Below are 72,089 nucleotides of genomic sequence, written 5' to 3' on the forward strand. Positions count from 1 at the left end.
CCTGGAGAATAGAATTGGCTTTAAATACAGCTCTTTCCAGGATACCAATGAATGTTCACTTCCTCAGAGCAGGAAATTAGCAGATATCAAAATACATTAGTATTGATTAGAAATAAAAAAGTAGAGGTAACTTTCATATTAAACAGAAAACATGCACTTTGCCATGTAGATCCAAAAAGATATTACTGTTATTACACTTACAAAATTAATGGATCTTTAGCTTTAAGTAAGTTGTGTATTTTAGGTGCCATTGTATGAAAAGAATGCCATATGTAATCAATCATATCTCCAAAAATCAGTTCCTTACAGGATTCAGTCATTAATCATTTCCTTGAAAAGTAAAAGGATCACAAATAAATGAACATCCAGACATCTTAAAGCTCACATACTATGTTAAGAAAGGTACAGAAGGAATTTATCAAATTAGCTTTAGGGTATGCCAAAGCATGAAAAAGTTGCTAAGATTAATTAAATTGCATTTAAAAAAAATGATAGACACGCAATAAAATGGAAAATGAAGAAAGAATAAAAGTATATAAAAATGCATTATCTTTTATAATCTTTATTGAAGGTTAAATAATCCTTCTTTTACAGAAATAAGTTGAGGTATTTACCTGTTTCTTGCAAATAGACCAAGATAAAAAATACCTCTTGTTTACTTCTAGATTGTGTGTGATAAGTACTGTGGGGCAATAAATCCCTTACACCCATTGCAAAAGAAACCTGGACTTCTGTATAGCATTATACAACACATGGAGAGTATTGCACTTGACGTTTTGCTCTTGTATCCCGGCTTATTACCCACTAGTTATATTACAAACCAAAGCTGAATGCAGTCTGAACATATACAATACAGGTTAACATGTAACTTTTATAAATCAAAGGAAGAATTAACCACTTACTATACATCACTGAAAATGCCATTCTACAAAAGATACACCAATACAACAAAATTGCTAATGATTTTTGTTTTTATTTAGTTTAACTCTTCAGTGAGTAGATTTTCTATTAAAAATGTTTTGGCCACTCTCAAGGTCCAGCCCCAGGTCAAAACAATATTCATGAAAACAGCAGAAAGACTTTTTCATCCCACTCACCACACAAAAACCCACTCAGAATTTGGTGGAGGAAAAAAGAAAAGGTGAACTTTGATACAAATACTACAAGATAAAATGATATAATTAATAAAAAGATATGAACAACACTCTTTTTCTAGGGCGAATGTCAAGTAAGATCCTGAAATCTAATTGCTTTCTTATATTGTCAAAATATATGATCTAATTAATGCTGTTAAAAGAATGGCTTATCCCTCAATAACAGAAATATTTCTCACTAAGCCCTTCTATTTTCTCATCTGATGAATTCTTAATTATCTGAGTGATTTTCATCCTGAAAATTTTGAAGGTGCACAGCACATTTGTAGTACACTCAGTTACAGCAGGGAAATTGAAGAACATACTGCCTAAATTTCTGTACATTTTGATAATTTGCAGAGAGATTGCTAGGAGGATTAATTGGAATGTAAACATTGCCTCCATACAAAATCAGATCTTTGCTGATGATCAGAAGATGTAAGTGATAGTAACAGACGGCATAGCTTTGTGAAATGAAAGCTCCTGTAGGAACGGGGAACATAGACCACCAAATGTTTTACATAAAACATGAACACCACTTTGAGAATCTCTAAATACTGAAAAGTAGTTCAATGTTGAAATGAGTGACCTACAGAAGAAGGGCTTTCAACCCTCATACTGAGCTGCAGAACTTAAAAGATACCTAATAAACAGTAAAGATTTTTTTTTTTACTTTAAATTAGTGTGTTGTTGTTGTTTTTTTTTTTTTTTTTTTTTTTTTTTTTTTTTTTTTTTTCTAGAAAAAGATGACTTCTATTTGAAAAATAGAAGAGTAACAGATAATTCACATGGGCTAAATCCAGATTTCCTGGTCCTTTGGGCATTCTTGGCCCAAATGGAATTTGAGATCAACTTCAGGTGCCAGATTTACCTGCAATGTGTTTTTATCCGTGTGCCAGGGAAGTAGAATTTGGTACCATATGTAGCTTGCACTGACATCTGTAGGACTTCAGTGGTTGGAAGGGGTGCAGATGCCAGTCGTTGTGCACATTTTCACCTTGAGATATGCAAGAGTACTGAAGAGTATAGATGTGAACCTGTAATTTACTTGTTCCAGTTTAATGACAGTCATCATTCCCTTCACACTGCAATCATTTCTTACGAGTTTATAGTATCAGTTCCTTTCCAAAGGCATCAGATATTGTTTATTTCTCTTTGCACAGAAATATATACTATAGGTTCTAATCCACTAATAGACGGTATTAATTGGTTTGTTTAAACAAAACAATCTTTGTAAACCAAAACTAATAGTTTCACTGAAACTAGATCCTCATCTGTAGCCATTGACTCCAGTAGGCTTTGGATCAGGCCCTAAAACAGGCATGGGTCAGACCTAGCTGATAGATCAGTCTCGTATCCAGTAGTGGCAGAGGGTACAGAGACTGAGGTTGCACAGACTTCGTAAATATTCATTACAAAATGGACAAGTTTTTAGATCAAATACAGAGTTTACCGTAGGGAATGTACATAACTGTTTGTCTGTGACTATATCAATGTACCTTTGTTTTCAAAGTCTTTTCTTGTAAGTACATTTGTATGTACATTTTGACCAAGTATTCCAGATAATTAAAAATGCAGAGGAAAAGTGATATTAAAAAGTAAACTACACTATTGTAAGCTTAAAATAGCCCAATACTGTAACATTTTATGTCATCATGTTAGCTGATTTTGTTGAGGATTTTTTTTTTCTTCATTCACAATATCAGCATTACAATTTAAGAAGTTATGGTAAGTCATTAGTAACTAGTTAAAACTGAGATTTAAAAATCCTCATTAGTGCCATGGAAATGAATATCAAGTGGAATTCATAGATCTATTTGTTGCTTAGTATGAAAAAAGAAGTCTAAAAGAGATTAATTAATTATTTCACACACAAATAAAATGTTCGGCTGCTGGGCATTAAAAGAACCTCCCAGTTTAGGATATATCAACAAAAAAATACTGCCTTTTTGTGTGACACTAAGTCTTGATGTATGAAATTTTCCTGCACATAAAGAGCTCATGCAACAGTTCATGCGATGGTCCAGCATGAGAGGTTTATTTTCAGTGCCTAAAAAGGAGATAAATATTAGACTTGACAGGGGGTGAGGGGGATTCTGGTAATCCTCTGATTTAAAGTTTCTCTAGTAGGGCCACTAATTTAAAAATATTTCTCTTTTGCTCTTGATCCTCTCTACTGGAATTTAAAGGAAAGGGGGAGGGGGGGGAAAGAACTTTATACTTGAACAGAAAACAACTATGCAAGTGAATATGAGGTTGATTTAGTTTTCCCTGAGATAACCTCAAGGAGTGGAGGATTCTTAAAGAACATCAAACAGCAACCAATTCAAGGACAAGGAAAGCGGGACAAGAAAGAATTAAAGAGGAGGTATCTCTATACCTTAGATACATGGAAGGTAGGCCATAGCAGTAGCTGTTTCTGATGAAAAATGATTCAGTCAAACAGGTGATATGAGGAACCCCTAACCACAGTAGTTTAAGCAGCACTGATGAAAAATGTATGGTATTGAATTTAAACCAGCCCACCAAACAGACTGGTGTAAATACACTCCTAAATACAAATGTGTTTGGGTTCTGTGGATGAACAAAGTAGTATACAGCTCATTTTATATACTTAACTTTACAAAAATAAGCTTACTTTGATAATTTTTAATCCTTGGTAGTAAAGAGAAAATTAAAAATATTTGTGATGTTATTTTTCTAAGATGGGGGTGGTTTAATATTAAAGCTGTTTGTTTGTTTTTAATTTGTTAACCTTTACTACTGGTGCTATCTATAGTTTTCCCAACATAAGATATATTTTCTCTATCAGAATGATTATACTACTGCAATATGCAAACAAATATCACATAATCAGCATAATCAGCTGAGAAGAAACAAATAGAGTTTTTAGATTTCCTGCCAGTAAAATTAAGTTTGTAGTGTCCAAAGTGCTAATAGAAATCTGCAGCCGTGGCTCCTTTTTGCTTTTCTTGGTTCTTGTAAGTGACATTTTTAAAAGTGCTTGTTGAGCCTCTGTACAGTGGATTTGTTTCCTAAAAAAAAAAAAAATAAATAAAGAAAAGAAAAAAAATGCAAATCATGCAGTGTTTAAGTCATCTTGCCATTGCTTCAGCTACAAGCATATATTGCTGTAAACCACTGCTTTTAACATATGTCTTTAGCCAAGGGTTAATTTTGATCCATGATTTCAACAATTGCTAGCCCAGTGTTGTGATACACATCTTACACACACCAGCTGGTACCACTCTGCTTCCCAAGGTGCAGAAGATGATGAGTACTCTACTTTGTGGGAAACCCAGGCTAGACACCTGGCAATGGACACACACCTGGCAAACTGGCAATGCAGGCTGATGGAAGAGAGCTACCACGTGTTTTGCAAACCTCGCAGATCAGAGAGGATGTCATCCTTCTACAGATCTCTGTAAAGATATTTTATATCTACACAAACATTATCATCTAAAATATCTGTGGAAATAAATCATTTGCCTCAAACAGTTATTGTGTAAAGATGTCTTTTGCTTCTTTGGAGCCTGCTATCTCACTGTTCTTGTACAGGAAAAAGTCAGTGAGAAAATGGCCCGTATTAAATTTCTACAGTGGTAATTTTATAGACCAATATCACATTCTCCTCCCACTATTTCTTCTCCCTAGTGAGGACTTCTGGTCTATTCTTTGTACAGAAGTAATTTCATACCTTTGATCGTTTCAGTGCAGACTTTAGCAACTTTCTGATATTCCAAGACACTAAAAATTAATCCAGTCTGTCTCAGACAACACAAGCCAGTCTAGGGTCAGAAACATACCTCCTTCTGCATCTGCCTCCCAGATTAAGATAAGGCACATACTCAAACAATACTTTATCAAATACATAAGTTGTTGTGTCGTAAATGTTGTGATCGAACCATTCTATAAACACAGAGAAAATGCACAGAAATACAAGAAAACTCAACTGTGAGATGTAACTTGTCAGGGTCTTCTTGTGGGAGCCCCACCATCTGACACATACTAGACGGGTAAGTCCTACCTAGGCTTTTAATACTGGCCTCACATCATTCCCTTTGTATCATTTCCTCTTGTGACAGAAAAGAAAATTAAAATATTTCTATCAATAGTATCCTTCTCTTCCCTCTTACCACACATAGCCCTCCTGAAGAATTAGGAAAACATTTTCAAGTGGCCTTGCCTGTAAGTAACTAATTTTTCTTGTCTCAAAAACTGAAAGGCAGGCAGTGTCCATTCTTGCAGAAATGTTGCAATCATCAAGTTTTGTAGAGGAATGTAGCTAAGTAAACTGTACCATATTGCATATCCTCCTGACACCCATCAGAAATGCTTACTCAACATGATTTTTTTCAAAAAGTCTCAGAAGTCATAGAACTATTGCAGAAGAGAAAAAAAGCCAAGGGCAGAAGGGAAATAGGAAAACGGAACATGGTATCAGCTTGCATTAGACATATGCATGCTATAGATAGAAACTAAGGGCTAGATTGCTCTGTCCTTTTACCTACATTTTGGACAGCTTACATTGCTGCTAAGTATAAGTGGGCTCTCATTGTTATAGAGGCCATTGATAACCTCACTTTCCTGCAGCAGGCTCTATATCTAAGGAGTATACCTCTGAAAATTACATAGGCAGTAAGCAACTTGGCTAAGATTAATCAGAGTGGAGGTACTAATTTAAAAAAAAAAAAAAAAAAAAAAAAAACTTATAAAAGTATTATCTACACCATTTTACATGTGGAAGAAATTAAACCAGGCGATTGAACACTAGCTATTCTTCATCCCTAAAAAAAATTAGAGATTTAATAGAACTTTTCAACTTCATAGAATACTAAAAGTAATGAAAATCTATGAGTAAAACCTATCAATTTAAAAGAACGCAACCAAGACAGAGTTTAAAGGTCTTTGTGCATCATGCAACAAAATTAAAGAACCTCATATAAAATTAATACATTTAACATACCGTATGCCATTTAACTTTTGATTTTTCTGCTTCAAACTTGGCCACCTCTTTTCGGTCTTGAACTGACACCAGCAATTTCCATATACAAAGCAAAACAATGCCAATCAAGAGGATAGCAAGGGTGACACCCACCATTATCATTGGGATATTTGGAAGCTGTGGGCAATCTGTGAAAACAGAAATAATTATGACTGCAGATATCCAATCAGTAAGTTTTAGGCAATTAAAAACAACCAAGAGGCATTCTGTGGTTCTCATTTGCTGGGAAGTGTGCATATATGTTCCTCCAATCCCATATTATTTTACTCCTACTAGCTTGCTAAAGGGTTAGCAAGCCTGAAAAATAATTGCCTTGAAATGTAAAAAAAATAAAAATTAAAAAGTAAAAGCTTTTTTATCACATTGATTAGCAGCTGCTGAATACAGACCCATATTCTGAGGAGGAAAGTTAGAAAATTATTTTCCTATTTGTGTCTTTATAATTACAAAAATAGGGCTGGGTTGTATTTATGTGTATTTAATAAAGAGAAATCTCTCAGTGGCTTACCTTTCAAATCTTGAGTATTACGGGTATAGTTTACAAGCAAATGTGTTTCTTTAGTTTTAATTTTTAGTACAGCGATCTTTTCTGCAATCATAATTTATACAAAGCCACACTACTGTTATTATAATAAAAGCTCTTTTTTTGTGTGTGTGAGCTTTTAATGGAAGTGAAATCACTTTCATTATCACATGAATGCTAGAGAAAACCTACACAAAGTGTTAACAAAATAAATGCCATTTGTACTAACAGAGCTAAGTTACAAATTTGCATGGCTTTCACTAAAACATAACCAACATTTAGTACTGAGACACTGGGTGTGACCAAAAAAATTTAATTTTACTGCCTGGAAGTCAAACTGCTTGGCAGCTGAAAAGTGGTATCTGTGTTCTCTCCTATCCCACTAGATCAGAAGTTTTACTGAAAAAATCAGTAGTGAAATAGCATTAAATAAAAAATTGTTAAAAGAAAGGACATAAAAAGATCTGTTGAATATTTGTTATTTATGCAAGTACAGCAAGGCACTCAAAATTTAATACTACTTCAACATTAAACATAATTATGAAGATGTATTTTGTCAGGTATAGTCAGTGTTTTGAATAAATAGTGCAATTTGCAAAATGTGTGTCATTTCACAGTGGATTACAGTTTTCAGATATAACACACAGGACATTTGTTATTATCATCTTAGAATTGCACAGTACTTTAGAAAAGTTAACAAACTCTTGCAGCCCTTGGGGTGATAAGAGGTTTATGTGTATGAAACTCAGGGAGAGGTGAAGTGGCTTGTTTAAACCCACAGAGAGAGGCAGGGCTGAGGAACAGAGTTCAACAATGTCTGATTAATCCACTGGATTATTCTGCCCATCTTCCATGGGAGACCAAGCACTTATTTTAATACAGCATTAAATAAATGCTTCAGTAGGTGCTGTTTTGGCTGGGCAGAGGACAGTTACAAACACAAGGAGGTGCAGTGCTGTTCAAAAGAGCTCAGCTCCTGGCATTGCTCAAACTGATTGTCTGTCCCATCCGTGCTTTTAAACCAGATTTCATGTAGAAAAGGTAATGTAACTGCTTACCTTTCTGCTTTATGCTATGAATGATTGTCCTTCCCTGTTCATCCACAGCCAGTAGAAATGTGGTTATACATTCATTTTCCCCCTGCAAAGAGCAAGGAATGGATTTATCCTCTGAAAAATCTGCAAGGGGGGAAAAAAGTCATCCATCAAATCAAATGAAATTTAACATGCAATAACAAGAGACACTGCTGGTGTAACATTTGTCACAACCTTGTCTGTATACGGTAAAGAGTAAAAGATGAAAGCAGAAATACCCATATAATTTCTACTAATTTTAAATACTTCTCTCGCACTCCAGGTTTTGTTTTGTCTTTTTTTTTTTTTTCTTCAGATTTTTCACTTGCATTTCAGAAGAACTGATCCAGGTGTTGTCAATCTGCACTGACCATCCAGTGCACTTTGCTAATCTGCTGTAGTGTGAATTTCAATGAATTGGAAGTAATTCTAATGTGCTTAACCACCAGCTGTCTGGGAAATGTAATAGTCCCCAATTATAGGACAAAGTAAACAGTATGTTCTCTTTGGTTTAGAGCTACTCACATGCCTAGATTGTGTTTCAAAAGTAGATACATACATATCAAACAGAAATGGAAACTGTTTAAAGACATTTATGTCTTCAGCAATAGTTACTTCAAAGATCAGTATGCCAAATGTTGTCACAACAGTAAATATAAATTAATAACAGAAAGCTGTGATTCTGGGATCTTTGTAATGTGATTCAAAGGGAAGCAGATAAAAAGTAACCTGAGATGACAGTCTGCCCGGGTTTATTTGTCTCTTCATTTAATGCAGATCTGCAGGAAAATTTAATCCTTTTTTTTTTTTTTTTTTTTTTTTTTTTTTAATGATTCCTAACTAGGAAACCTTTTCTGCTGAGAAAAGTTCATTCAAAAGGCAAGAGAGAGACAGGAGAAAGCTACCAGTGACAGACCATATAAAGCAAATAGGACAATTGAAAATTGAGACTACTGGTCCAATGCCAGAAATGCTGTAATTCTGAGCCTAACCATTATATAATTTTTTCACAGGGCAAAAATATCCTACCTTACAGCTTTGTGCACAAATACCTCTGTGGCTGAATGCTTATTATGTTTCCATATAACCCATGATTAAAAGACCATTGGAAATCTAGGTATGCTTTTCAATACATTTTTTAGAAAAACCTGTTCAATTTCTATTTGCAGAGGTTTAAATAATAATAATAAATAAATAATAATTAAAAACAAAAACACAACAGTAAGCTTCTGAAACATTTTTGTGAAAATGATCAATTGTATCCATAACCCTTCCATTATTTCTTATCCAGTTAAAACTTTTACTGAAATTGCACAAGCAACTGTGCTAAAAATCTTTAGTCCTCAAACTTTGGCATCAAGAAGAGTAATGAAATATACAGTAGGAATCTGAGAAGAATAATGGATTTTAAAGTATCTATCATACATAAAGAAAGAAATTCTCACTTTTTTGTTTTTTTTGATCATAAGGTTTGGTCTTATAGCAAATGCTATTAGACAGTACAGAGGGTACAAAAGTATAAACAGTTGACTGCCCTTTTCTCTGCTTGTTATAAAGTGAGAATCACATCTGGTTGGATTTTAATAGAAACATATTCTTGACTTGTGCTAATCTTGTATTTAACCTGTTCCCTGTCCTTGATGTCAGAACAACATGTTATCTATCAAGGTGACAGGCAGACAAGACGTGCCAATTTATCAAGATTTGTTTTTCTTAAAAGGACTAAAACCTCCAGACTGAATGTACTGAATTAATGACACTCATTGCTAGGTCACGGTTCCAGTGCTATCACAAGTTTTGCAATATTTGTTGTTTCCCAACTCCTTTAAGCAAGCAGATCCAAAGAATTTTAGCTTTTTCTTTAAAAAGGGTAGTTTTTATCCCTCCTGAAAGCACAGAAAACCTTGCAAGCGTGTTCCAAATATAAAACACAAACAAACAAAAAGTAAAAACTACAAATATATTATTTTTTTAAATTACGTTTAAATTAACCTCATAATTTCAGACCAAGGCATGCAGAAATGTGATTATGTGCAAGGACACACAAATGAAGGTGGAGATGCCAGTTCAGACTATTCAGAAAACAACTTCTACGTAGTATTTTTATTTCTCTGATATTATTTCTAGGAGGATGGATCACTAAGGGAGACTACTAACTAGAATATTTTATTTTCATAGGTGCAAAAATTCACCAAGGTAGGTAAACTTCTGAAATTTACACCTATGTCATTTTCTGTGTTTTGTAGTGAAACATAATACTTTTCCATCTTGTGCTTGCAGCCTAATTTCATTAATTTCAATGTGATTTGATGTCACTGGAGTCACACTGGAAGAAGAATTGGGTAACAGTGGCAAGATGGATTCTCAAAGTATGAAAGACTACCCGTGTCTTAACAGACAATTAGATAAAAGAGTCAACAAAAATCGGTCTGGAAATTTAAATGTCATTATGCCCTTTCTTGTTTGTCTTTTGCTCAACAGAATAGTTTTTGGGGGGCAGTTTCACCTTGCTTAGAGACAGAACCACAGAGCAGTGCTGATTGAGATTTATTTTATCTTTCAGGCTTCAGCATCCTCTTTGCTGTTGCACAGGGAATTTCTGTGGTGTCAGTACTATGAGGTGGGAGAAAACTCAGTTTCTCCTAGGAAAGCGTAACTGTCCCTGCTGACCTTGTGGCATGAGCAGCCTGGTGCTCTGTGGCCAGGGTGATGGCAGGAATCACTTTTTAGGAATTGTGGTTTCCCCTGGGTAGCAGGTACAGCAACAACAGCTCCTCTTAGACAAATCACACAAAGGAGTGGCTAGCCTCTTTTTTGCATAAATATTCAAAACAGATTAAAGTAAATAGTTAAAAGAGATGCCTGCCATGTAGATGAGCCCCAGCTCAGAACATGTGAGCACATCAGCACCTCCAGAACCGCTGTGTCATCACGTGCCCTGCTTGATCTCCAGGCCCAGAGGCTTCCTGCAGCACAGCGGTGTGAGTGACCTCGCTGCGGGAAAGCAGGAAGAGAAACCCACAGAACAGATGAACTGCCACACAGCAGGCAAAAGGCACTGCCTAGAGTCTAAAACAGGCACTCCCAGGAAACAGAAAAATGTAAAGCGTATGCTATTTTATGGCTCCCCAGTTCTAGTCACCGTGTTGCAACATATGCATGCAAAACAGAAAGTAAACTTTTAAAGTGCTAATATTCATTCTAGCCCAGAGATATTTCTAGTTTTCAAAATGCCATGACAAATTAAAGAAGCTGAAGTTTAAAACAGAATGAAGCATTATACTACCATGTGAAATCACATTAAAAATCTGTCAAATACCGTGTGGTGCTCTAGTTATACTACTTTCAAAATCCTTTTGTTTGGGGCATATGGTTTTTATTTCAGAGTTTTATTTTATTTTATTTTTTTCAAGTCCCCTGTCCTGGACATGTTAATGAGACTACCTTGATGCCAAAACTAATCATTTGTACTATTACACAAGTAAATTGAGATGAAACAATTTGCACAAGCTTCTTTTTTATTATTATTATTTATTATTTTAAGGGGTTAGGACAGGAACAACTATCCAGCCTTCAATACAGCAGTTGCTATAGCTGCTGTAAGTACATTTTATACCTAAAGAAGTAGCTGACATCCTTGATCAGGGAAACACAAGGCTTGAAAAAGAAGATATGCAGGAACAGAACATGCTACTGTCATTCTCATATTCCTTTTTCATGTGTGTGCGTGAACAGAACCACGAGTGACTGTTCCTGTTATTGATTATTATTCCTTATATCCAAAAGCAGAATGCCTTGTATATCCCTACCTGCAAACATCTGCTATATGGTGATACCAGCCTGAAAGCTTTGCTAACTACATAGGTACAATAAAAGCTCTTGCACATTTTGAAATTTGTCAAGACATTTTTGTATTTATAAATAAATACTAATATCTAGAAAGGCATAGTAAAATAATAATGTAATAAAAATACATTTGAATTAGCTTTCCATGAAAGGGAAATATTTGCAACTTTCAAGCTTTATATTTCAGAGCAATGTTATCAAAAACAAAAGCTGGAGCTTTGTAGAAAAGATATGTATTCATGAAATTTTTGCATGTATGCAGATGGACTTCCAACAGTTTAGCAGATTCAATCCTTATTTATGCATACAGCATTTTGTGTTTCTATCCATCAGATTAATCCACCTAATCCATCAGATTTAATGCTTACATTACATTTATGATGTGGGTATAACACATCAGTGTCCTACCTCACCTAGGAATTGCTTTTTGCCATAGGATTGGGTTAGCTGCATTTAGAATAAAGAGCCTACCTACTGTACAGGCAAGGACCTTCCTCTACAGGAGTGAAAAATGCTTCAATACACAATTCCATTTAGTTATGTTTCTTACTGAGGGTAATATTTCATTCAAGGTCAATTCCTATTTCAGGAACTCTCACTGATGGAGCGCAACTTTGAATTACTGTGGTCAACTGAAAGATGTGCTTAGCCTTTAGGATACCAGAAATGTCTCAATAAAACCTGACAAGCAGCAGAACGTCTTTGCCATAGGTTAAAGGACTGTGTCTAGTTGCCAAATATAATCAACCATCTGCATAAGGATTGGAGTCGGGTTTTGAATTTGATTGGCAAAAGAAGCCCCACTGGAACTGACAGTACAGGCGTGACAACCTCAGGGGCTTTCATCAGCAACTGATTTTCAGGGACTGGTATTTATTAAATTCTGTCCCTTCTTACATAAACTGCTTATAAAGTAGGCATGATCCAATGAGTTAATTGGAGGGGTGATATCAGCCCTGATCTACATTTCCTACTTACTGTAGAATGACCATAGATAGAGAGTGATTGCCTTATGGGCCCTAATATAATTCCACAGCAGAAAAACAAGGCTACTTTCAAAGATAAAATTACCGAAAGTGGAAGCTGTCAATAATCATGTACGCACAAAAAAGAGAGATTGAGTATACAAACCCTCTGCAGTGCTGACAGTTGCATCAACTGATTTGCATTTTTCACTGCATTCTCCCTGCGACTTGTCATCAGAAGCTAAATGACATTCCACACAGCTCCTGCAGAAAACAATTCAGCAGCTCATCAATCTCTGTCTGTCACAAAGCACCAATATAAAAGCGAGTATGTATGCATCTGCATTTTAAAAAGAAGCTAAACAAAAGGTCTTGTGCTATGGATACAGTAGTTCTCAGAAATATGATAGGGATTGCCACAAAAAAAAAAAAAAAAAAAAAAAAGAACCCTACCTGAATAAAGGTATTGTGGATAAGCTCCCTCTTGTCCTCTTTCTCTCCCAGCTTATTAGCTATCAGACAGAACCCTAGGCAACATTATTCATGTGGGGCTATCAAAGACATGGGGTTACTCAGACATAACATTCATTTTCAAGAAAAAATATTCTGAAGTAAGCTTATACTAAATACCAGCCAAAGGAATGCCTATCAGATGAAGAATATTTGAAATCAACTTCAGAGAGATCAAGCTGGGGCACCTGTTATAAGTCTTCCTTTGTTGAAAGTCGATTGAATAATGTATTAAAACACAGTTCAGGAATCTCAACAGATGTCTCTCGAATGTGATTACTTGTCTCAGGAATTATTTAGATGCTAATTATACCAGCACAATTTATTGTAAAAGAATTTCAAATTATTTACTTTATTTAATGGTGCAATGACTAAAATATTATTTAAAGCCACAGAGTTTAAACCAATTCCTTTAAAAGTCTCTAAAAATCTTCCCAGAATTTCAATGAGGATTTTAATAAACAGAGAATTAATTAATGAAAAAAAAAAATGGGAAAAACAAAACGAAACAGAAGTCATATATGAAATTCTTGATGAAAAAGGAATCTTGCTGATTCTTCATAATTAGCTTCAACCAGATACAGGAGCTGAGACTTTAAAAACCACCCTGAAGAACTGACAAAAAGAAAAAGAAAAAGAAAAAGAAAAAGAAAAAGAAAAAGAAAAAGAAAAAGAAAAAGAAAAAGAAAAAGAAAAAGAAAAAGAAAAAAAGAAAAAGAAAAAGAAAAAAAGAAAAAAAGAAAAAGAAAAAGAAAAAAAGAAAAAGAAAAAGAAAAAAGAGAGTAACAGCAACAAAATGACCCAAGAACACCTGGTCATCTCCTGTTGCACTGAGTTACATATATCCATGAGAATATGCTGAGGCTACTGAGATTATCTTCACTGGATAGAGATGACCTTAACACTCACTCACTCTGGAGATGATGAATAGTAAAAGTGAGTGGGTAATGGGATAGCCCCTATCTCACAGAGACAAATTCGGTGTTGTTGGTGTTTTTGTCATATTTGCCATGTTTCTCATACTACTACTCTCTTTTTCTCAGCTGCTGAGCCATTCATCTCAGTCCCCTCTGACCTGGCCTTCTAGTGCTCTCGGTTACGCTACCCAGGTATGTCAAGTGTCACTCTTCTGGCTCTCCCTGCCTTGCATCTCAGCAAGGGAAGTGACTGCAACAGAGACAAAAGATCTAACACTGCATAACATATACATGTTTAAATAGGCCAATGTAATGCCTGTCATGTAACTTTATACTTCTTATTCTCTGCCAAATTGGGCAGAGCAAAGCAGCAGCATTGTACTTCGTGTTTAGAGCAGCTGCATGCAGAAGGTTCTATAAACTGAGGCCTGTGCACGTGAGCTTTGAACAAACTGTTTGGCTTGCTTTTATAGGTCAGATTCAGCGCTAACATAAATGCTAATTACAATGCATGCCGTAGAAAAGGTTCTCATCTCAGATATAGCGTAGACTGGAAATACAGGCATGAAAATACAGTGGTGGAGAGCTGGTGTGGAGGAGGAATGGGTCTCAACTCCCAGTAAGTAGACGTGACATAGTCATGAAACAATAACGCAGCTTACTCTGACCTGGTACTCAGCAGGCAAAATGTGTCATTAATAACACATATTCTTCATAGCCTACTTTAACCTCTAGCTTAAATTTCTACTGAAATTCACTCATTTTAGACTGACCTTAGCCCTGGAATAGCTCACCAAATGCAAGCACAAGCATATGTGTATTTAGAGCGGTCAGCTTTAAGTCACACGTTTTTTCATTCCTTTTCTTATCATGCACCACAGCATACACCATGCATCACAGAAGGAAAGCTACATAAATTTTGTATGCTCAGTGAACAGAAGACACTTCACCATGTACAATCAATTTATCATCAACTTATATATGACATACAGCTACCCACTGATTTTATCCCCAGACTATGACCTAGTTTTATCATGGTTGGGCCTCTGTAATTCAACCAAGATTAACTGAATTTGGACTTTAAATTTGCACATGTGTAAAGCTTGAGCAGACAGCATGACCTTATTAGTTCATACATATGAGAACTGTAATGCAAATTCCAAACTTTTCTGAGTTTCTTCCCTGTGAGTCCTCATTTTTGTTGTAGTAGCTATGCTGGAATGGTTTCATTCTGTATTTTGGACTGAAAGGAGATTCATCTGTATTTGTCTGATGTTATCAGATAAAGCCACCATTCTGATTATTAGTACAGCCAGGGATTGCAGTGAAAGTGTGATTTACTTGTGCTGCATGAAGGTGATTAAATTGTTTCCCTTAACTTTTTTTTTTTTTTAATACAAGATAGACTGATAATAAATGGTTGATGTATGATTTATGACTACCCCTCTCAAAGTGGAAAGAAGTTCTTGGGTTCTGGCCTGTAAATGCGATTTATGGTTGTGGCAGTAAGCACATTGCTGAGGCAGTATGGGAAATAGCTCGATGATACCAAAATCAGAGACACAAACCCAGCACATTACCGTCTAGAGCTGCAAGGGTCACCACACAGAGGGCATTTTTCACAGGTTTGGCCTGAAGCCCCTGGATGTGTGCAAGCACACACCCCACAGATGCATTCGCCTCTCCCACTGCACAGTGTCCCGTCCTCAGAAATGCAGGAGCCAGTGTCAGTTGTGCAATTACAGTATTCACCAGTCCATCCACTGTGGCACACACATTCCCCACAGTCACAGTCACCATTGCCTGGGAAAACATATATTATACTTCAGATTAGTCTCTCAGTATGAATTGGAATGATGACCTTTAAAATAATTCTCCTTAATAACAGATATTTTCACTGCTCCACCTCTTCTCACTCTTTCTTCTTCCTCTAGCGTTTTTAGTTTGAAGCCAGAGGATTTTTTTAATATTATTATTATTTTTTAGCTTAGACTGGCCATAAGCCAGTACAACTCTGTTCTCTTCACTGGAGTCTTCCACATAGATTGTTATCTCCCAACAGTGCACAACTTAATGGGTAAACCTTCTTTCATTTATAGCAGCATAAATCCAGGCTGTCTATTCAACACAATCTCATTGCTTGTTCCTGCTAGTTAAACACTATTCCTATTGTTTCAGTAGAATCACTTCTGACTGATAATGGTATAGCCCAGGAAAAAGTTTTAAATACAAATCCTCAACTTCTGGTTGTGTCATACTCACATAACAAAGAATAGCTGAAGTCATTTAGATTACGAGGTTAAAATTACAAATAAATAAATAAATAAAAATCAAAATTAGCTCCCAAATGGTTAAGATGGCTATACTTTAATAATTATGTCAGGGTGAAATTGTACATTGCTTAATATCAACGTATGTCAATAAACTTAAATTTCTTCTGAGCTACGACTGTTTGCAACCATTAAAAGTCTGACCCAGTGTGATGGAAGTTGGTATGGTCCAAGAAAGCTATGACAATTTATACTAGCTATGGAGTAGCTAAGTGTCTCATTTTAAAATTTGAAAATAGGGTAAAAAATATTTATTGTTTCAAATCTAAAGATCATTCAGAAATACTACATTATAGCACTTTATACAGAACTGATTATAATTGAATATGTAATGAAAATAGAGATTCACAGGCTCATAAGTAAGAGTGGGACAGTAGCGGTCTGAACCATAGACACTAGAAATAGCTCAAAGGGAACATACCTCCACACTGAAGTCCTCTGTGTCTCACACACGAGAAGTCATCACATTCACAGTGTGGCCCATACACTTTTCCATACATTGAGGGGTGGCAAATGCACTGCCCACAATAGCAGTTACCTCTCCCGCTGCAGGAGCTCTGCTCTACAGAGCCCTTGCAAGAACCTGTGCTGAGGGAGTTCTCGTCACACTCGCAGTGTGGACCCATGTACCCAGGGTTGCAGATGCACACTCCACACTCAAAAGAGCCTTTCCCCTTGCTGCATTTTGAGCTGTTCATCTCAGCATCGGCCTGACAGTTACAGCTGCATTGGGGTTGGATTTCAATTTCCAGTGTATCACTGAGACCCACAGGTTTTATCACAATGTGCCTTCTATTTTTTTCGCAAGTGGATAGGCTTATGTTCACGCTGAAAGAGACCTGGAAGAGAAAATGGTGTCTGATCAGATCTGCAGCATACCTAGGTCTGCAGGATATTCTGGAGATACATGAATAACACAGAACAAGAGTGTCTTAGATACTGCCTGTTTTTTGTAACTTGCTTGGAGGAAGATTATTTTATAAATTAAAAAAAAAAAAAAAAGGGTTCAAAATTCTCAGGAATCAGTATCTTTTAAGAATCTGTTCCTTACTTACTGTGTCTCCCACTTTCACATGAGAGCACTTCCTCTGATGTGGAAAAAAGGTCCCATTGTTACAGATTGCAGTGAAAGAGAGATTGAGTCCTTCTGTGTCTCCAAAGACCTCCAGCTCTACTTCAGACCTCAGCTCCTTAAAGGAAAAGGAGTGTGATGAATGAAGTGATAACACTGCCAAATGCTGCTAATGTTCCACATCTGTGTAACATGGCTTGTAACTTATCCCAACCTACACGGGAGTAAATTCATGGTTTTGGCGCTTTATTTACATACTTCTTTATTGCAAGAAAAATGGAGAGCAACCGAAACAAAGAGAGTGCCGACAGAGCTGGCTTTCAGTTAAAAGCAATGGTGGTATCAGTTTAATATCCGGTATCACGGTGCTTATTTCCTGCTCTTGTAGAAGAACAAATTCAATGTTTTATTAAATCATCTTTCATTACTAAGTGCTCTGTTGACTGATACAGGCTTTTCTTTAGCTCTGGTCTTACCGAGGAATGGATTTGTGTTTCTGATTGCTTTGCTAGCGCCGAGCTTTTCTTGATTAGCCAGCGTATGCTAATATTGGTCCCTGTTTATCTCTGCTATTAGAATCAAACCTTACAAGCTCCCTTCCAGCAGGGCAGGCTCCAAGCTCAGTTTTGCCTTAATGCAGGGCCTCCGTGACTTCACCCAATGTTTCCAGAGCAAGAGCCAGAGTCTATCTCCATGATTAGCTCACACAGCCGGGTGGCTCACACAGTTCCTTTTTTCTCCCTATGGAAATTCTTGCTTCATGAGCTGTTGGTGTTGTTTCAAGATGTATTCAACAACACTCTCATTTCTTAAATCAATTTGTTAAATCAAACTTACATTTCTTAAGTGAAAAAGGCTCTTCATTTTACTTTCTGAATGCTCTCATATCCAGTTGGTTTTTTTAATATTTAACTCTTTAAAATATTTTTATAGCAACTTTGGTTATACAATTTAGCCTTAATCCAAAGCCTATAGGAGACCATGGGGAAATTCCCTATGACTTCAGACTGTCGATTCAGTAAATGGAAATTTTTCAAAAGCACCTAAGCAATTACAGAGCAAAAGACTTGGCTTTGTGCTCTTGCAAGTTTAATTGCCTTACAAAATACCCACTGTACTTCAATCAGAGCGTGAGGATCTTGCTGACCTTACCTCAGTGAGTCACTCTAGTAAAGGCATCAGGATGATTCACTGGAGTAAAGGTCTAGTGGGGTGAAAACAATGACACTACCCGAAACTAAAAGTAGAATAGTTACAGACCTGCATAGAAAACTCCCTGTCCTTTCCAAACATCCTGGATTCTCTGGAAGTTCATCTTACAGTCGTGGCTGGATTTTTGGTTCATTTTTGTTTTCAAATTCCTTTTTATTTGGAAAACCTTGTCAGTAAACCATAGCACTTTAATAAAGGATAGCAACATCTATCACACGAGATCTATTCACATAATACCCGGTGTTCTTTCCAGCATGCATCCAGAGCAGTAAAACTGCACTGGGCATCGGGTTATTCATGTTGTGTGGATGTGTCCAATTTTCCCCTCACATTTGTCTTGGAGTACAGTGCTCATGTTGCTATCAAAACAATGCAGAGATTCTTAGATAATGATTTGTTTGCAATAGCTGGACTCTCACAAAATGACTAAATATAGGAAGCCTTAAGATAAAAATGTGAAAGTTGGTAATGTGTTAACATTATAGGATATATCACCAAATATTCCCTCTTCTGTCTGCTGCAAAACTACGAGGCTCAGATAGAGCGCAGCTATGAGAGAAAATTCAATGCTGCTGAACACAAATTCATAATACATTAAATCGTGTTGTTTGTGCCAGGTCAACATGAACATGCCTCCCTTAGCTGTTGTGAGACGTCCAAACACACACCTTAATCCACTGAAAATGGATGCATGAACTGTGATAAACTCCATTTTCTTAGATCTATATCTGTGGGAACTTCTAATGGTGTTTTAAATCTACTAAGCTGCCTGGCCATTGTCTAGGGACAAATAGCAAGCAGTTTAGTGAGCTTTAAGCCATTCACAAAGAAAAGTTTGCAGTTCAAAAATTTTTCTGAATGAATCAACAGAGAAAACAGTGTTTCAAACTTGTTCCCTTGTGTTATCTGTCCTGTTTTAACATATTATTCTTTTGTGTTATTATCCCATAAGTTAAAAGGGAGCAAAGCAGTGGGGGGATGACAGAGTGGGGGGGTTGTGGAATGAAATTTTTCTAAAATTTTAAAATCCTGGAATAACTTCAATCAAAAGGCCTGATATGTGCCACAATGCAAGATAGACTATGATTCTGCAATACAAAGCTATACAGAATTTAATGTCAAATAAAGCAGTCAGAAATATGCTTTCAGAAGAAAATGAATCATACTTGGAAAGAACACGAGAACTCCTTGTAACAAATATTTTGACAGCTCAGACTTTCTTAACTTGCTTACTTCCTCTCTGAAGCTTTGAGATAGCAACGCATGGTAAATGATATTAACAAACCTTGTGCTTGTACAGCAAAGACTCTAGAGCACTTTAAAACTGTTAAAAGATTTAGCCTAACACTACTCTTCTGGGGCAAATAGTTAGTTATTCCTTTTTTTTTTTTTTGTAGTTAAAGAAACAGAAACACTGGGAATTGAATTACACTTCTATGAGTATCATAAAAGGTCTGTGACAAATTGGAATTAGATTTTCTATTCCACATGTAATTTTTAACCATAGGCCTACCCTCATTTCCCATTTCCCGCTCCAAAAATTCAGATGTCTTCACTTATGTCAAATAAGGTGTTTTTCAGTGTTTCCTGCCTGGAAGACTTTCAATCATGAAGCAATAAGGTTGTTAACCTTTAAGGTTAAATGCAATAAAATGGGCTCTGGGAAATTTTGAAAGTGTGACTTGTTGCTACTTGTACAGTTTGTACACTTTGAAACCTATATGGGACTTCAAGAACCTATAAGCAACTCTGGTGGATAGTCCAGTACCTGCTCTAGGACATGATGAGCTATGACCTGAAGCCAAGAGAAGGAGCAACTGCCTTCCTGCCATGACTGAAGAGGACCAAGCATCAAGCTTGTAACCTCCTCCAGACCCTGCCCACAGCATGGCTGAAGTTGGGAGCGAGCAACCGAACTCCTTTTTGCCACAGGAGGTGTTGGAGACAGAAAGTATCGTTAGGTTCAAACAGGGGAGTAGAAAAAAAAAATCATAGACAGCATACATGACCAAGACACTATATATCTAGATATATATCTTCCCAGCTTCTAGCAAGACAGAAGAGACTATAAGAATAGAATTAAAGGAAGCACTGTTCTGTGCTTAACACATTGTTAAAACAAAGTCTCCAAGACACAACACTGGGACAATTATTTACATTTTCCATTACTCACTGGACAAAATTTCAGCTAATAGTAACCTCTATCTATAAGTTAGAGTATCACCCTGAAGAAATCCTGATAGGAGGCAGATGTGACTTATGACAGGTTAGACTCCAGAAGTGAAATTCTGGTGCTACTGGATGTTTAGAGGTAACTTCTGCAAAAGTTTCGCCTCATACTTGTTACAATTAATAGACTTCCAAGTTCTTCCAACTTTAATGTTCTTCACTTATCTAATTTTACATGTGATAGAGAGTCTTCTGGTATATTATATTTCATTTTAAAATCATAACCAACCAATTTTATTGTTCCTAAAAGACTTAAAAGAATTTGGTTTGCTTTGCTATTCTGTCATCAGTACCAAAATAATTTTGGGGCATAATAATGATGGTCTTATGCTGCAGATCAGAGAAGGAACATCAGACAGAAAAACAAACAATTTTTTTTTAAAGAAAGTAAAAACAAAACAAAAAAAAAAAAAAAAAACACAGTAGGGAAAGAAATAGAAAATGTTCATTGCAAAGAGTTATTTTTCATTACAGCTAGCTGTTAGAGCAGGTTTTTAATGAAAAGGAGGGTGAGAGTGAAGACTCTCACCTGATATGATGATATCTGTGGCATATCATCATATGAGTAAGTGTATAGATCTCTGTGAAAACATGTAAAACTGTCTAAAAAATATTCCTCTGAAAGAAGAGAGCCAGGCAGCAAGGATGCATTTTACAAATGCAACTCCGAAGAGCAGCCCTATGTTTATGTTCCTGTCCTCTTTACAGTCTTTCTTGGTATTATCTAAACAAACACAGTCAAGTCTTCTCTTATCTCCTATGTTCTGCTTTTTTAAAACCTCAGAACAGCCTCACAGGGGCAGCATCAAATTGCTAAAGCAGAAAACAGCACTGATCACAGAATGGTGCTTTTTTCTGCCACATATTCCTGCAGAACTATTGGATCTACACTCCAGTGACAGTTACCGATAGGAAGAGAGCTGTCCCTGCACAAGTATTGAACTGGAAGACCTGAATTAAAGAAGGCTTTAGAGTAAGCATGAAATAGAGGATTATGAGAAAGGCAAGACAGATGACATACTAATGTGAGTTCAGCATTCCAACACAAGTAAGGAGTGACAAAAATTTATGGGAATTCTGTTTGGAAAACCATGAACTATATGGATATAGTTCTAAGTAACAGAACACTCAACCTTAAGTGATTGTGATATCACTGGTTAATGGAGATTTAACAGACTTTGGAAATAAACCCTACTAAAGCATGCAGAATCCAGGATAAACCTATAAAAGAAGCTTTCAGCAAAGCACTGCTATAAAGCAGCCTATGCCATGGTACATGCTACCATCTCTCAGTCACTCTCCATAGTGCACTGCATAGCAAAAGCAAGTGCCAGTTACATACAGTGTCCCATTTGCTTTGCCTGGTGACAGTTTGATAGCTAAAAGTTAACAGAAGTTAATAGCGAATTGCATGACCAATGCTGGTGTCTTACTGTTGTGGCTCTAAATCCCGATTTTTAACAACAATTTATAAATCGTAATTTTGACTTTCTAAACTACAGAGTGAACGTTGCCAAAGCATTCACTCTGTAGCTTAGGAAGTCAAAATTTAATTTGGTTAACTAAGCATTTCAGTAGAGCGTAACGAGTTAAAGTTTTACAAGTAAAACTACTGTTTCTGTGTTCACTTAATCCTCAGGGTGAACAAAACCTTTACAGGATAGGTCAACAACTAAGCACAAAAAATTATGTTCTTGTAATCAGTGCAGAAAAAAAAAAATAGAATACTTCTGTATTTACCAAATTGCAATCTGACTTTGAAAATACAGACATGCAGGAAGAAAACACATTATAAACACCTTACCTGATATGCAGCAATTATCAACTGAAGAATATTTCCAGAATCCTTCTGCAGTCGTCCAACAGTAGCTCCGGGAATAAGCTTTGCATAGTTCTGAAAACATGAAAAATTTAAAAAAATTAAACATAAAAAAAGACTAGATGATAAGGTAGGTGACAAGGAGCTACCACCTGAAAAAGAATGTAATACCTTGGAGGCAACTGAAATAAATAATAGTCACATTTTCAAGGACTCTTGCCGACTCAATAACACACTTGTCATATTAGTAAATGTTCTATTGATAAGCGTTAGTTTCACTGACAATTAGTGGGACAGGAACTGCTAAGTGTGCTTGGGAGTTTGATGCTATAGTATTTTAGCTATATTTTTTAAAATTTAGAATGAAAAAAATCTAAATTTTAAATTCTTAACTGTTGATAGAATGGTTCTTTCAACCATTGCGTTTTTTAAAAACTAAAACTAAAACTAAACAAAAGAAGAGATTCAGCTGCTCAACTGTTGCTATAATATTTGAGTCTTGAACCCTACATTCAATGACAGCAGTCACTTTTTTTGTCCTTGCAAGCAACCCAGAATCTTGGAATCTTGTTAGCGAATGCACAAAAGTTAAGAAGTTTCAACTAAGAGTTACAAGAACTTCAAACAAAGACCCTTAAAAAACTGCTGCTGGTTTCTGATTGCTGTAACACCCCCCACATTTTCCAGTGATCAGGGGCTACGAGTGATTGTATGTTGTCTTTATGTTAATAATATAGTGCCAATTTAAGAATTTATTTCAGTGTTAAGTGTTCCTTTTTTTTTTTTCATTAAATTGTATTCTGACACTAAAATGACATCTAGCAGATAGACTCTAACTATGCTTGATTAAAATCTTGCCTGATTATTAACGACATTAATTTCACTTGTTTGTACCTATGCCTTTTGAGAATAGTAAATGGTCATAGTTAAAAGCACATGTTGTAACATTCGTTTTCATCTCTAATTTATCATAATATCAATGCTGTTATTTTAATTTAAAAAATTCCAGATAACTATTAATAAACATGGATAATTTGATACTCTTATATCGCCCTATACTTCACATCTCCAAAAACACAGTGATTACTTTATACATTATGTATGGAATACTTATCATTCGTTAGATTTCTGAAGTGCTATTGTAAATCAGTGGGATTAACTACATTTTATGTTACAGCTGGTGACTTTACATTCCTGCCTTCTCTTGTGAGTAGTGCTCTCTCAAGTACTCTTCTGAGAGTACTGAAAGTCTCCATTTTGTAAACGTGGACCTTCCATGAGCCGCTAATAAAAAAAAAAAAAAAAAAAAAAAAAAAAAAAAAAAAAGACAATAGACTTGGAATTTAAGGTCTAGCATCCTTTAATCTGTGGCATGCAAATCAAACAGTGGGGATATCCTGTTCTGAAGACTTTATCTCCTGTTGAAGAAAAATTTGCTGCATTCTAATACAAAGATGATGGTGCATTCCCAGTCTAAGTGTGAATCTCCAGCTCATTGGTTAAACCCTACTTTTTAGCACAATTTCTATTAACCATTAACAGGATGAGGCATACTGATGCTTTTGGAGTGCTACCACCAAAAACTATCCAAAGGATGCCATTGAATTTAGTCTTTAAGCAAATATTCATCAAAAGATGAACTGCCTTTTTCTAGAGATTCTCTCATTCATGCTAACGCAATTTGAGACTTACATGTTTTAGTTCAGTGGGGCTATGTTTAACTTTTAGCAGTGTAAATGACAGGAGGATTTTCCGCATAAAGTGTCATGCCAAATTTATTAAAAAAAAAAAAAAACACAAAACATTTGCAATTCTGAATAAGTTTGGAGACTAATATTTTTAATTCAATTTTAGGCACTGAAATACAATCTGAAATAAATCAAGTTTCAAGCTGTATTCTCCTGTGATATAAAAATAAATATTTTTTAAAAAAAGAGTAATTTCTGCTTTTTTCAGCAGTGATCTTAGTTAGGATTAAAGAGAGAATGTTTTCACTCAACTAGTTTGAATATTTTTTTTTAAGAATTCTGCTTGAAAACAAATAATATCAACAACAATAATTACTTGATGAAACCTTGAAGACTAGTGTTTTCTTTTGATGAACTGTAAATCCTATTTTGGTACAAAATGTCATTGTAATTGCAATATTCACAGATACTTTGTAAGTGAATAGTGTTGTTTTTTTTTGTTTTTTTTTTTAAATAAGTATATTCCCTGTTTCTTTGGTAAGACTCAGTTGAAACTAACAATACGAAACATTAGACATGAATGTATTTTAAAGGAATATACTTTTTTTTTTTAAAAATCTTTTCTTATAAATAAAATCTCAAATGATCAGGGCTCAGTGTAAGGACCTTCCTCCACTTTCTTGCATTTAATTTTGAGTGGGTTTACAAATGTTTCCACATGACTGCTTTTAAAGTTCTTGTGATCAGGCAAAACATGACAAACTTGACAGGGAGAGCTTCAGACCTAAAACTTCCCCCTCTTTTAAGGAAAGTAGCTGTATGGTCGTATGGGAGGATCAAAACTAAAACCAGCTGTATTACAGGGATATATATTTTGTGCTCATGCAATCCATAATATTTTTATGTTAGGTAAGATGTACATATTTAAGTGAATAAACTGAAAATTCAGTTGAAGAGGATCAAGAATATTAAGTGACCAAATTTTTTTTGGCTAAACCATTGAAGATTACACAGGGCTAGAAATATAAAATATATATTAGCCAGTCTGAACACTGCACTTAAGACTATTGGAATCTATCAAGTCTATTTAAAAAGATGCTTTCTAAGTCCTCACAGTCGTTTTAATGCACATTTGTCTCCAATAACTGAATTATAAATAAGAGCAGTCAATTTTGGGTCTGATATAATTAGATGCTGAGTTCAAGTAGATTTTAGATAAAATATCTAAAGAAGCTTTCTACCTTAAATGATAATTAAGCTTGGATGTTTTTTTTTTAATATGAGAGAATATGGGAAACTGCAGAATCCTCATCACTAAGGCTTTTTTTTTTTTTTTTTAAAAGAGGGGTTTAATGGTGACACCCAAATGCCAGTTTAGTCTCCTCTCCCAGCTCTTCCAGGCCATGTGAACACTGGCCTTAAGACAATAATAGATCTTATTGCCTTGCTTAATTCATTTTGCACTCTTAAGCACAGATGACTGCATGTTTACGTTTATAAATTTGAATCATGCAGATGAAAACATGATGCTAGAGTCCCTTTTGCATGTCCTACATACACCCCTGAAAGTATACTATGTTTTTGTTTTGTTTTGTTTTAAAAAAGGCACCGTGAGACTTGACTTTTGTATTTGCTTTGTTGGATTTTTTACATCTACAGACTAGAAAGCAGAGCATAACAACTACAGAAATCCAATTAAGTGGCAGAAAGCAGTGCTGAAAAGATGAAAGTAGCAGATAGAATATATTCAATAGGATTCCTATATACAAGATTCTCCTATCCTACAAGATAGGAGATAGTAGCTTTTTTCTTTTCTAAGAAAGAAAGTAACAAGAACAAAAAATTCTACAGTTGCTTTAACAATGACTTGCATTTTTTTGTAAGGTATAAATCTTCTTTTAGTGTTCCCAGTGAACAAAGGGTGCCACTTGATAACTGATACTGGTATAACACTGACACAAGGATACTGAAATAGAAAACCCCTGATAAGAACACTGTTGGCCAACTCTGAGGGTGACCACCAGTAATTTCCAAGGGAAAATACAATGTCATCAGTAAAATAAAAGTTTCTTTGGATAAAATAAGGCTCTGTAAATCAAAGACTCTTTTGAACTACCTTCTAGAACAGTCCTTAGTTGTGTAGCACCTATTGAAATTAGTGTAAATATTTCACTTCTCATAAATCGGGCCCTTATTAAGAAATGGTTGAACAATAAGATTTAGTAAAAGTTTCTTAATGCACAAATTTTAACAATGCTATGCTATGACTGTAGAATCCCACTAAACTTGGAAGTGATTGCCTTCTACTATTACTGATTTGAATTTTCACTGTTCAGCTCACAACTCAGTATGTTTTTAAAAAATGCTCCAAGATGAAAAGTGCTTCCTCCATTGTTAAGGTTATAATCTGAGAATCAGTTTGTGAAAGATCTCACTCTTATAACTTTTGTCCAACACGTGGAGAATTATCCTTATTCGAAACAACTCTACAACTGGAACCAATCACAGAAGCACTGAGGGCCTTCTCGAGGACAGAGAATAGGAAAATAGAAACAGAAAACAGTACTGTTATGTACTGAAAGAAAAATAAATAAAATTCTCAGGTCAGCTGAACAAAAAGAATTATCTCAGAGTTGAACATGAAGATGCTCATTTTCAGAATGTATTCTTGTTTTATAAAAGGATTAATAGGTTCAACTATCCTTACCTAGCCTCACAAAATACAGAAATTTAATCATGCTGATTACACTGAATAGTTTAGAAATGCTTAGTTTGACAGTCCTTGTCTATCAACTTAAAAACTGCAGAGTGATTCAACTTTAAATCCAAATTGAAAGTTACATAAGAACTTCAAAATCAGTATGTGCAGAAGCATTTTCCAAGTAAAAGAGCCTTTCTACGACTCTGATATATAATTTCCTAGATATTTTTATTACATAAATACCTTGAAGAATTGTATCCTTATTACTGAAATTATTATATTAGCTATGAAAAACAGTGAACCGTAAAGCAAATACTAAAGAACTGAACATTTTAGTTTTCTCACCTCATATATGTGAACTTGTTCATTTGTTACTGCAAAAATTAATAAAACATTGTTTTGCACAAGTTTGTCAATTAATTGTCCAATTGTGGGATACTCCTGAAAACAAACAGAAGTGAGCCACATCAGTGCATTTTTCACATATCCAGTTGCTAATTATCTCCTATGAAACACAGTCAACCAAACATAATTAATACTATATTATTAGCATAAAATAAACTACAGTTGGGCAGAAGGTGTATACAAAATAAAAGTGTATGTAATTTCCTTGCCTTGATTTTAAGAAAGTTTCTTTGAGAAAAGTACAGTGTTGACCTCCACACTGGGGCACTGGGTTCAGGAGCATCTGTGATACAGACTGAATAACAACACTGTGCCAAAGGAAATTGGAATTTGTACTAGTTATTGCATCTTAATCTGGGAAATTTTCTTACATGAACAGTGTCCTAAAGCTTTCTGAACTCCTCCTGAATTCACACCCATACAGGGAACAAGATTAATGAGTATGACAAAATTCCCTGTATGAGGAAATACTAGTCAGTCATGTCCCATGTGTTTTCCAGGTTATCAGGAACAAGATACATGCTTTTTTTTCTTTCACAGTTATAATCTATCATAATTCCATACAAACAAATTGTTCTCTCTTTACAAAAATTTGCCACTACTAATAAAGATAATGGTAAATGTCTGGATTCCACAAATTTTACAAACTTCATTGATAAAGGTATACTTTCACTGGCTTTTAAATCTGCTTATTTAAATTTATCTTTAACTTCTACAGAATGCAAGACTTATACAAAGTTCATAGCAAATTACCAGAACAGTTGACATGGAATATTCATTATTGTGGTCCAAATGGCAGTTTCCATCATTAGGAATAACAATCCCTGCCAGCTTACTGTCCATACCAAAGTGGGAATCAGCATCACTCACAAACACCAGCAAATGCAGAGAATCATTCCTCCATCCGATTTTTTCCTGTAATTTAAAATACATTAGTTTAGCAGGCTGTATTATATTCACAAACAGGAAAGCATCAAAAGATTTAGAGAATGGCATCTCAAAACAAATGAAGGGAAACATCTTAAAAGGTGTATCAAACACATCGCATCATCTGTTGTACGACTGAGTGTCATTATCTTGAAAAAGATGTTGGTGTTCATTCTATTGTCTTTGGCTAACATTTTGTATTCCCAGTCTCATGTTTATTAAAATATGCTGGCCATGTTCAATTCAATCTGCTTACTACTCTAAACATAGTTAATCAAAAATATTTAAAGAAAAAACAATCAAGAAAACAGACCCAGTAATTATCCCTGGCAATTACAAAGAAATACTAAAATATTGCAATATGCATGTTTAACTTGATACAGCCAAAAGTATTTTCACACAAACCTAATGAGACTCTTGGACTGCATTAAAAAAATCTTGAAAAATAATGATCTGCTTATTTGATATATAAGCACACAATAGTGGAAGTGGAAACATACAGAATAACTAACATCATACCTACAATTTTCAATTACCTTGCAAACAGCTGCCTGCATAATTGCATCAAATCCTCCCTCTGGAGTGTCTATATTAGCAGAGATTCTCTGTCCTTTCACAATTTCATTGAATTTTTCAGCATCATTTGTTAGTGACAGAACATGTTTGTATCCAAAGGTGGGTAAGCACTCATATGGTACACTTCTGCATAAGAAATGAGACAGTTTATGGATGACGCAGAGAGAAAATGACTACAATGGCTACTTTGCAGGCCTGTCTCAATTAATTTTTGGTTATGCATCTCTCTTCTGTGTCTGAGATAAGTCCAGTGAAAAACATAAGAGAATCACAGAGCACAGATACACTCAGTTGGGTTGCACACAAGCCTTCATAAAGCACAGGAAATGCCACCTAAAGCAGAGTAATTTAGCCAGTTAATATGCAGTCCTTGCTGTGCTCCCGGCCACATTTTGTTTTCATACTCAGAAGCACTTAGGATCTGTAGTCCCTTAATGACATTTAGAAGATACCATTAGGCTTCTCCATTTCTGCTTCAGACTGCAGAGCAGCGAAGGCTGGAGAGCCATCTTCTCCTCCTTGTAGATTAAGAAAGGACTGGAGCAGCACAGGTTTAGAGGATACTGATAGGCCTCAAGGAAAAACACAGAAAACAAAAACAGGAAAACAATGTTGACGGGTAAATGAATGAAATTGCTATTCCATGCTGGGTATGAGTGTGAATCTGTTTAGGATAGCAGTGTCATAAAAATCTTATATACATATATATATATATGTATATGTATATATATGTGTATGTATATATATAGAATACCTGTTTGCTAATCAATTATTATTTGCTAATCCAAATTCCTCTCTTTAAATAACATAAGATGCAACAGTTTCAGAGTATGAAATTAAAAGAATCAAATCTTGTTTCCCAAACTGACTCAGTTACTACTAGAATAGAGAAGAGATTCCAGTGAGGCTGTTAAATTGGATTTTACCCTCAAGATTAACATTATGACTTAATGTTGGCATGCAAACAGATGCAGGTACTTTCCCTGCCTACCTGCAAGGGTTGTTTATTTCTTCAGCTGTAGTTTTGATAAATGGTGAAACTGGTTTTTCAACAAAAGATCCAAAACCCAGCCTGAAGTTGCTTGTCAGCTTTGACATTTCTTTGGAAAGAGTTGACCCTAACTCTTTTATTGTATTCAAATCATCATCCATGGAAGCTGATAGATCCATGAGGTAATAGAGATCAATTGGATAATCTTCACTTTGGCGAACCTTGATCTGTATTGTTTCTTCATGTCCTGTGAAGGTCATGGGAAAATGGGATACATCTTAGTACTTCTAAGTAGAAATTACGAACAATGTCAGTTAGTTCATAAACTTATACATATACTTAAAATTATTTAGCATTTGAAATCATCAGTACAATTAAGAAAATAATTCCCTGGCAACAAAAATCTCAAATTGATTGTCTGAAAAATTAGAGCTGTTCTAGTGTTTTTCTAAACTGTTCTTTAGTAAGGCCGTAGCCATGGACTACAACTGATTGCTGTAATATAAAATATAAGAACATCTTTTGGGCAGTATGCAGAAAAATTCAGATAGGAAGATAATTAAAACTGGAGGTAGCACTTATGGAACATGCCATGTATGTTAGAAAGCCAAAGAAAAATAGAGCATACACCAGGTTTTATTCTCAATTGCAACATGCAATTGTAATCACATAGTATGACCTAACTGGATGTTTCTTATGTTTCTTTATTCCAAATTTTCTCCATGAAAAATACACATCTCATGGACCCCAGAGTAGGTCTGGAGTACTTCCATAAATGTCGCTAGTACCTTGTAAATCCTCAAGGCAAGGTTTTTATACTGCATCTGAGATATGCTATTTGTCAGACCTGCAGAGGGAGAGGCAACAAAAACAGGGCTGGAGAGGTATGGGGCTTTCCATTCTCTCAAAGACACCTTAATTGACAGAGAATACAAGAACTAAAAATTAAATCCTTTTTTTATGATATACCCAGCACTTCTGAAGGATTTTGAACGCAACCGAACATAGATTTCATTTGACGAGTCAAATGACAGATAATTTTGGACTCAACAAAAGTATTTTGTCTTTTATCAAGATTTTTTTTACACCATTCAGTCTGAGTATATCGCAGTATCTCAGTATATCAGCAGAAAAAAATAAATCCTGTATTTATGAACTGAGTGATTTACCTGGTCGCAGTTTGAGAGTTAATTTTTGAGGAGAAATCTGCGTGACATCGGAATTGTTCTTCTGGGTCGATACAGTTAGTGGCACGTTTCTATGAATTTCCACTTCTGAAATGGGAAATTCAATAAAATTCAACTGGCATCCTTTTGATAAAAGGTTTTCTGGGGTATCACACCTCCCATGAATTCCAGCTGAGTCGGTGTAATTCTAAAGCAAACAGGAAAAGGAATGGATGAGTTAAATGTATTTACTGACTGGCCACCAGCACCTGGCTGACAAAAGGTCAATCCAATGCAGGGGAACCAGAAACAAAAGGTGCAAGTTATATTATACAGTAAGTGCAGACTAGTGCAGAAAGAGAACTAGGTGGCATAGAAAGCTAAATTTGCCCTTCATGGGTCATGTCTCACAGGTGTATAATTAATGTAACTTACACCAGTCTGGTGTCCTGGAAGAAACTGCTCTATTGTTGGGGAATGGGAATTGTGCCACTTACATTTGGCTTCTCTCAGCACTGCAAATGGGAACACAAAAGCCCTGTGAGCTTTTTTTTTCTTTTCCCCTAAGGAAATCACTTACAGGACTATGCCACAAATTCCTAAACAGTGTTTGAACTGCTGGTGGAATATTTAATAACACAAAAGCAAATAATAAACTCCTACACATTTTCTGAGAAACTGGAGGTGGGGTGCGTAGAGTTCACTGATCACTTTGTTTCCTTCTGACCTTCTCTTTCTCCTCAACACTCATTTTACTCATTCACTGAAGCAGGTGGAATGTCCTCATTACCCTCACTGGTGCCCAGCAAGCACCACAGCTCCTCTTGCTCTCCAGCACTCGTTGGGCTCCTGCTGTGCTCACATCTGTCTGCTCACATCTGGCTCAGCACCCTCTTTGACCTTCTCCCCCACAGAGGGAACCACAAGCCTATCAATATCACTTAGATATCTTGCAGTTTATTTTTTTTTCCTCATTTCAAAACACTTGTTATGCATTCTTCTCCACAACACTGTAAGGTGGGTATTATCCCCATGTAGTAGTGAAGTTAATGGTTAGTTTTACAAAGAGGCTTCTGTGCCTTATTAGCATTTCCTAGAGTTATGTCTAGAATTTAGATCTGCAGAATCAGTCAGCTGCATCCTGAGCTGGAAACCACTCTGGCCCAAAAGGCTTTTTGGTCAAAACCCGTGAAATGCCTGGCAGAACTGGCACCAAAATGCTCAACACCTGGTTTATGGTCACAGGCCCAAAGCATGGGACCATTCTTTTCTCCCAGGTTTGGATAAGCAATCTTGGGTTCAGCCACTACACCACAAATACTCTCTGAATTCAGTAACTCAGAAACTCCCTATCCAAAGCAAAACAAATTTACTTTAAACTTATTAAAAACAGAACTTGGCCTCTCCAACCAAAATTTCATCCTTCATGGATGAAAATTTTCAAAGATCTTGTGTATTTTTGTGGAAGCAACACTGAGACACCTGGTGGGAGCAGCGGTTTATTGTGCTTCAGACCAAGTCTGATGTCTTTGCCTGGAGAAGACTCACCAATTGCTTCTGAATTACAGCACACACAGAGATCATGTAAGATTCCAAAAATTTTGCAGGGAGAATATCTCCTGCAGTTACACACTTTGAATTGCTGGCTTTTTAGAACATATTAGTTTGCAGAAGCAAACTAATATTTAAAATATAGCTAGACAATGTGTTTTTATCCTGTAGAGATTTAAAACAAACAAACAAAAAAAAGGTAATAGTTGAAATCACGTGATCAGGTTTTACTTGAAATGAAATTTGTTTTGGTTGTTAAGTACAAGCAAAAACTACTGAAAAAAAAATATTTTTAAAAAATTATTATTTCCCCTCACCTCCACAAAACATTACATGTGAATTGCTAAATTATTTTTAGCAAACTTTTTTTTTTTTAAAAAAAGGTACTTTTTGATCTTTGTAAGATACTTCATGCAGCAGCACATTAGCACCATCCTATATATCATCTTGCTGATTAGCAATAGCAACAAAAGTTTAAATTAGAAACTACCATTATTTTATTTCTCTCTTGTTTCTGGCAAGTTTTTAATTATGATAGCTAACTATTTTGCAAACACTTATTTTGATAATAAGATTGACAATTTGTATATGCAAACTGACTGACTGAAGTACTTTCTGTTTATACTGCCTGAATTGGTATATGATGATATAATGTAAGATGCAGTCTGGTCTAGTATTTGATGCTTCATCCTTAGTGCTCTGAGTGAGTCAGCCCTGTGGCTGATGACCTGAGCCCCTCTAAAAGCACTTTTATTTCTGCCTAAGATGGGGAAGTTTTTTAAAAAAAGAGAATAATACAGCTTAAAGTCTATATTTGAATTCCACTTTTGATCCTCAGAAAGGCTTCACAAAGCACTGCATGCATTACAAAACCACAGACTAACCCAATTAAGTCAATACTTAATCACTCAGAGCTACTACAAACATTTCAAGTTTTACTTTGAAATTTTTTGTATCATCTACCTCTTGGAAACACCAAGCACAGTGTGGTCCGGAAAGCACACAATCTTCACAAGTCACTGCACTTTCCTGAGAACAGGTCCCTAAATTTAAATAAAAAAAGACAAAAGACTGTCAATAATGTGCTTAATCATTCAGCTTATGATGAATCTGGCTAGTTAGAGAATGTGGGAAGTGAAAAATGCACACATTTAGCCATATTCAGGATTACTGATGAAGTTATTTCATAAAGATGTTTCTATTGGTAGAATATTAACTCTCCGGAAAAACAATACAATTACTGACAATTAACATACTTGCTTTTTCATGCTTTATAGATGTGTATTCAATGAGAACATGCTACTTGTTTGATCGAGGGCACTTGATAAAACTTTATATTTGTTTCTGGTATAGGGCACGTACAACATTGGCAACATAACCAGAGATACTAAAACCACAAAATTATGCACATTCACTGTATATACTTAACATTGCTTCACCAACATCTGTAGATACATGATATGATTTTAATTTATTGTGCAAGTACTGGTGAAACATTCAGTCACATACACAGTATTAAGTTTCTCAGTTCAGACATTGATTAGTATAACCACAATTGCTCAAATGCCTGTCTCTTTTACATGTTCTGCTATGTAATGACCACATAAATCTTAAATGAATTCACAGGGTTGCCCTACAGCGGTATGTCAAAAAAAAAAAACACCAGTCGTCCAAGAGAAAGGAGTGATTAAAAACAGAAGACAGAAAGCTATTTAGTATCAACTTAAAGCAAGAAACAAAGCAAAAATGGTTTAGAAATGGACCCCACTGCCCCGGAGTCTTACCTTGAACATTGTTATTTCTTTGCAGAAATAAGAAAAAGAAGCAAAGCAATTCAATCCCCATTCGTTTTCAGTGCTGGCTGTGTGACAAAAAATATTAACATGTTATTTATCGTCTGTGGGAAGACAGAACATCATAAAATCCATACATTCCCAAAGCGTACGTTTTAAGAAGTCACCTACACTGGACTGCGAGGAATCTTCAAACCTATGAGGGCAGAACATGAATGAAAATAAAAACAACAGCTACCTGGGCAGGTAAAGACGGCAAGCTTTGCATAAAAGTAACCTGAACATGGTTATCACTTCCTTGTTTTCCTGTACTCCTTATAAGGTATACAATCAGAAGGAAAATTCATTCAGGTGAAGACTTCTGTCAATTGCAGTCACTCTGGGTCCTAGAGCAAGCCATCCAAGCGAGCGTTTTTGGCATATACAGGAACTCTAAAATGCTCCTCTAAAATAACTCCTTTAATTGTTCCCTGAGAGAGTGTGTTAGGCAGACAGGTTGTACGATTGCTAAGTAAATATACCTGGAGAGATGTAAAAATCCCATTTTTTCAGATTCCCTGGTGTGGAGGGAAACTTGTAAAGGCAACTGCAAAAAAAAAAAAAAAAAAAGCAATCAATTGTTATAATTGAGGACCTGGATCTTGGTAATTCAAGATACAGAGTACCTTTATTTTATTAACATTGCAAAGTGGAAAGGAAATGCTGCAGTCGTGGATTTTTTAATATGTAGAGGAAGGAGTAATTGTATTCCCAGTTCTGCAACCGACTTGAAAAAAATCACTTCAGCTTCAATTCTGTGTAGTAAGTGCCTAAATATTCTATGGCAGTACAGCACGGATACAACAACATAACAAGTTTTTACTCCTCCCCACCCCTTGGAATGAAGGGAAAATATGCCTTTCTTACTGCATTATTGCATTATTAAAGGAAATAAAATTTCTTATTTCTGGATATCATCTCTTCACATCTTTTATGCTTTGCTATTTTCTGTTTTGAAAATAATTTGCTCAGGATAAGTCCTCTTTTATCTTAAGAGTTCGCAACTGACTCTACACACTGAAGTATAAAATTAATATTTCATCAGTTGTGTTGTTGATCTACCCTAAAAGCATATATCCTTTTTTTCCACAGTCAGAATCCTACTGAAGCTGTGAAGCTAGCTTGTAAAAAAACCTAAGCTGCTCTCACCATGAGAACTGGCAGGATCAGACCTCCCTTTTCAAACCTGGTGGTAGCTGCAATTTTGGGGCAGGATGTGACAGTAGGGATAGGTCTATACTAGTAAGCTCAACATGCCTGGAAACATTCCTGGGCATTGAGGCCAACTGGCACAGAAAGACCTGAGTTTATGCTTGCAAATTGCCTATTGGGACCATTCTAGCAACCAAAATGTGCCCAGAAATTGTTTGCAGGGAGTGTTAATTGGAAGAGGTCAAATTCATGCCAGGGAGCATTTTAACAGTTTAATAGCACAGAGAATCTCATTCTAGTGCCTGGAAATATTCCCAGATACATCCGATTTTACTAGTATTTACACAGTCTATGGGTATTTTCGTAGCAGCTCAAACTGGATTACGTCAAGCCTACCTTTGCCCTGCTCACACCCCTTCGCTCTTACCACTACGGATGTCCAAACAAGCAGTGAGCTGATTCAGCCTGATCCAATTAAAAGCCAAGCACCTTCTGTAGGGAAGGCTGGGGGGCTAATCTTCCCCTGGGTGGGTCCCCTGAGCTGTGTCACTGCCCAGCCCAGTGTGAGCACCGGCTCAGGAGAAGGAAGAGGAAAGGCAGGCAGAGCTGACAGGGAAGGTGCCAGCATGATAATTTGAATTTAGCCCAGCTTAGGTTCTTGTGGAACCACATCCTAACATCTCTATTTACAACAGTAAATTCTTAAGTTTCCTTCAACTGCTTTCTATACCTTAGAGTATCCTTTGTGAATCATGTGTTCACCTACAACAATTCCTTGTGGCATGAAAACAGCATCAATTAGATTATGTTCCCTTAGCTGGTGAGAACACGGGTCTATGAGGACAATGTCCATAACTACAGAAAGTCAAAATGAAGTGGAGTTGACTGTAAATGTTTGCTCATACAAAGAAAAAAATCCTCCTATAAGAGCCATCCAACACATTTTATTTCCCCGTCTTTAATTTACATTTGTGTGTACATCCTATACTGCTGTTGCTATGCCTACAGCCTTGCAGAACTCTGAGAACTAGTGCTTGCCCTTTCAATGTACAAGTTCATTTTGCAGCTCTCGCTAGCCCCTGGTAATATAACAACACCTCAAAGCCTACACTCAAAGGACTTGATGACAGTCCTTCAGCCACCAAAAGACACCAGAAGCCTCCCAGGTTAAGGACCAGCCAGCTGAACAGCTGGCACTTAGTAAAGGCTTATTTTTAGATTCAAGATATCAAACTTTTTAGTGCAGAAAGAATAATACAACCTACATAAAACTTACAAGTTCGGGTTGATAGCATCAGTTCTCCATTTGTTTGTGTGGTAATATTTTATATAGGTCTTGGCACGGACAGCATGACTGGAGGCTAAGTGCCTGCCTCTGAATGGGATGGCTGCCAGATCTGAGTTAAGCCTTGCCTTGAGTAAAATAACTAAGTTTCTGCAATTTATTAAGAACAGACCTCCCCAGATTGTAGAGCAGAGGAAGAATAGACAACAGCAAAACAACCACAAAAACACAAAGGAAAATATACGGAGAGAAGAACCATGGTTAGTTTTGACTTTTAAAAGCTCCCACAATGAGATCACAGGACTGGATGGAGTGGGACTGACAATCTCAGCGATAGGGGCACAGGATGATAAGAGAGGTCCGGGAAGGGAGATAGCATCTACAAAGAGCAGATCTTGGGCAAGGCAAGAAAACCTAGGTAGGACGCTGATATAATAGGTTTGTTTTGCAATGTCACTAAACATCTTATATGATGTCTAAAGATAAATTGACCAGGAAGTTTGTCTATTAGTGTGCTGTTTTACTGGCTTTAGCTATCACAAATGCTAGAAGAGCACGATCTGGAATAGCCATGCTGATGTGGGGAGGATGGCCTCTGAGGTCCTGGCACTGCTTGATCTGACAGCAAGATTCCCTTTCTTTAAAAAGGTTTATAAGACAGTCTTGTTCTGTTAACTCAAACTAGAGGCATCAGCCCAATGAGGTATAACAAATGGTAGTTTATAGTACAGACAATGCAGTTATTACTGGTTTTATCAGCCACTACACATTCATTTTGGAGCAAATTCTGGTCTTGCTTAAAACAGAGTTATGGTTTTACAATGACACAACCCAGCAGAACACAGCTGTTTATCTTTCAGTATGGGCAGCACTGAACAATGCAGGTCTGTCCTTCTCTAAAAAGTAATAAAATTTGTACAGGATAAAATCTTTACTGCATTTTTCCCCATACCTGGCACTTACAATACGTGAAAGATAGCACAGAATGATATGATGGTCATCCAACCAACCTTTAACAAATTCATTGGTGAGCAGCCAACTTTGAATATAGAGAATACAGAAAAAAAAAAAAAAAAAAAGAAAAGCTAATGATATGAACAGGGGATAAGAAATAAACCAAAAATATTAGCCTCAGGTAGCATTTCATTAATAAGGCTTTTTTTCTCTTTGTAAAAAGCTACTAATGTATGGCTTTTCTGGCACATTTAGCTGAATCCAAAAGTCAGCCTGGTGACTGGGTTTGTACAAGTTCCAGAATGGAAAGTGTTTGCATACAAAAGCATGCCTCATCATTGGCTCATTTAAATCTAAAAAATGACTTCATTTTAGAAAAAATACCAGCCTCTCCTGCATACAGGGCATGAACTGATGTAGCATAATTACAAATACAAGAAGACCAGTTCAACAGAAATAAACAATTAGTTCCTCCTGTGCTAGACAAAGCCTGGAAGAGGCGGCATGTTAGCACTAGTGAAAGCCTACCAGTCAATGCAGAAAAGATCCGTATGTCCCAAGCTCATTGGAGCAAGGAAAATCTCTTTGAATTAGAAGCTGGGGAGGTATTCACATGGAGGAGAAATTCTTGTAAGTTATCTCTCAGCTTCACACACAACCCAACTCTTAATTCTCAATGCTCTTCTCATACACACTCAATCTGAAAGCTTGGAAAAATACTGAGTAATGTGAAGTCTGGATAGCCCACATGCTGAAACAGTTCTGTGAGTATTTACAAAAGCGGAGGAAGTGTCTCCTGCCCTTCAGAAAATATCTCTTCCTGCCCCTCATCTGCCAAGTTCTGTGGGAATGGAAGCAGTGAGATAGAGATCAAAATTTAGGGTAAGCTTTTTGACCAGAAAGATGGCAACTGAAGAATATGCAAATATTACTGAATAAGTGAGAAAAAAAAATCTTAAAATGGTGAAGCTGTTCTATAGCTGCACAGTCAAGTGGTTCCTGACTCTTGGGCCAGCAGAAATGGAAGGCACTTTTAGAAAAAAATCTTCCCCAAAATATATCCCTCACCAGCCTGACAGCCCTAGTTCCAAAGAACAGCTACGACAGATGTTTCAGAGGATGGCTGTCAATTAGCTAGGCAATGAAGCCTGAAAAAAGTTTCCAAGCTTAGATTCAGCTGTAAAGGAACAGAGGTGATTTGAGTAGCCGCATAGCAATGGGAATATCCTGTGAACAAGTCAATCCAGCACAGACAGAAACTGCTCGCAAATATGGCAATGACACTAGGACTGTCCTGTCCCCACTTTGCTGGCAATACTTTGGGGAGATCAGGAAAACACATTTAAAGAGGAAACAACAATCCCTAATGAACAATTGTATTTCATGGGGAAATTCATCCAATTTAATGATGGTGAATGCAACTAAATGGTTTTACATTTTTTTCTCTAAACATGATTTATTTTTTTTAAGAAAACAGCAGTATCACCTACCAAACCACTGTGCAAAATAAATAACTGTATTTGGATTTATGCATATTAATGTTGTTCAATATTATTTGTTTTCATTCTTTGTTACACAGCACCATGCGACAGAGTATTGTTCAAAATGGAAAACAGCCTCAGTCCAAAGAAACTGCTGTAAGCATTTGGGTCTTGTGTAAATGACACAGAGCCTGCGGTATGTGAAGATGTGAACGTACAGCGGCTGAGCTGCCCTTGTTGGGACGTGTATACTAACTTCATTCCCAGCTACGGGACTCGCACCAAAACACTGCTGTGTAGGTTAAGGCACAGAGGCCTGCCTGTGGGCAAGTGTGTGAAAAGGCAAAGGCTTCTCATAACTCTTTGTGTTTTGTTTGCAAGCACTACTATACAGGCGGTGGAGAGCAGTTTTAGAAGATGAACAGAGTCTGTAGCTCCTTCCAGCGGGTTGCACGAGCTGAACGGCCACACGTAGGAAAGGAATTTTTTCCCTCCGGCCCTGAACAAAGTGGGGTGTTGCAGATGCATGACTCAGGTCATGATTCATGCTCTGGTCTCCTCTTGTTTCCGGAGCAGTGCGCTGCTGGTAGATGAAGGCAGAGCCAAGTCAACAACCTACCTCTGAACAAACAGAGAGGAAGAGGAGGAAGAAGGATGAATTGCTCACCAACTGTGCAGTGAACAGCAGGCAGACAACCCAGGGTGTTTTCAACCCATGTTCACCTCACCCACAGCTCTGACCCAGCTGGTTTCAGCTGAGGGCGTGAGCAAACCTTTGTCCTCAATTTCCTTTGCATGGTTGAGCACTCTGAAAGGTCTGTTTGATTTTCAGATTTGAATAAACTTTCACACTCAAAGCCAAATAATCAAATCTCCCAACTGCACCAGGACTCAGGTGGAACCAGTGGAAAAATCACATGGCTTCCAACCAGGACTGTCAGCCAGCCCACAGCACTCAAAACATGCCAGGGATGCCACACAGCCTATTGAATCTGGCCTAAGTTTCTGTTTGATTTTCACAGTTGCATTGTATACCACCCTGCCCTATAAGAGTGAGGTGGTGGGACCCCAGAGGAAGTACCTCAGCTCCGCGCTGGTGGCTGGAACTGCTCTGAGCATTAGCATTAACCCCACAGCACTTAACTCCACAAGATGTCAGGTCTCTGCCCTTTAACTGGCAGCTTTCTGCAGCTTCTTCCATTCAGGTTAATGCTGAGTGCAAGCTCTACCTACTTTCCCTCTTACAAAAGGGCCAAAGGCAGCCCTGCGACATGCATGTTGCAGCCATATAGCATGAAATGCGATGAATAAGCAAAACGAGCTAGGTGCCTTGCTTTTGAAGAAGTTGGAAGGAATGTGTAAGCACGATGTAGTCAGGCCTGATTTATCCAGACGTAAATTCTGAACTATGAGGCTGGGACTAAATCACTTGTAATAAGTACCTTTTCCACGCTGGTCTTACACAGAGCAAATAGACCTCTATTTGTTATAGTTGACCTTGCTATACTTAGGGGTACGGAACTCCAGTGCTTTGCTCAAACACAGGGTTTGAATAATGTCAATCTAGAGTAGCCAAAATAGATAAGCATGTTTACTTCAGCATCCAAACAGCTGCTAATAACTGAGAAAGTGGGCCAAGACGCTGACTGAAACCAGCTAGATTTATGAAGCTTTCAAGTTATTCTGAACGCTAATGGTATGGTTTCTATTTACAGACGCAGAATTCAGTCCACTCCTCCTGTCACAGGGCCCAGTCTCCCTCTGGGGAAAGAACAGGATTTAGGGTTTCAGGAGCTCTTTGTGCAACGTGCTGCCATCTTATGGCTATTCTGCTATTCTGGAGTAGGTATTACTTCAAAACCTGCAGGCATAAAGGCGGTCAGTACCAACTCCCCTATGACCTTTTGGCAATACTTTGCCTGGCTACATATTTAAGAATCTGTCGAAACACACATCTTTGTTAAATGATTTGGTCATTTATGTTATATTTGGGTTATAATTTTTTGTTAACAGCTTTTTTTTTTTCCTTTTTCTTTTTCTTTTTCTTTTTTTTTTTTTTAATTCCTTTCTCATCTACCACAGTAAACAGAACATTATTTCCAGTCTTTGTTATAAGCTCAGTTAACATGATTCTGAAATGTCAGAACTGTTTCCAATATCTTTGTTGACATAAATTATTTCTGTATTTTGCAAATCTTGTTTTATTGCTATGAGCATGTGTAGGAAGGAAATTTAAACCAGCAGGGTGCATTGATATGTAAACAGGGATATTGGAAGAATGACCTTTTACAGAAAGATTAGTATTTCTATGATTCTTAAAGAACTGGTAAGAACTGTTAGTATTACATACCTAAACAAAACCCATGCAAGACCAAGAACCTGCAAATGAAATATCTCTAAGTAAAAATAAAATCAACTAAATCAGTTTCAATTATCTTGGCTGAGTAATACAATAGGAATAAAGCAGAGCATGGTTTTCCTAACAATGCTTTCTAGGAGTTCAAAATGATTGATGATGCAAAGTCTATTAATAATATTCGATTGACTGATACCTTACGCTTACCTCAGCATCACCCTGTTTTGGCTGGACAATTAGCAAGACCAGAATTACCATAATTTAAGCTTTAATTTTTTTTTTTTCATTCTTAATGTTTTGCAGCATGTCAACATGTCCCAGAAGGCCATAAAGTCATGTTTTCTCTGTGAACCAATAAATTAACAGAAACTTCAATAGTTCAACAGAGTGAAGGATCTCGTAGATACCAAACATGTGTCCTTGCACCTTATACAGCTGTGTTCAGGAACTTATCAAAATCCGTCATAAGACTGCTCAGACAGTTTCTCTTCCTGGCAGATAGGCAAATACAAAGTGTCTCTACTCACCTGTGTGGTATATGCAAGAACAAGGTGAATTCTGCATTATCCAACTCACAAGCAAATAAGCTCCATTTTACTCTGACACGCGCAGTCACCGTGCTTTGTTCCTGTTACTCTCACTAGAAGATTGCTTTAGCGACTTTACTCTTCTCATCACTGGAGACCTTCTAAGCTCCAGCCTAGATGGACTAACTAATTTATATCCATTTGTTTTAGTGACAACATTGTCTAGTAACTTAAATAACTTCTTTCCTTTCCTAGTATTTGCCCTGCCCTTCGTTCCCCTCCCCTTGATGTATTTATAGACAGCAATTGTATATCGCTCATTCTTTGGTTTGTGTAGCACTACTTCTCTGCATTTCTTTCAATGCTCATTCCTAATTGTGGGTGACAGACTGTTCACAGCACTCCAGAAGAGCTCTGACCAATGCCTCCTACGCTGGAGCCTATACGTAGTATTCCTTCCTCAGCCGCCTGCATTATATCTAAAGAGGATCATTTTTTGCCTTTTCCATGACTCAATCCCAACTCTGTGAGCATCCTTCTATGACTGATCAAGACATTATGGTCTTTCTCCTGTCCACTTGATAACCTTCAGTTTATAACAGAAATCATTTCCACCTCAGTTTGTGTTATTAAATTCAAACCCACACCTCCAGCTCTCAAGTTCCCCGACTGCCCATATAACAGGATGGATATTTTTCTTATTTGAGCATGCCATTTTTAGCAGCAATGAAAGCATTAATAATTTCAGAGATTAGCTGAAACTGTAATACTTGAAAATCTGTTTGTAATCTCTGATAGCCCAGTAATTCCTTTTTCAGAACAGATGGTACCTTCCATACATATTCTCAGCCCTTATATATTTAATCAAACATTTATTGCTTTCATTCTATTTTTTCCTTTTTATATCCACATCTTTATTTGTTATTTCTAGCAAAATGTGTACACAATTTGCATATGGTTAAGGTCAAATTAATGAAATTCTAGATGTGAGGTCACTTTTCCTCCACTTTTCTCTCTTCTTTGATTTGATAGGTCTTTTAAGAAAAACTTGCTCCTGTATTTGAAATTTGATTTGGTGTTCTTTCAGCATTTTAGGATGGATGATGGACATCATTCCACTATGAGCCTACTCTGTTCTTTGGATTTAATTTTCAAGTTTGCAAATGTTAGCTCTTACTTCTGTGGCTTCTTACCATCTTGTTTATTTTCCTCTGTGATCTCTACCATCCTCTTCATAGAAAAAAAAAAAAAATTACTTGGCTTGGGCAGCATTTACACTATCTTTAATCAACGCCCCATCCTTACCACATGCCAGACCTCCCTTCATCTTCCTGGTATAAAAAGCTTTTAGTCTTTGTGCTTTGGTTTACAGATGGTAAATCTGTTCGCCACTTAACAAATATGACTGCACTCTACACTTCTTGGTGTCCAAGGTACAGCTGCTTCCCCTATGTCTTTCACTCTTTGCTCATTCCTAATATATTTTTTTCTCACTCTTAATATAATTATATATATATATATATATATATATATATATATATATTATTTCTTCAGCAAGGTGTTAACACACTTCATTCTCTACTTCCAGCAGAAAGTGCAGATTTATTATTATTTTTATATATATTTAAAGAAATTCTAATCCTAACGCTTGGAACTTGCATCCACTTGACAACACTAGCTAGTTTCTCAAAATTTGTTCTTTTGAAGTACTGTATATAACAGACCTATTTTTGTTTATTCTTTCACTTATTTTCAACTTAATCAAGTTGGGATAACATTAGCTAGGTTATTTTCTACAACCAGCTGCTCTATGGCATCACTACCTAACAAAGACCACCTAGAATAGCATCATATTAGTCCGGTGACTGCATAGTGATGAAATCTGCCAGCTATCACACCCTGGAATAACCGGCTCTGCTGTTATCAGTAACATTTGCTTTATACTCTATTTCTGTTCCATCAAAATTTCCCATAACAATACAATGCTTGGAAGTTTCGCCTTCATGCCTGAAGTCATCTGTATTAGAAATATATCTAAGAGTCCTTTAGTGGTCCTTCAGAAGACCCTTATTCACCATACTTTGCCCCAAAAGTTTGACAAATTCCACCCCACCCATGCTGTCTCTGCATTGTTACTGAGTGATGCCTTTGTATATTTGCTTTTATTTTTAGTTTTCATTAGTCTACACATCAGTTTAAGAGTGTTTCAGTCATACACTAGTCATCAACCATACTTTGTTATCATTGAGAGATTCAGGGTCATCCTGGGCCCTGCGCTTCTAGCCTGTGTTTTCCTGCATACAGTTTTTGTATATAAATACCTCAGATTGTCTTCTATGGCATTGCACTTTTCTTTTTTTTTTTAATTACATGGTTCACATTCTTTTTATTCCTGACATCGAGACCATCCACCTCATGTTCCCACCCATGTTAATACTTATTTTTCCTCTTTGTGTTGTATCCATCATATCTTTTTCTCCCCCGTGCATTCATCATTTCCTTCTTTTCAGGACCATGCATGGAAATTACTTACAAGTGTCCCCCAGCCTTCTCTCCTATTTTCTTGCTTACAATACTTTTACTGGTTATACGGATATATAAATATATATTGTCAGCATGCGATATTTTGTAGTATTGTTACATGATATAATCATGTTATACTATATTGTTATCAACTACAGGAATACTACTTCCAGAAAATGAATACCACGCTTGCTCAGATGGAGTTCATCTACTTTTGGTGAAAAATCCTCTGTCCTCTCAAAAGATAAATGCCTTAAAACACTCCTCATAACATCAATTCTTAAGACATCTGCTACTCTTTATTGTCTTGCATACTTTAACACACCCTCTTCAGGAATGAAACTCTGTAATGGTGGTTTTTCCTTCAGACAGTTTTCCCAGTTTGTGTTCTTCTCAGTGCTCTGTCCTTCCACCTTTTATCCTACAATGCAAGCTGATGCAAAGTCATGTTTCATCTCAGAAATGACTGCATTGCCACAGATGCTAAAAGGTCTTATTGTTCTATTAAAAATTAAAAAATTAAAAAATGGATGCACATACTGTGCATGCATTTGCCTGGAATACAATCATTTCACCTTGAAATTATGCTGTAGTAATACTGATAACTTTATATTTGTGGGGTAGTTTTAAAGTAGCTTCAGATAAGAGAAATATGTTTTTTAAATAAAGTGATAAAGTAAAAGCTTGAATTTACTTTTGAACCCAAGGACCTGTAAGAAGTCTCATCAGGTCTCCTGAAGGTCTTTTAGTCATTTGGAGTTAACCATTACCTGAAACTACGTGGGGAGAAAAAAAAGAAAAAAAAGAAAAAGAGGAAAAAAAAAAAAAGAAAAAAAATATTCAAAGCCAGCCTACAATACAGTGTGTGTTTAGGAAAGAAATGCAGACACTGAGTCATAGCTATCAGTTATTCATTATACAGTCAGTCAGTTATGATGTGACCCTTCCCAACATTACTCTTACTTTTGATTTACCGTATGTTGCTGACCTGGTGGATGAGACTCTACACTAGGGCAAGACCCTACCCACCCTAATCAGGTGAGACACTTGAGAGTCTACTGTAAGGTCATCATATGAAAAACATAAATAAGGGTAAAGATGTTACTGAACATACTATATTAGTCAACCTAACAATTACCACGTGAGATAGGAGGAAAAGATACATAAAAATCCAGTTCTCCACATGGGTTGCAAAATGGCATAGAAAGCCTTATTGACAAAATCTAACAGAGAATGATACAATTTCTTCCCAGAGAGGAATAAAGGATTTATTTATGAAGAGTGAAAGCTTTAGGAATGCCTATGCTGGTAGCTTTAGCACCTGAAGAACCAACCCTGAAACTATTATAATTTAGCATGTCTGGCTCATGAGACTGATTCAGGAGAAACTGGGGAAAACAACCATTACTGCAGAATCTGTTGTTTCACGATGCTGCTTTAGCAATGTTATTGGCCTGGAGGTAACTACAGCACACGTGTCCACAAACAGGTAAGACAGACATTACTCAGCACTGTAAAACTCCCCCAGATTGGTCAATATCCGAGGGAATTTGCACCCTGTGTCTACAACAAACGTCCACCACTCACTGATGGTTTACAGATTTGAAGGAGAAGCTGTGCAGTTGCTGCAGCCTGATGAAGGTGTGCAGCCTGCAGCCAGCACAAAGGATGAGCGACAGCTGAGTTATTGTTAATTTGGAAGAGGCATCTGAATGCCCTTTTAAATCAGAGAACAATCACCGTGCTCAGGAACGTCTGAGGGGAACAGTAGACACCAAGGAGGAATTCAAACAGATTGTACACTGGTGCTATGACTACGCCCAGAGAGCGTGCCAGATCATGAACGTGTTATAAGCAAACCTCCAGGGAACAGTAAACACAGGTCTGAGGTTCACACACAGGAGATGCCCCTTTCTCTGCATTTTCTATAGACAACAGTCAAAAATAGACTGGCTCCAAAGATGGGCACATTAGGTGTTCACTTACTTCTGGGCCAGAAAATTAATAATCCAACATATCAAATGTTAATTTATTTTTTTTTCAGCTTTGTGAAATTCAAAGTTATGGATATTCCTATACTGTTCTGTAGTTTGACCTTTCTTGCACAAGGGAAAACCACAAATGCCCACGTTTTCCTGTTTCACGTTAACTTAAAGATAAAGGGCAATGGTACACAACCTACTGCTCAAATCGTGGTAACAATTTCAAGCAAGATTATATAATAAATAGTGCCAGTAGCAAACTGAATATGCTAGCAGTGGCTTGGAGAAAGTACATATTTATCTGTTCTTATTATGTCATCATTTTCTCTCACATTTTTTTGTAAGCTGCTCAATATTTATGGTTTAAAAGCTATAAAAAAGCAAACAAGAACATTGCAGTTACTTATTCAGAGTGTGATTGGGTTTTTGGAACCTGCTGATAAACAGTTATTCATGATACCAGTGCAAAGTCGCATTACTGATAAAGGCATTCATTTCACAAGTCTCATCTAACATCGGTTTGCTCATATAGAATAATAAAGTCTATTTTTCCCTTCATTCTCCACTGATACCTATGTTCTCATGTGTTACTATCTGATTTATTCTTACCACTTCTACAGTGGTATTTTTCTTTCCTCTCCCCCCTGCTTCTTCAAAAGCACCTCTTAGTTTCATTTGCTATGTTTTTGTGTTGAGCAAAGATAGTTTGATTTAGCCAGTGCTTCTGAACTTACATATTAATGAATCTTTCAAGTCTTGGCCTTTTGTTTACATTCTTCTAAGTTCACAATCTTCATAGCATACTGTTTTCTTAATGGTCCTGGTATTGTGCTTCTTTTGTTATTATACTGATGAAGATTGCTTGAGGAAGATCACTCCTTAGAAGAAGCTGCTCCTCTCTTGCGACTAGTTCAGGCTCAGACAGAGCATCGCAAGCTCCTGCCTTGACAGCCTGTGTTTGAGACTTCTTTCTGTTTATAATTTCTATTAATACTCTGAATAACAGCACAGGCATCACAGATGTCCTGATTTTATGAGGACAGCATGTAAATTCTGCCCGAAAAATAACAGTCCAGTGTTGAGAACAGGGGATTTCCAAATCTGAGCCGAAATGCCTGGGTGGACAGCCAAACATAGGGGATACAAAAGCCAGGAAAAGGTCAGAGAGGGAGCAATGCTTGCTGAAGCTGATTTTAAATAGCCAATTGAGGTATTGGCTGTGCTTTTAACATCCACTGCTACTGGATCAGAGGAACTGATGCTAGCATGGCACTGTGGGACCAAAGGAAGCAAGAAGCATCCTCCAATGACGATAAGGATCACTGTTACAAGTAGGTTTTTTGTCCTGGGGGTGGGAAGATGACAGCAGCATTTTCAGTCCTACCTTCTAGATGGTTCTGCTTGGGTAAAGAAAAAATAAATAAATAAAAAAATCTCTACATGACCTTAATAAGAAACCTCTGCAGACATAGCCAGTTGGCTTTATCACACAAGTGCTGTTCCTATGTGGTCTGGTAGGGTCGCATTTCAGGAGCAGCTACCAGTAAATGAAACTTCATTTTGATCAAGCTCTATCTCCCAGCTGACAAACCTACAGATGGCTGAGTATTGCCTTGTCACAGCCTCCAGGCTGTCTGGGTGCCAGCAATGGGGAAAAAAAAATACCCTGATAGGGAAATCCATCCTCAGGTCTGTACCTCTGCATCTCTGAGAAAAGGATGCCAACCACTGTGAGAACAGTGCTGCTCTGGCTCTGCAGGTCTGATGAATTCACTGCAACTGCTTGGGTTGTTACTGGAAGTAAATGCTTGTCAAATGCATCAGGGAAAAATCTGATGCGTGAATTTGTGTTTTCTTAGATACAGGATTCTGGAGAGCAAGTCAGATAAGCTTTGGATGCTGTTGAGATGCTGACCAGGTCACAGGAGTCTGATTTATGAGCATATTCCTATCCTCCTAAACTTTCAAAATGAAATGTTGTGAATGACTGCACAGGCATCTTATGAGTTTCCCCCGAACCCTTAGCAGACAGTGTGAATGTTTTAATTAAAGCTTTGACAGAGAAGTAGATCAGGACAACTGTATCATTTTCCTTTCGTGGCATGTTTCAGCAAGCTGATGCAGATTGCTAGGTCGATGAGATATATCAATATTATAAGACACACCATGTGTCAGGCTGAACACATTAAAGGCTGACGTTAAATTTTAACATGGGTCATGAATCACAGACTTATTCAGCCACCCAGAATTAATATCAAATGAAAAGTCTGGGTAACAAGTTTCTTTTGTTTTGGCTTTATATAAGTAGGAGGATGAGGAACATGAACAAAGGTTCATATATGAAAACAACTTGAACTCTGCTCATGTAGGAACAATTCAGACATTCATGGTGCAGAGAAATAGACAGTTTGCACTTTATAGAAGAGCTTATCATAACTCTCTGAGAACTAAAATTTTGACAACTTGATGTTGGGGGAGCCTGTTAAGAATAAGTCCAGTCAAAAAAAAAAGTGGATATTAAAAACATTTTTTTTAAAAAATTGTCTCCCACATCTCCCAGAGAAAGAATAGGCAATGTTTAAACCAAATGCTGTTTTACTCAGTCCCTCCCCTTTTGACTATTTATTGGTATTCATAGCTAAATTTTCTTAGACAGGTGTTCAACTAAAATTATTTGGGGTTAGACCTCAACCACACAACTCAGTCATGAAAACACAAACCAGTGACTTAACTCCACTGAGTAGTCTTTGACTTCACTGGTAGACCCTACAAATTGTAGTATAAGCTCTTACATTTCTGTCCTTGGGACAATACATTATCATGATTCATCATTCTTTATCTATCTTTTTATCTTCATTTCTTTTATAGCTCACCTCTGTCTAGACCAACACATAGCTCCTTATAAACACATGCTTAATCATAACCAGACGTGCAAGCTCAGCTGGGCAAATATGTGATGTTCTCTAGTACTTCTCATCAGATCAAGTTTCCCTTTCTATTTCAGTAGGATGGAAATATTTTGTTCTCAGAAACAAAAACCTTTATTATTTCCTCCTTATTGTAGGACATGTGTTGATGAAGTATCTCATGATGAAATTCCCTGTGGACTATTATTGAAAATACGTGCTGCAATAAGACTATTCATTCACTTTCCGCACATTTTTGGTAAGCCTGTGGTACCTCAGAACATGTGTCTGTCACTGAGGACAACACAGAAGCCTTCACAGGACTTTAACAGCTGTGCCAGAAGCAAGAGCTTTTTTGGCATCCTGAATAGCAGTAGCTCTACAATGAAAGGGCATTGTTCAAAAATGGCACAATCATTAGAAATGGTGGCACAGCAAAAGAAGCGCTGAGAGCATTGCAAACAGAGACGTAAGTAACAGGTCTATTCATAGAAGTGCTTTTCCCCGGGGAATGGAGGCTTGTGAGTGACTTCATTAACTGCTGACAGCAGACAGACTGCACTGCGCTGGGAGTGAAAGGGAAACAGTCATCAGATGGCCTCAGCCACAACTGAGGAAATGCACAGAAGAGATAACTGGCAAGTGTGGTGTTTTCTTCACTATTCAGAAAAAGTTAGTCATCCTTAAATTTAATGGTCTATTTCATTCCTTTTGGCAGAGCAATCTTTTTGTATACGGACTCACTATTTGCACAAAAGGTTCTTCTGACAATTAAATGCACTGTTGGAAACATCCCAAATTGTGGAAGGTGATGTCTGAATTCCAGACAAATTGTTAATTGCAAGGAAAACCCCCAGATACCTTGGCATTTGTTACTTTCAATAGCCAGAAGACACTTAGGAAGCCTTGTTATATGTCAACACCATGCTGTATTTGACCTCTCACACTGTGTGCAGTGGAATTTGCCTCACTGCACAGTCAGCTGAACCTGCACTCTCTTTGGTGTCTCCAGGATATTTCTTCACAGAAACAGGGTTGTACAGACCAGATGACCTATATCTCTAGAACTTCTTTTGACAAGCTTAAAAGCATCCACCCCACCAAACCTACCTTGAGTGTGCTATGTATTTGCTTGAAGGTGTTCTCCACACTCAGAGACCATACTAGCAGCTAAACAGTTGATAGATGAAACACGGCATTTTCTATACATAATTACCTCCTACTTTGTTCCAAAAATAAAGATACGGAAAGCAATGTCAGCTTACCTCCCGTTCTCCAATACGCTTGAGCATTTTTTGGGCACGGAGCAGACCTGTCCAATGCTGCAACAGTCTTGCACAGCAGCTCTGCTTCCCGCTGTATCACAGGGAGCTTCTCTTTCTCTGCATAGTAGCTTTCTTGCTCCTTACCAGCCCTGCAGCTGACCTTTCTTTTTAAAAGCACACCACTGTCCTACTCCTCTTAACTTCAATTTTCTCTGTGGACCCTCCACACTCACTGGGTGCCTGCACTTCAACAATTAATACCTTGATTATTGGCTTTCTCTAGCAGGTTTCTCACTGTCCAAACCCTATCTCCTCTAGGAGGTTTAAAGAGAACTGGCCTAAAATGCCACCAGTCAAAAGTCCTATTCTTCCCAGAGGAAATACTACTAGTCCTTCATAACCAAGCAGGCTATTTATAGGGATGGTGACAGTGTGTCTAACCCCACAGCACAACGAGCATGAGACAGTCCACAGAAGACATGATGATAGAGGCTGTTCATAAAATCAAAACTGGAATTCATATGCTGTATGTCAATAGTGATTTAAGCAACCACTTTCCTGCCTCTCACCAGGGGGAAGAAATAAAAGCCCTGTTAGCACAGGGACACACAGCACAATCTCTCTGGAATAATTAATCCATTACTTTAGAGACTGGTGTTAAGGCCATTCTGATTTCTAAATCCTTTTATTTGCTATAACCTTAATCTACTCTATTCCTGTACATTCAGTGCTTCTGCCTCCAGCTCACTTACTTTCCAATCAGGTCACTTGTGGTTTCCGAAGGTGCTTTTTCACATTGCACAGTAAGTTCATTTTAACAGATCAAAATTTAGGTTATTTGACCAGGTTAGCAGAACGTCCTTAGTTTGGGATGCACAAAAGAATCCCAGACAAACCCCAGACAAAATCAGAAAAAGCACGAAGGCAGAGTTACATTAGGATATGAGCAAGAAAGCATCAGCATCAAACAGATCACAACATAGAAGAACAAATACCTTATCTCTCTTCTAACACTAAGTGGGCACACAGAACAAAGGCACCCCAGCATATGTCTTACTTTTCTGGGCAGGGGATGAAGAGCTGGGGCAGCACTATATGAAAAGGGAAAGCAAACAGAACAGAAGCAGGGTGAGGTCAGGGTCTGTTCTGGGAGCACATGGAAGAGAATTGGAAAAGCAGGAGTGAAAGATCAAGCAGGGGACACTGTGTGTAACAAGGCTGGGGACTGCTGTGCCCAGGGCACCCTGAGGTGGCCCAACAGGGACAGCAGCCGCTGGGCCCCTCACCATACCAGGCCACCCACTGCAGGGGCAGAGGGCCTCAGAACTCCACCACAGGCCTAGGACACATTTGGAGACCTCTCACCACCAGCAGTGGTGGTGTTGATGCTACTGCTGCTTCTTCCTATCCCCTGTACTAAATAAAAGCAAACTCCTCTCTGCTAGGCCCAGTAGAAATTTAACAACCACTGCCTCGTGTGCAGCCCTTTCAGCTGATGCCCACAGGTGGGGAGAAAATAGGCCCAAGATCACTCTCTCCCTGTTGCAAGGTGTGGGGTCTGCTGGAGGTTACTTTAATACCAGTATTGCCTACACCTGTATCTGCTTTTTGACAGAAACTTGCCTTGGGCCCGAGATGGCTTTGCATTCAGTAAAGCCCATGCTGGGGTGTGAGAGGAGAGGGGTGGTAGGCCATTTCCTCTGAGAGCATTCAGTCTGTGGAGGTGCTTCAGGGGAAAGGGAGGAGGGGAACAAACAGCAGGCAGGAAAGCTTCAGGGAACCGTGCGTGGACCCAAAATGGAGGTAACATTAGCAGCAGTGAGGTCAGAGCAGAGTAGTAAGTTACACTCGAAGAGAAAAGTGCCTTAGGACTGGGTGGAAAAAACTATCAGAGAATAAATTTTGCTGAGGAAGAACAGTAACACTTGTTGCTACCTATAAACCCAAATCGTGGCTTTTTATTGATACGTCCCTAGGAGCTAATTAGGGCCTAAAGTTGTAAATTGGCAGCTGACTTCAAGGCCTGGAGACCATGTATGTGGAGCAAGGTGGTGGGAGGTGCTTCCCTTCCCACCCCATTTCTGGCATTTAGCCTCAGTCAGACACAAGCCACTAATCGCCTTGGCAAGCTGTGCCTGGCGCACAGGGTCACCGAGCAGTGCCCACCACACGCCAAACTCAAGAGCTGCTCACAGTGACCAGGATGCATGGGATGAAAGAAGCTGGGCCCAGCAGGTGCAGGCCGCTGAGACACAAATGGCTGCACCGCATGGCATCTGCCTTGGCGTCACGCAAACCCAGCAACCGAGCTCTGTGGAGCAACCTCTGCTATGTGTTTATACATACTTCTATAATACAAATCATAAAGGCCCTTTTCCTGGGCTTTTACTGTCAGTGTGATAATAGGATTCCCTAATGTGCCACTTCCCAAATAAGTGCCCTTGAAAACAGAACTTAAATGTCTAAAGAATGACCTTCAATTATAATTATATCACGTAGTTCACTAAAGCTGGGGTAGAGGTGATCTTTATTTTTTTGCATTTCTATTTACTTCAATAAGGGTAAACTCAGTTTCGAAGTGAAACACCTGAAGTCCTCCTTTCTCTAGAGTAGTCTAGCTACATTTTTAGAACATTATTTTTTTCACTTTATTTATTTTTTTAATCTGATGATTTGAGGAGGATAGGTATACAAACTCCAAGTCAGGATGCCAGACACTAGAGAGGACAGAATATTCTCCATTCTCCTTAGCTGCCACATGGGGCCTAAATATCTGCAACTCAGCTTGACAGTACGTTGCTGTGGCACTAACCTTTTTTTTTTTTTTTTTTAGGAAACATTACGTAAACAATGAAGTGAGCCAAATTTAGACTCTGATACCTAGACTTGTCATCTAACAGGTGGGACTGAATCAAGATTAAGAAACCAATGGACGGTAGCAGAATCTGTATGATTAATGGCTTGGGGACAAAGGTATTTTTAAAGCTGTCTCACTAGCAGCACCTGAAAATGCATTTAAGGGTGGATTATTTTTTTTTTTGAATGATATAAAAAATACACGAAAAGTGACAGAGAAAGACTGAGCCAATCGAGTAGAGATGGTTGAATTTTGCCTTAGATTCCTGGAGGAATATATTGCTAAGAACTAGAACAGATTGTCCTTAGATACGCGCTCCAGGGAAAAATATTATAGAATCATATTGCCTTACCATGATTCTTCTCTTTCCTTCATACAAGCATAGAACAAACAAACAAAAAAACCCCTGCCTTCTTATATACAAGATCTGAGAACAGATTCATACCATGTATAATTCTGTTACTTCTGATCCTGCTGACCAGTTGTTTCTTCAGTTATCCATAAAGACCAGGAGTCATAAAAAATTTGAAGAAAAAAAAAAAAGATGTTTGTCAAAGATGTGTGCTCCAATGCACAAACAATAAGTAAGACCAGAAAATACTTTTCCTGTGTTATAATGCAGCCCCTCCATCCCCAGAAATTCAGTTTTTCCTCAGAGAAAACATTTATTAGTTCTGTGCACTACCCTGAACTAGGTAAACCTCACAACTGTAAGACCAATGGTGGCAAAACAGAGGATCTCATATACAGTGAACAAATTACATATAAAATTAGTTTTGACAAGCTCAGTGAAATCAGATGCTGTCACTGCTTGTGACAGTCTACCTCACCAACCATATTGAATTTTGCCTAGATACATTTACATCCCTGAGAGCTGAAACTGCAGATGACTGGCCCCAAAAGATCTAGGTATGGAAGACCAACAAACTCCCATGTGAAAACTACATCAGAGCATGGAAGATAAACTCACATATAACTCCACTACGCAAAATTAAGTAATAGAATTACCTGACCATTTTCTGGGACAAATTCTTGCTGCTGTGTATTTATTTATTGAAGATAATACTTATGGCCAGATACCTCAGGCCTGTGTTCCTGAAGATACTTAATCAGTCTGTGGCTAACACTTTCTCCAATTTTTGTGTTAAATGAAGTCATATATAACTTTAGATCTTGATCAACAAATATTGCATGTACTTGATTTAGAGATTAAAAAAGATACTGAAGGTGGTGTTAGAAGCAGTTCCTGTGTTCTTACTTCTATTACACTACTACCTCAATCAGAAACAGATCTTTGGGATAGAGATTGTACAAATATAATTATTTATAATTATTAATACAATTAAATTAATAAGAAATAAAATTAATTATAACTCATTCACCAGGGACACAACAGAGGTGAGAATTCCACAGCAATAATGGGGTACATACCATATACAGAAGGTGCTGAAAAGGAAGCATGGCAGTAGGATGGACTGAAAGCATGATGAAGTCTAAGTAAACAACAGCAGCACAACAAAAAATGAACTGAGGTGCATTTGTGGTGTTACAGGAGTCAATGAGCTTCACTTCTGCTCTTTGGTAAAGGGACTACAAAGTACTGTGCTGGGGAAAAATGCAGGCACCCTTCATTGTCTGCCTCAGACCAAGTACGATGTCATAAATCATTAGAACAGAATCTAGTATTAATTACACGTAGTTTTAGTTTATCTCTCACAAGCCTGAGTGAAATGCAATGCAGCTTTAATAGTCTCAAAGTATTAATAAGGAAAATATAGATCAGTCAAACTCTAGCTTTCATAATTGTTAAAACAGTTAATTATTGTACCATTTAGTGAATGATTACAGGTGTTGTATGGGACTGATTTTTTAGCAGAAGTTGCAGATCATTTCTGTACCACTTTAAAACTTCATTTTAAAAACATTCTTCATGCAGTAAAAAAGCTGAAAAAGCCAGAATGTGTTTAGGCTGTATAAATGGACTATGACCTTCTTCATTTCATGTTTAAAAAAATAAAAGATATTGAAGTGATGCATAGTTACAGCAACCCTGAGAAAACAGCTAAAAGTGTAACTTCAAACATACTATTTCATAGCCAAATCAATTTCTGAAAAACCTCACAAAGTAAAGGACATACCAGTAAGCCTTTCATGTTATTTACACAAATTATCAAAAGAAATTAACATTGACAAACTTACCTAAATTTAGGAGTGAATTATGTTCTCCTTCTCAGAGTCAGCTTCAGTATTTTAACAAGAAACTTATCGGAACCATAATGTAATTATTTATAAATATATTTTTCACTAATCAGTTGAATGTATGTTTTGTATTCCTAGCTGCAAATTACAGCGATAATAGGAACAGACCTACTCTATGTGCTATGAAGCCTTTAGCCACACATTGCACTACTTACCATTCAGAACAGACCTTCCAGTTCAGAAAGTGCTGAATGCATTACCATGCCCATTGTCAAAAAACTCTGCTAGACGTATCATTTATCTCTATTGTGGTAATAAAGAGATTCCTGGCATTCTGGTATTAAGAAACCAGAAGTAATATATTAGTTTTAATTTTCCTCTGCTACTTAAAAATGAACACATATGATAGAGCACATAGTTTAGAAGACTATGAAGATAGTGTCCTATCGAATGACAGACTGTCTGGTTGATTTACATGAAGTACCAAGTGCTCATATGAGAAAAGGTTAAAATTAGATTGACGAGCAAATGTGCTACCAGACTGCTGGCTGACAAATGGCAAAGTTATGCCAATGTATTACTTATTCTGGAGGCGCCCAAGAAACAAGCAGGAGGATAGTAATTCATGTGCTAGAATACATTCACGTTTAGCATAAACAAAGAGTCCTCAGGGTCTGCAACAGGAACATATTAGCTATAAGTAATTTCTGTCAACAAATAAGTCAGTGGTAAAATTTGATTATTAGATACGAAATTTGAAAGACTTATGATTTCTTAAGTCAAGAGCAGGCTGCTTTACTGTCATTTAAATTAGTTCAGAATAATGCCCTGTTGAATGACTACATTGTTCTTCAGATAAATTGGCTATTGTGGCTACATCCTCCTTCCTCCTACCAGCTAGACAATGCAAATACAAATTAGTCATGTAACCTTTCACTGTGGCTCTCAGACTACAGTCTGATTGTTTCTCAGTCATTGCGAGGAGTAGCCTAGTTAAATGATGGTAATTCCTTTGTCTTTCTCCTTTCTTTTAAGGAAGTTCTCCTGAGATCCATGCAGTCAGCTACATGAATGTTTGTTTAGAAGCGTTGTCTGAGAAAAAGTAAAAATAAAAACTTGTCTAACTGAAGACACTTTGGTTCTTAAAATTCAGCAGCAAACACGCATCACAGCCTAACCTTTTTGCTCTGGGCACTCAGCAGATCTGAAAATAAAGCTGTATGAGAGATAGGTGCTAAAATCATCATGTCAGGGATACAGAATGCTTCTGTAAGCATTAGCTTTAACAAGTAGCAGCTGGATAATGGTGATAATGAATAATTACCAATCATGTGTCTCAATTTTGTCTACAAACTGGATATAAGATTGTGAAAGAGATGGAAATGAGTTAAATTACTGACAGCTGCTACTTTTTAACTCATGGCTTAACTAGTTAATACTTAAAATTAATAAAGTTGTTCCTTTATCAGGTGGACAATACAAAACAGGATCTTTCTCCCTCTGCTATTAATGGAAATTCAGCAGCTCACTCCTGTGGAATTGCAGGCTATAGAGTGAATTTTTAAATATGTAAACATGAATTAAATAGGATTTTACAAAGCAGACAATATTGCTTGATCCCATTCCTCATTGGAACAACTTTTTTTGACATTTTGTTAATATGAAGCTACGTTAAAGCCTTAACAGACCCAAACCCATTTGTCAACCTGTTTCCTTGGGGAAAAAATGTTCTTATTCCCTTTCAAATAGCCATGACAGACAGCATGTTAGGAGAGGGAGCTAATTGTCCCTGTTAGTCATCACCTTGTCAGGATGACTGGCAGCCAGTAGACTTCAGACTTGCTTGAAAAGCTAAAGCTAGTTAAGATCTCCTTAAGTGTGGAATGGAGAGACACCTTTAGACTTGCTACCCCTTGGTGACACCTGAAAAACTGGTCCGATATTTTATGCCAGGTCTTTAATATGTCTAGTAGTTTCTTCTTCCAAAACTACTGTCAGGTAACAAGGGAGGAAAAAGGGGAACCCAAGGTCTGAATCACAGCAGGGTCTCCTTCTAGCCTCCTCCCCCAGCAATATTATTCTTGCAAGTGAGTGATGACCAGGGACACGTAGGAGCAACTTGTTACCATCTAAAATAATCCACTAGGGTGCAAAATAGCCTCTATAAAAAGAGTAACTATTTCTGGAAAAATCTCTGCTTTTTTAAACTATAATATATTTAATGGAATTTACCATCTGAGTCTTCACAAGTAACTGTTGGAAGCAGCTATTAAAGCAGGTATTAGGCTAGATTCAGATCTTATACAAACAGTTGTAGTTCCTGTGAATACGATCACACTGACAGGCTGGTTTCAGTCCTCTAGGCAAAAGAGAGGCAAAAAGTGAGAGACGCTAGCAGAGCATCTGCTAGTTAGATCAAAAAAAGTCTGTCTCGTTGGCAGAGCTATTGTCCTTTGGTCACACCAATCCTAATTTGAGTCCTGCTTGCAGCAGCATATAAAACCTGTGACAAACATAGTCATGCTGACATTGAGGTGGCTGCCAAAAGAAGATAATCACAAGTGCTTGAGACTGCAAAGGAAAAGAAAGAAACGCGGAGAGAAAAAAAAAAAAAGCTTTCAGGTCTGAAGTTTGCAAAATAAAATAAAATTATTGGACTTCTTTTTCTCCTCAATCCTGGTTCAATATAAAAAGCAATCCTCAAAAATTACAAACACACGCCTGGATCAGATCCTTGCCCAGAAATACAGATCTGTGTCTGTTCACTGTTTAGCCTAAGGCTAGGGCGTATGCAAAACAGAAAAGTACTTTATATTTCCAGACTTACAATATTTTGTACTTGTTATTCACTAATGTCTATGAACTGTCCTATTTGTTCTGGTTGCTCTTTGGGTCTTTTATTTTGTCTGATACAGCAATTGGCCTGTCCAGAAGTGATTCATCTAATTACTTTGAAGAGTGACAAAATCCCTGGCAGAGATTAACAAATACTTCTTGTAGTCCACATCTAAGAAAAAGATTGTGTAGGTCAAAATTGCTGGCCTCGCCTTGGTCATTAATGATACAGTGTAAGGCTGAGTACCCAGCAGAATTAGAGGTGAACCGTCTGAAATGTGTACGCAAGCTGATTTCTCTTGATCAAAAGGGATGCTACAAAAGGCTTCTGAGACTGGAAGCACTAACATCCTGTGGGGATTATGGTTAATTTATTCATTAGATTCAAGCTGTACTGCAGACAGAGACAAGGCAGCAAAAATAACTATCGTTGCTGTTGCCCTCCTCCCTCCTTCCCCATCTCTATTAGCAATCTGGATAGATACAGAAGAATTCATCTTTGATGACCACTGAAAGGTCTTCTTGAATGAACTTTGCAAAAATGAGCAGACTTTTCTGTATCAACCCAAATATTTTGCACACTTTTGTTTTTGATATAGAAGTTTCATTTAGCCCTCAAGGTGCCAATTTATTTTCAGAGCTTTATTTCATTCCTGCAAAAGGTGTTTGTCTCTTTTATGCTTTGTTGTGAATGAATATAATTTTAATTGTCTCAGCGCTTATGAAAATAATACTATAATATAGGGATGCTCCCAAGAGTATATGCAAATAGACTGGCTTTGAGTTAATGGGGAAAAGGGTTTCTAGGTCTCTTCTGAGTTGAGTCTTTGCAGTGTGCTTGGCTTCTCCAAATTTCCTTTGCTGTTTTGTTCCTGTTGTATTCCTCTGTCACATACACGCTACTTGTCAATTTTCCCTGACCCTGCCTGGAACACTTGTGTTTTTGATGATGCTTGGTTCTGTTTAGATTCCTTATTTATTTATTTATAAGTATTTATATATTAAATATAAATATGTAAATGTCCGCACTGGACAGTGAAAAGCACCCTTATGCATTTCTTTGCCGAAAATAAAATTAGGTTTTGTTTTATTTTGTTTTGTTTTATTTTGTTTTGTTTTTCTCTCCCTGATGGTAGGATACAACCCTTCTGATGGCTTCCTGATGAATAATAATACATTATTGGAAATGTGAGCACTTGCATTTTATCTCGCAAAAGTGAGACGACGCGGTGTTTTTAATAATATGTAACTATAAATGCACCCTAATTACAGCCTACAAATGGGAGTTCACCTTTTTGATTATTTCAGCTTATAACGAAGATGCCCTCTGGTGGCTGCGAGATAAGGTGTTTAATCTCGGGTAGGAACAGCACTGGGATAGATGGGGGGGTCTCCCCAGTCTGTTCCCTGACTGCACCAGCAGTCAGAGGAGGAGGCTATGGGGACAATGAGATTAAGACCAGCAGAGAGTGCTCCCCCTAAGCCCAGGGCTCTGCCACCTCCCATGCACTTGTGCAAGTCCCACTGAAAAAGGACGGCTCCCCAAGGTTGGGTTTGTTGATGAGCACAACGTTGCTGAGCAAATTAACTGCAGCCTTGAAGCGGGGCAGGACTGCGCATTGCAGGGCTGATCACATGTCCCCATCTGGAACAGATGAGCTGTGCATACACTTACTGTAATACACGCAATGGTATGTTGTGTCCTGAATTGTTTTCCCAGAGATGACTGGCTAGTTTCATCTGCAAAATATTTTCAGGAGAGGAATTCCTGGAACTGCTTTTTTTTTTTTTTTTAGTATATATAAATACATATATATATGAACTCTGGATACTCTGGATATTCAACACTCCAATACCAAAAATTTGCCCTCAAATGGTGAGTAAATCTTTGCAATTTTTAGAGATGTTACAATGAAGATGAAGCTAGACCACACTCTTAAATACATTTTACTAAGAACCGACTATATTAAAAAAGCTGAAACTTGGACTTGTCTTTTAAGATTTTTCTTCCCATTTTTGTATGAAAGCTTACTTCCCTACTACTCTTTTTGCTCAATAATTGCTGTGGTTCAGGAGCTCACTGAACAGCGACTGCATAAGCAGCAATGTGCTTTTTCTGGTGTGAAGCCCGTAACTTGGTGTGGAGCTGCCTTCCACTCACATAGGCAGCATCTTCCTGCTGACAGCTGGAACTATGGAAAGTGAGCAGAGCACGGCTGGAGGAGGTCATGAACCTAAGATACACGCAGCTGGTAACTTCTGGAGCAGTTCTTATTTCTTGCAAGCTACACCAGCCCCTCTTAAAGCTGTTTAAAATCCACTTTTTTGTTCTGTACCGGCAAGAAGCAGTGACACCTGGAGCTCTTTGAATACCCACTCCCCTGGTTACACTTGAACAAGATTTTCTTGACACCAGGGAGGCCTGGAGCATGTCACCCCACAGCCCCTGCCGCCAGCCCCCCTCTCCCCGGGGTTAGCTGCCTGTGCACCCCGCATCCCAGCCTGACACAGCCCAGCTGCTCGGCCTTGGCAGGCTGCTAGGGCAGCGCTGTGAGAAAGCCCGGGGAGAGTTGAGAAAGGTAAAACTGCAGACAGGGGTAGAATTGTTGAGACGGGTTGCCGGTAGCTTAGGGATTCAAGAGGGAAAGCAGCACCGTAGAAATGTGTAAATACCACCTCGAGAGAACCGAGGCAGCTCAGGCAGCATCAGAGGGGTTTGCTGGGGTGAGGCACCAGTGCCAGCAGCACTGACACAGCTCGGCAGGAGGTGGAAATGTGGTGAAGGTCTGCTGCGGGACTGACCCTTCCCCACCACACGGTGCCTGCCTGGCCTGCAGAGCCATGCGGGGGCCTTGCTGGGTGAGCAGGGCTGGAGGCTAGCAAAGGCCTCCCTTTCCCTTCCACGTGTCACTCAGTGACTGCTTTATGCTCCTAGGTACCTCTGTGCTGCTTACAGATACTCTCTGAGCCTGAACAGCTCGATACAAATGAGAGGTTGTAACAAATAGCTGTAAATACATTTTCAGATTTTCCACATTCACTAGAAAGAAAAAGAAAAGCAGAGCATTTTCTTGTCAATGTAGAAATATTTCCCACTGGGGAAGGTCTGAAGTACACAAAAGAAAAGTTACTTTCCACTGTTGCTTATTTACCAAAACATCTTACTTAGTTGTAAATTTTCTTTTGGCTTTAAACCCTTGCTTTTACCCTTAAGTATGTGCTTTACAGATACTGCTAGAAAGCATCAACCCTACGTATTTCAGGCGTTGAATTTCACCTTTCAATTACAGGTGGTGAGAATATGGGGGAAAATTCTCACTGTGAATTACTTCTTTAGGGTCAGTAGAGTGTACATGCAAAAATCATTTTCCAATTTTTGTTTCCTCTTGGTAACATCAGCACGATGGTCTCTAAATCAATAAAGGTACGTATAAAGCTGCCTGAGCAAGTTGATCTGAACACCTATAGTGAGTGTGCATGCGGGAAGCCTTTAGGGTGCCACATGCCTTCATTCATGAAGTTGGCAAACTCTCTATCCTGGCGAAGCTGCTGAAAGAGAACATATTATTCAGCTGAAGGGAGACTGACGAAATACAGCAGAATTCAGAACAACACTGATGTAAGCATTGAGTGAAGGGATACTGTTGAAAAAGGCAAGATGGATAACTTAAGCAGCTAAAGCTTGCCTGTTGACAAGCTGTCCTTTCTTCTGTGGCAGGGGAAAAATGCAGTAGTGTTTTCCTGTGATATGATTTCTCAGATGGTAGATGCAGCTAGAGCTGTCCTGAAAAGGAAAGACTTACTCACTCCACAGGCAGGCTTTTACACACTCCCTCTGGTCACTGCATTGTAAATCTTCACTGTTCTGACATCAGCATGGCTTTTCTTAGGAGCCGGAGAAGAAGTTGCCAAACAGAATAGGTTTTGTATATCCTAACCCCTATTCTGGAGAGAATTAATGGTCCAAGTGCGAAAGCCAAAAGCCTCAGATTTGTTTGGGTTAATCAATGCCAGAATTTGTTGGCTAGGAAATGATACAGATGATCTTTCACAGTTGAAAGAGTACGTCAGTGTTGCAAGTGTCTGGAAGGTAATAGCATATACATCTTAAACGCCATCAAATAACACATTGGCTTTCAGAACAAGACGTTGCTGGACAGGGTAGGATTGAGTATCTTATTCCAACGCATGTGCAAGTTTGCAAATAATTTTGGAGTGGTTGATCAAAGCAAAAGGAGCAAGCGCAGTGCAGTGTGCATGGCAGGAATAGGAGTACTGAACTCACACAAATATTCTGGCACTTAAATGGATTTCTCATATGGTGTTAGCTGTTGCTGAGGAAAGTGAGGTGGCACAGTTCTGGCCAATCATCCAGATTGTCTTGTGTGGTGGAGGTACCATAACATAAATTAAACCTAGAAGGGGAGAGCCATAAAAATGAACAACAAAAACTAATCAACAACAACACAACACTGACAGAGTACCAGCGAAGTGCTTTACTCTGACCCTCGTCACAATTATTCTAGCCTAATACATTCAAACAGTCATTAGCAGGACTCTGCTGATCAACAGCACTTTGTTAACTTGCAGTTAATGCATTGCTTGCAATAATCTTGTACCTGCCCAGTTTGGCTAATTTAGAAAACAGAGAAAGATAAAAAATTTTGCTCATCCCATACAGAAAGACTAGTTTCCTAGTTTGTAATCACTAACCACCAACAAACAATATGGCCTGTCCATAATCTTGCAGAAAATACTTGTATCAGGATAAGAATCATTCTCCATGATTATGATACTTATCAGTATTTGCTAACAGGGAAAAGACTTTATTAGCAGCATGATTGCAAGGAGGGTTCAAAAACAAATTATTTGCATCAGAGTGGAATCAATGTTTGAACAAGCCAGTTGATAATAATTTTATTATCTATAATAAAGTATATTGCATAAAATATTGCATTATTGCAGATTGCCTGATAGAAATGATACACACAACCTTATAATACCAGCCAAAAGGTACTAATCTGAAAGTGCTCATTCTTATCAAATATAGTTGGAGTTAGAGAACCAAGTTTATCATAGTGCTAATTAGAAAAGCAAATAGTCAAAGCCCTTCCAACATGCATTATTCTGAGTTTGTTCCAAAGAGCTTTTGTGAGGTAGTATCCATTCAGAAAGTCTACTTGTAATTTGAAATAAACTCAGTATGATGGCGAAAGGAAGAATGTAACAAAACTCTTTGGAAGTTTGCTGTATTCATCTTCTCATCCATGGCATTTTACACAGACAACACACTGGGCCAGTCAGTATTATTACAAAATGGTAAACTGGCATTTTATTTTTTCAGTTACAGAAGTGTGTTTAAGTAGCACACACTGTGAGATTTTTTCTCCTCATTAATAAAAGCCATCGTCGAGGACATCTTTATTGCCTTAAACTAACGCAAATCACAAGTTTCCTAACCACTAGGTGAGTCTCTTTCACTTGTTCCACTGAAAACACATTTAGTCTCAGTATCTCACATCAGCATCGTGTAGCTGGGAGCCTGGGCTGCACATTGCCTGTAGGGTGACCCCAGCCAACGCATCCAACAGGCTGCCTACCCTATTGCAGGGCTGGTGAAACACTTGGAGTATGTCCAAAATACGGCTGTAATGTAAAATGTGTTCTCTGGGGCAGCACAGCCTGGTGTCAGCAAGCCTCCCTGCTGCCTGCTCAGTGCTGATGGCACTGGGCCTTCACGCCCCTGTTCTCTGCTGTCCAGAGCACCCATGGGTGCCCAAGAGAGAGTCAGACACGAAATGACGTTGTGGACTGTGTGAGTGGTAGATCATTTATTTAGCTGAAGAGACATGCTCATTGATATTTTAGTCTATTTCATTTCCAAGCCTTACTTTGAGCAGGGCAATCCTCTGTCTGATACACAGCATCAGCAGTGGTGATCTTGCCAAAAGGATGATAAAATCAGAGATTACCTTTCGAGAAAAAAGGTCTTAACGATTGCAGCTGGAAGACAGACACTCAGGATGATTTCGAATTCCACTGAAGTATTACTTCTCTCCAGAACGGGGTATTCCAGCCAACTCTGCTACAGTCGGGACAACTGGAACACTTGTAGGCTGCAATTCAATGCCAGGAGCTACCAGAGATCCCCACCTCCACCCTTACTCCCCCAGCACTGGCTTGTATTCACAACTGCAGTGTCCAGCCCTCCCAGTGCAGGCTGAGGAAGAGAACAGCACCATTCTTGCATTCAAATCAGATATATTTGATCATTTATTTTTTGTCTTTCCTGTTTTGTCTGAAAGAGTGAGTGACTTGTAATGTGGATTGAAAGAGTTAAAATCTGATTGTAAAGAATGACAGAGGAGGGAAAAACCCAGACCTTCAAGCACAAAGCAAGGCTGAGCACTTCAAAGTGAAGGTGAAGTCTTTATCATAACCTGTTTGGGTTTTCCCCCAGTAAAGGAACAGCTGAAGGAAAGACAATGCATTTTCGTTTTTTTGGATCTTTTTTATTCAAAAGTTTTCAAAGAAATAAAACAGAAAAAAGCTAACAATCTAATCAAATTTACAGTTCAAAAATGTCTTTTGGCGTTTAACAACAAGTCCTAGGAAACAAAACTACAGAGTTATCTTGAACCGGACAAATAAGTTACCACTGGCAAGTTTGTGGCACTAGTAAAACAAAAATAAAAAATTAACTCTCTTGATCATATAGATATCTCTATGAAAATCTTTTTTTTTTTTTTCAATCTGTACAAAAGGTCTTTCTTCATAAATTAATTTTTTATAATTTAATGGCTGTCTACTATGTGATGTTTAAGTAACTGATTATTTCTTTATGTACAGAGGTTAAATTTCCCAAATCTTACCCAGACAATGAGTATGGCACTTAGTTCAGACATTTCTGGCAGCAGCTCTTCCCTCCCTCTAACACAGCTATCATACTGCAGTTTTAATTAACGCAAAAGTATCAAGTAGTGAGAGATCTAGGCTTGGAAATTCACCAGATACAGGAAAGGTGCTGCAGAAAGTCTGGACTTTGACAAAGCAGTAATATTCCAGGGAGCATAGAACCAATAATACCACAACTTTTTAAAAAAAGAAAAAACAAAAACACATCTCTTATGACTATGTATTTCACTAGAATCTACACTTCTCAGAGCAGCAATTTACTTTTGAAACTATGAAATGTCACCGACATCTATACTCCAATACTCACACAAAATTTAAAAACTAAAAAATACTTGAAAGAAACAACTGCTTAGCCCTAGCTCCCGAGCTAGGATGATTTGGTCTGTGGAAACAGGGAGGGCCAGCAACCTGTCCCAATACAAAAGGAAATAAACTTTGAGGTAGATAACTGATCATATACAGCTGACCAGAGAAGTACACAGTTTTGGAAGACAACTTAATTTATCATTTGATTTAAAACATATGCAATCGTAATAAAGAGCTTTAGTAGCAGTGAATTATCTAATATGTGAAGTACAAATAACTGTGTATTTATGAATCAGGAATTTCATAGTTTCAAAATTGGTTTTCTTTACACTTAACACTTGTAGTGATGATGTAAAGTGTGGCACTGCTTGGATCCAAGTCTTCCTTCATGCTTTTGTGTCCATACATCAATTAAAATTATAAAACCTAAATGCAAATGTACAAAAAAGGCACATTCTCCTAACCGCAAACTGGTCCGGCAAAAATAAAGAGTACAGAAGACGTAATGCTGAGACAAATCAGAATTATTGGTTACTGGCTCTTTGTTCTTTGGTAAAGTTACCTTTTAAAAGTGCCAAGTCTTTTTATTTTTATTTACCTACTATAGAGAGCTAGTACCCAATCAATTATCCTTTACTCACATCTCAGCTTATGTTTGAAAACGAGTCCTTTAGCTTTTGCCATTTTGCTTTAACAGCAACTTTTCTGTTTGCTAAGTCTCAGCATGATCCTCATCCTAAAGCACTATCATTAGTATAAAGGAAGGACAAAAACATTCGGTGAGATCCCCACCCCAAACTCCCTACTCTACCTACGCTAAAACTAGAACATCAAGTTAGTTTTTGAAAAAAGGCAAAAAAAGATTTTACATTGCATCATACAGCAGAGTTCCTAAGTCATTCAAACTACCAGAGGGAACTATTGGCATATGGCCTTACAAACAATTTATCCTATTAAAATTTCCCCAGTCAGAAAATGTGTTTCACACAAAACATTTTTCCCCCTCTTGCATTTCACTACCTTACATATTATGTGAAAAATCATTAAAAACACTTACTACACATTAAAAAAGCCAAATTTTCAGCAATTTTTATTGACTACCTTTAAAAGCCCTATGCTGCTGTTTTACAAGGCATAATAGACCAGCTCATTTGGTCAAAGCATTCTACACCATTAGTTTGGACTACTTACTGAAACAGCTACAGCATCGAAAGATTTAAGGCAAATTGGAATTTATAGAAAAGGATAAGACACTTCACACTACATTAAAAGAAAAACAGAAAGCTAAAAGACCAGACACTATAACTGCAACACAGCACTAAAGCAACACTCACACACTGCAAGCACAGAACATCATCTTAGATGTTTTACTATTTGAAACTTCAGAAAACCCATTTCATACAATTAAAAAAAAAAAAAAAGAAAAAGAAAAAAAGAAAAGGAAAAAAAGGAAACAAAATAAAAATAAACCAAAACACAAATTCTGTCATGCACGTGAATAAGTCTTTGTGGTCATCTGTGCATACCCAGAAATTTGATTTTTTTTTTCTTTTTTGCGTCATAACACTTGATAAAAATTTTTTTTTTTTACTAAAATAAACCTGTTCATGGGAACAGCTACTAGATGAATTTAAGGTTTTTCTTATGCACCTTATAGAACTTATAGCAAAAATAGTTTTAGTTGATTTCATTATAAATAACATTTTCAAGAACCTGTGCAAAACTGTCAATAATTCCTAAAGCACAATTGATCAGTAAAATCCATGATTGTTTCAGCCTTTGCACCCTTCTCCAGGCCAGGTCAACACTGGACATCTGCAACACAGAAAGGTCAGAGCTAGAGCAGAGTTGCGAATTGCATTCATTTTTCTACTGTAGCTGTCTACAAGCTAAATTATTTCCTATTTCAGACAGCTGTGAGCAGACTACGTGAATCTGAGCACAGATCTGAGAAGCAAACACAGGCGGCTCTACAGGTGCTTGTCACTTGCCAGGATACAGCCTTCCAGCGTATTTTCCCCCTTTATCTCTAATACAGATAAGCATGCAGAATGCCCACCGAGGAACTGGAAGGCTGCATTCAAAGCTATCTCCTTTCTTGCTTTGTTAGGGTTGTTTCCTTTTTAACTGACCAAAAGTAGCTGAGTGTGTGAGCATACTGCTGCTGCATCCCGAAGGCTTTTGATCTCTGCAAAAGGAACACAATTTCCTTCTGGTGCAGCCGTAGGGTGGCTAAGCACAAGGTACCGCAGCTAATGCAAAGACAGCTACCGTGCCTGGTAGATAGTTAATATTTAACAGTAATTCAGGGTTCATTAAACTTTAAGGGAGACTTCTCCATTTACTATATTGGCTTATATTGCCAGGTGGGTTTTAAAAAATGCTCAGCTAATGAAAAGTTAAGACAACTTTTGAATTTTTTAAGGCAAGAAAAAGTCTAATTTAAGACAAAGTCAAATTTAAGGTTTGTATATTTGTAGGTGCATATACAATTATAACACACTCCTTTCAAGTCCCTTTGACTATTTTGAGATAGTAGCAGCTTTTTTGAAAAGAAGCTATACAGCTATTAAATGTATCTGGTAAGGGAAAGATGCTGGGTATTTCTGATAGACCGCATCAGCTTGTGTGAATGTGCTAGTTGTCATTTACCACTTATTTATGGCAATATGTATGCTGACTTTCAACAGGGCATTTCCAAAAGTGCTGCGCACGCATTTAGAACGAAGTTTCAATTTGTCAACAGTGAAAAAAACACAACAATTAAGAGACCGCAATGTTCCCTGTATTTAGGGCAAGAAATAACCATCAATTCCCACCCCTTCACCTGTCTGAAAAGTGACAAGTACCAGCATGCTCTAGGGACAGAAATACCAAATGCCATACTCTGAGGCTGAAATCAGTTGAACCATATTAACCTTCCCCACGTGCCCGCTCCCACTGCCACAGTCACTGCACACACAGATTTCCCTGTGCAGATCAACACAGGTAGCAGGACTTCTGAAGAATAAAATACACGGAGGACTGGCTTACAGGAAAAGCCCAGAGCTGCTCACAGAGCTCAGTATGCTACAGAGTCGTCGTTACAGAACGCGTCTCAGATGGCAGCACATCTCATCCTTTCAGGAGACTACGTGCTGCTCCTCCTATGGACCCAGTCTATGGGAAACAGACTGACACGCTGATGGAGAGGCAGGGTGCGGAGATGCTGTGCAGGATTCTGCTTCCCCGTCTACCACAGATCTCTGTTTGTAAGAAGGTTTTACATGCCCACAGGGAAGACTTAAGGCAAAAACAAATAATTCCTTGAAAAGTGGTTAACACCAGCCAATAGCCTTGGCATGGGAAACATGCAGGAGCCATGGTTTTAACGCTAGGAGATGGAGAACGAGAAGAGTCTGTGGCTTTGCTTTCTCCCTGCCCTGGAAGAAAATCAAGGATGTGGGCTTTCTCTAGATGCAGGCATTTGGCCAGACTAAAATAATAAACACAGGTCATATGTTGTGCTATGCAGACTGTGCCATCTGTTGAATGTGCGAAGTTTCCCAATTGGTTCGTTTCTATCTTTACATACTTGAACATATAAGAAGCTCTTATGCCATTAATGGGGATGAGAACAGTGTTGTCAAATAACACAGCTGACCTGCAAAATCAAAGGTGATGGCAAAATGTGTGTACTGTTAGATCAATACATTTTAAAGAGAGTATCACACAATTAGAAAACCCTCGCACATAACTACGTATAGTTTTTGAGTACCTTAGAAATGCCATGAGGGCTTTAAACAAACACTTCTAAGACCACCTCTAGTACATTATCGTAGCTGAATGGAATTTTTCAGTATGAAGTCTTATAAGATTTGATAAAATACTACGTAGTCCAGTTGTGTGATTTGCAAAGCACCCAGAAAAAGATGAGTTAGGAAAGAACTAAATTTCAGAATTCTAAAACATGGAGGATGGAGATGGGGATGGTTACTGCAAACAGTATTTTCAGAATGGCAATCTACAGAAAGCAAAATGCTATATGGAAGGAGTTAGCATAAAACTAGTGAATGGTTAGTAGGGAAAGGCCATGCAAGCAGAAACAAAGGAAACCTGCAGCAGGAAGGTAAATAAATAACTCTGGAATTAAAGCCATACTAGGACTGGATTAAAAATTAATTGACAAAATTCTGGACCAAACTGCTGCTTTATAGAATAAAGGATGAGCAGGGAAGTCTTCAAGAGAACAGGTGAAAGCAAGGATTTCTATCAGATCACTCCCCTGCTTACTCAGTAAGTCAGTTGCAAAGCTGCTTGCAAACCTGATATGTTTTGCATAGTTGTTTTATCACTAATTCACTGTTATTCTTGTAAACAGCATGCTGTATACAAGATGATCAAATTAAAATAGAACACAATCCAGATATGCTATAGAGAAATTATTAAAGTGCTATAACTCATAATTCATCAAGTCACTTCTGGAACTCCTCTTCTTTGCTTCTAATCTGGCCAAATTTGAATTAAATGTCTTGCCCCAAATATTATCAATGTTATTTATAAAATTTATTTCATAAAAAAGAATTTTCATACAGAGTACTGTATGTTATGGAAAAAATATCCTTGAATTCACATCTTTCATGTGACAGGATGAGCCCCTACCTCACAGTTACTTATTTTGTTGATATGTATATGGAGAATGGTCACTGGACGTCTCTACTGTAACCTGCTGTTGACCACTGGCTTCCTGCAAAGGAAGAGGGAGAAAAGACATGAGAAACAAAATCATGTAGCATTACCTGCAATCTGTATCTCCATGCAATTCGTGTAATTAACAGTCTTAAAGTCTAAAACCCCACATTTCCCAAGTGGGGTATTCCAATTCCAAATTTGAATTGTTAACTTCACATTGATTTACATTTAAGTAAATAAGAAAACCAAAATGATCATGCAAACCTTCTATTTCTTTAGCTGCTTTCACATTAAGTTAAAAACCTCCACCTTATAGAAATAAATACATAAGGGGAGCAAATAACTACTGGTATATCTTCTACCTGCCAACATTAAAGAGCATTCTGCCCTCTGTTTTGAGGGGCAGCAGAAGAATGAGATCTACTTACTACATGTATAAACACTATCTCTTTGAGTATCACGGTGTCATTGGCACTAGTTAAGACAAAGAATTCTAGCTGGAACTTTGCACATGAACCCCCAGAGACCAGGGAATTAATTCAGCTGACGTGCTCTGATAGTGTGCAAGCAGCTAATTATTGAAAGTCTTTCTCTGACCCACTCTAGCAGATGAGTAAACCGAACCAAATAAGTTTTAGTGTTTCTCAAAAATACACTGTGAAATTAAACATTTTTCTTATAAACTCTGGAAGAGACTGTCTAGTGCTCACTCTATATAAAAGAGCTGCAGTATGCCTTCTCTAGCTCCTCTGTTAAGAAAATACTGATCCATAAAAAAGAGGAAGGTAAGTCAAAATAGCAGGCAGACTACTGCCTAGCATTTAGTTGTGCTTTCTAGCTGGAGTTGCAGAGGGTTTTCTTTCGTAAATACGAACAGTACCCTGAATCCTAGCGCAAAATTAGGTTTCTTTCCAAAAAATCACAATCAGGGTTTGTTGTTCACTGGAAAACTAAATGGAGATCAAAACTGTCCCCGGCCTTGTTCCTATTGGCAGTTACATTTCACAAGACGCAAAGCTTGGCTGAGCTACAGTCATACAGGAGACCTATCTGCTACAAGTACAAACCATTCTTTGTTATAATACTAATCATTTGAGTTGAGAATAATGACGCTTCATAGTTTTAATATACATTGTATTCATAGTATGTTCACAGTTAAAATGCTTTGATTGGTAATTCTCATTGAGAAAAATAATAATAATAAAAAGAGAGTATATTCATGTCTCCTATTTCTGTTTTTTATAACATATACTGACCTCAACAGGAACCGCTGCTGTCTGGACATGTGTGTATTGGGGTATGTAGGCTCCTTGCATAGCTGTTGTGGCTGGCATGTACTAAAAAGAGACAGTCCATTAAGTTGAGTTGAAATCCAATGTCAATTTAAGAGCATTCAAAATACCT

The 72,089-nt window shown here is 37.6% G+C and overlaps 2 protein-coding genes across 18 annotated transcripts in view; both read right to left on the reverse strand.

The window, feature by feature from the left end:
* Positions 1 to 1,820: 1,820 nt before the first annotated feature.
* ITGB6 (integrin subunit beta 6) lies at positions 1,821 to 56,426 on the reverse strand. Of its 8 annotated transcripts, none has more exons than XM_013106283.5 (17): positions 56,174 to 56,424; positions 34,954 to 35,018; positions 34,424 to 34,500; positions 33,603 to 33,682; positions 31,092 to 31,296; positions 29,923 to 30,169; positions 28,892 to 29,057; positions 28,182 to 28,343; positions 27,369 to 27,464; positions 22,620 to 22,709; positions 17,358 to 17,492; positions 16,724 to 17,141; positions 15,553 to 15,775; positions 12,712 to 12,809; positions 7,720 to 7,839; positions 6,100 to 6,266; positions 1,821 to 4,168 (listed from the first exon to the last, which is right to left on the reverse strand). In XM_013106283.5, exons 3-17 carry the CDS (start codon positions 34,482 to 34,484, stop codon positions 4,067 to 4,069), a joined length of 2,370 nt encoding a protein of 789 aa, XP_012961737.1. In that variant the 5' UTR covers positions 34,485 to 34,500; positions 34,954 to 35,018; positions 56,174 to 56,424; the 3' UTR covers positions 1,821 to 4,066. The 8 variants fall into 8 exon arrangements, 7 of the variants coding, with proteins under 7 accessions (XP_012961737.1, XP_038038277.1, XP_038038275.1 ...); XM_038182349.2 differs by lacking the exon at positions 56,174 to 56,424 and adding an exon at positions 54,205 to 54,247; XM_038182347.2 differs by lacking the exon at positions 56,174 to 56,424 and adding an exon at positions 50,903 to 52,487.
* Positions 56,427 to 65,283: 8,857 nt separating this feature from the next.
* Positions 65,284 to 72,089, reverse strand: part of RBMS1 (RNA binding motif single stranded interacting protein 1) — a 148,450-nt gene continuing 141,644 nt past the window's right edge. For 6 of the 10 annotated variants that reach the window (XM_027461843.3, XM_027461839.3, XM_027461844.3 and 3 more), the window contains exons 12-14: positions 71,942 to 72,022; positions 70,656 to 70,740; positions 65,284 to 67,829 (exon numbers count right to left, since the gene is read on the reverse strand). In XM_027461843.3, the coding sequence (XP_027317644.1) occupies positions 70,663 to 70,740; positions 71,942 to 72,022 (159 nt within the window). In that variant the 3' untranslated portion in view covers positions 65,284 to 67,829; positions 70,656 to 70,662. Of the gene's footprint in view, positions 69,658 to 70,655; positions 70,741 to 71,941; positions 72,023 to 72,089 lie in introns of all 10 variants that reach the window. The other 4 variants (XM_072040850.1, XM_038181875.2, XM_072040852.1 and 1 more) reach the window with 2 other exon arrangements.

Source organism: Anas platyrhynchos, chromosome 7, assembly GCF_047663525.1.
Source record: "Anas platyrhynchos isolate ZD024472 breed Pekin duck chromosome 7, IASCAAS_PekinDuck_T2T, whole genome shotgun sequence".
NCBI classification, from domain to species: domain Eukaryota; kingdom Metazoa; phylum Chordata; class Aves; order Anseriformes; family Anatidae; genus Anas; species Anas platyrhynchos.

Excerpts from the sequence above, each read along its gene's own strand:
- ITGB6 (XM_013106283.5), bottom strand. The coding sequence starts at position 34,484 with ATGGGGATTGAATTGCTTTGCTTCTTTTTCTTATTTCTGCAAAGAAAT. Across the intron at positions 29,058-29,922 it reads GAAATAAACAACCCTTGCAG|AAGTGTACCATATGAGTGCT; the intron begins GTAGGCAGGGAA and ends TTTCTTATGCAG. Across the intron at positions 7,840-12,711 it reads AACTGTCAGCACTGCAGAGG|ATTTTTCAGAGGATAAATCC; the intron begins GTTTGTATACTC and ends CCCCCCTTGCAG.